We start from the raw sequence: 72,089 nt of genomic DNA, 5'->3' as shown, positions 1-72,089 counted from the left end.
TTTTGAAAAATTATCTCCAAACATAGTTTCTACAATCTCAATAGCTGCTGGCAAAATAAACTCTTCACCAATGGTGTGTGTGAGGTTTTTTACATCTGGCTATTTTATATGAAACTTTGTAAGATGCAATTAAAGCTTTTTAATTCACAAAGTTTCTTTAAAAAATGATTTTTGCTTTTTATATGATTTTAATTTTAATTCGAAGAATTCTCTGGGTTTGTTGACGTACTCACTATGAAGCGTTTCCAAATATCATTTAAGTTTATCATCATTAATTTCCAAATATCATTTAAGTTTATTAGGTTTCATGCTGCCGGCGGCCAACATTTTTGAGCAAATGATACACAGGGGCCTTTATTCTCCATTTACTTCAGTACTTGTAAACCTAAAAATTTAAGTATTCTTGAGAATATTTTCTTGATTTTATTTTCGGAACCACGCTCGCCTTTGTGCTTGTTGATGCGTGACTGTCGTCTAATACTCGCTTACTTCCACTTAAAAATGTATTCATGAATCTGCTGCCGTAAATATTTAATATGGTGAATTGCAATTAACACGAAAACATTTATAACATACACATTCGCGATATATTCGATAGCGATAGAAGGATCGACTCGAATGAGACTGGCTGGAATAGAAACTTGCGTTATCGAACATTTTCCTTATTCCTATGAGAAAACATCTGCGCATGCTCCAGACGCGAGTTCGCAAATTGTACAGACTAACTCTATAGCAAAGGACACCGACATGCTCTGATTGGTCGATTTCTTTTGCACAGACTTTTCTAATCTGTAGCTGCTGCAATCCTATGTATTGTTTTTAGTTTCTGTGTACCTTTTTGTCTACTCTTTTTCAAAATGGAGAAATTAAATCTTCCAGAGAAGTACAAGCATGAAATAAGTGAGATTGATGAGAATATAGCTATTTTTCGTATTTCTAATCTTATAAGTAATTAATTAACACATATAGCAATTTTTCTGTGAAGGATTATAAAAATAAGACTTGAAAATCAAGCTTTCGTTTTACGGAAAATTTTCGACCAATCTTTTAATTCAATTTTCATGTTAAAATTATCTACATGCAGATATACTATATTTATTAAGATATTTAGATGACACTAAACGATCATAATTCTTATTGAATACGCATGTAAAATAAAATAACACGAGATATTTATTTTTTAATTTCATATTATAATTATTGCAATATGATGCCTATCTGCAAATGTGATATATTTATTAAGATATTTAGATTGATATGGTTATTAATAATCTAACAATCTAGCTATTAATTTATTTGGTTTGAATTAATGTTTCATTAAACGCAAATATTTAGAGAATACAATTATATTAATAAAAATTAGATCATGTTGAAATTCACTCGTAACTTCCATAAAACTAATAAAAGCCACAAGCTTTGAGCCAAATAAGGAATAATTACACTGTTATGAGTGCAAAACATTGCCAAAATAATGCCAAGGCTTAAACCAATCAGAACATGTCGGTATCCTTTGCCATAGAGTTAGTCTGTACAATTTGCGAATTCGCGCTCGAGACGGCATCGGTCGTATGGATTCTCTTCCACAAACATTACTTATTTTTTTTCTCTTTTGTTTAGTCATACTTCTGTTTTATTTCTTTCATTATTCGAAAAAATGTATTCCCAGTTTCTAAATTTAGCTCACCCCCTCTAGGTCAACTTTCATTAACGAATTTTTCTAATTTCATATTCTTTTAACATTATCTCCCTGTTTGGCTTTCATTTCAAATATAATATTTAAATTTTCCCCGCTTTCATTCGCTTCATCTGTTCACTGCCCGCTTGGCAAAATACCAGATGTGATATCTCGCCAAAGTTGGCTCGCTTTTATTCTTTTTTTGGCAATTAGTTAAAAATAATTTAAAAACAGAATACAAAATATGCATTATTGTTGTACACATTTTATTGTAAGTGGGGGGGGGCGAGATGAAAATTATGATTGAAAACTGGGCCGCGAATACTGAAAGGTTGAGAAACGCTGCTCTAAGGAAAACACATACTGCAAAAGCTGACTTACTGGCATCGCTGAAACAATGTAGAGTAATAGAGCATTCGTCAAAGGGCCCAATCACAAGTCTTCTTGGAATTTTGCAATAGTTCAAGAAATGCGCCTTGTTGAGCCAGGTTTGATACTCCCTCTCTAAGCTTTGTGGAAGATTTTCATCCCAGGAAAGTTTCATCTTCCATCTTTTTGCAGAATCAGTTTGGGAATCAACGTTGTTGAACTAGTAAATCCGATAGGATCGAAGATCCTTTGTGCAATGGACAATAGAGATCTCTTTGTATGGACACTCTTAGAAAAATCAGAGGGCCATAAATAATAAAGGTCTGCAATAAATTTTATCACTTTCTGTATTCCATGAGAGTCCCAAAATCGGAACGACCTTCTGATCGGTTGTCATACTCGTGCTTTTGTGTGGTACAGGAACCCATCCTCTAAAGTCAAAACTTCCAGAAGACATCAGGATTGGAGATTCTTCTTCGAATACTTTTTTTTTCGGTTTCGAAACTAGATACACAATTGTCTACATAGAATGATGTTCTTTAATCTAAGCTCTGTTCCTCTCAAGTGCGGAGGAGCATTATCCAAATGGTGGGAAATTGTTGTTCCCAACAAGAATGGACTTGAAGTTAGGCCGAACGGAACACGACAGTGCCTACAAGTAAAAACTTCACTTTGACTAGCATCCTTCCACCATAGAAATTTCAAGTAGTCTCTATCTTTAGCAGACAAACTGATTTGTAAGAATGCTTTCCTTATATCAGCAGTAACAGCCTAGAGATGCATAATCCACTATTTTTTGAATAACAAATAATTTTGCTATTGTTATTTTTAAATATTGGTTCCAAATATCTGTTATTTCAATCATATTAACTAAAAATTATTAATTAGTATTAAAAATAAAATTTATAAATTGTAATTAATACTTAATTTACTAATTTAAGTAACGTGTGATTGAATTAATTATCTGTTTCAGCTTACTTCTTAAATTTGATTTTTTTTCAAAACTATTTAATTTATTTTTTTATTTTTTTTGGAGTTAACCATTTTCTGAAAAATTTGAACTACATATATATGTTATTTCTTTAAAATGTTTACTTTAGTTCTCTATTCTAGGAATAGATGGCGCCAGCAGTAAACAGAATATATGCAAACTTACGGTCTTTTTGGAATAGTGCATCGTCAAATGCGAATATCGGAAAGTCAAGGTCACTCCCATGAAGTGGAGCGGTGACTCTACTAAAAAGTGTGAGGCTTCACTGCAAAGTGCGAAGTCACTGCTCCGATAAGTTTCAGTGATATGCCGGTCCGTTCACTTCAGTGGGTAACGGACTTTCCCTATGCATGATTGAACTCTTGTTCGAGAGCTTCCATTTGACAGATCGTATAGATGTTACTTTCTATCGTGATCCAAGACCTGTAATCGGAATATCGCCAGTAAAATCGTATCACGGATTTGAATCACACCCCTCTTTGAAAAGTATTGATCACTGGTATTTGTGACTTTTTGATATTGGTTATGTAATAACCGCTCGTAAAATATTCGTCATCCCTATGTCAGCCTTCTTCCACATTTCTGCTTCTAAAGCACTGGCAGCATTTGTAAATGTCTGCGTAATGGCTTATGCTTTTCTTAATAAATCTTCTATACTTTAAAAATATTTTCAAGAATCAAGTTCTGCTTATAAAATTACTTGTTTACAGTTTTGATGAGGAATCGTAGTTTAATTTCCTTTAGAACGCTCTGTTCCTGTCGTCAGACGCCAATTGTTTAAAATTAAAATTTACGTTTATTTTATTTCATTAAATGGACGAATGAAAGAAGCTTTTTTAAATAACATTGTCAGTTTTATTTTATTTACTCCTCTTTTCTTATTACGAATTTCGAAAGAAAAACCAAAACAAGAAGTCTTTTATGAATATATACAAATCACTGTTGCCGCCAATCTTACTAAAACTTTGCTGTTTCTGGACAGGTATCATGAAAAGCTCTAAAACAACACCAAGAAGTGCATTAAGTCGTACACCTTCTTTAGAAATGTCGACAGCCAGACTCAGAGGGGACTAACCTTCTGCCCGCTGAAACATCACAACATTGTCGTCTACTCATATTTGATAGAATAAAACTTTCTTTCCTTATAGATACTAGAAATGACTGTTGTATTTTCTCGACAAATAAACATGAAAGGAAACAAAAACTAATTCACATTTTTCATGCTGCAAATGGCTTACCAATAGATGTTTATGGAAAAAATTGTTATCTTTAGATTTAGGGCTTCGAATTTTTTTTTATCTCCATTTTATATTTGTAATGTTTTTAGAGCAATAATTGGTGTTGATTTTTTGTATCATTTCAACTTAAAAGCTGATCTAAGAAAACGTTGTTTGCAGATAACGATACAAAATTAAAATGCAATGCTGTATTTAAAAATGATAATGTTGTATCTGTAAAAACTATATGTAGCAATGATCAGTATACTAAGATATTAAATAAATTTCCTAACTTAACTAAATCGCCTTGCATGGACCAAACTGTTCAGCATAATGTAAAGCATCACATATAAACATTTAGTTCACCTGTATTTGCTAAAGCTCGACGTCTGGCACCTGATAGACTCAAAATGGCCAAAATTGAATTCCAACACATGCTTAATTTAGACCACGTACGCCCGTCAAGCAGTAATTATTCATCTCCATTACATATGGTTCTAGAAAAGGGATCATTAGATTGGCGTCCGGTTGGCAATTATCGCTCCTTAAATGCCCAAACGGTCAAAGATAAATATCCAATCCCAAAGTGATTTTGCTAGTGAGTTACATGGTAATAAAATTTTTTCACATATCGATCTTGTGAAAGCATTTCACCAAATTCCTATAGCTCTCGAGGATATGCATAAAACCGCAATAATTACTCCTTTCGATCTTTTTGAAAGAAAAAGAATGCGATTTGGTCTATGCAATGCTTCTGCCACTTTTCAAAGGTTTATAGATGAAGTAACTAGAGACTTTGAGGGTGTATATGCCTTTATTGATGATATTTTAATAGCTTCAAAAACTCATCAGGAGCATATGCACAATCTGAGAGCTCTTTTTACTAAATTGTGTAATTATGGATTGACTATTAATCATTCACAATGTAAATTTGATGCATCTAGTTTAGAATTTCTAAGATACCAATTTTTAGAAAATTGGTATCCTAGAAACCATTACCTACAACCATTACCTGATCGTGTTGTAGCTATTCAGAAGTTTCCCAGACCATAATTTAACTCAATTACGTAGATTTGTGGGCATGTACAATTTTTACAGGAGATTCATTCCTAAAGCTGCTCAGATTTTAGACACTTTGAATAAATTCTTAGAAGGTTATAAAAATAAAAAGAAATCCTATCGTCCTTCTAAAAAGCCAGAATATCCACTTCAATGGTCTGATGAAGCAGATAAGCATTTACTTTGGCCAAGTAGCACTTGCTAATGCTACCTTACTAAAATACCCCATCCCTGGTGCTGAATTAAGTCTTTGGTCTGATGCATCAGATGTAGCAATTGGAAGCTCTTTGATGCAATTGTGCAATGATAAATGGTAACCAATTGCATTTTTCAATGAGACTCAATAAAAGTCAGAGAAACTGGTCCACATTTGATTGGGAATTATATGCTATTTATGCATGGATAAAAAAAATCCCGTCATATGCTTGAGGGTCGAAATTTCTCAATTACACGGATCAGAAACCCTTCATTTTTGCATTCAAACAAAAATCTGAAAAATGTACGCCACGTCAGCACAGACATTTAGATTATATATCACAATTTTCAACTGACATTCGCCTCGTTAATGGAAGAGATAATATAATTGCTGATGCTCTTTCGCGAATAGAAATCGATGCAATCACAACTCCATCAAAATTGGACTATAAAAAATTGCTCAAGTGCAATGGGGTCAATTCACGGTCACGTGTCATGTACCAAACAAACCGCTTCTGTTCAATTTTCAACCGTTCTGCGCATGTTGTGATGTCTGCCGATAACGTTGATGAAATCGTTTAGTAAATATTACGCTAGCCGATCAATTATTAAAAACTTCTGATTTTTTTTAAAGATATTATTTTGAATTATTTAATCCAAATTTTCGTAGTTATATAATTTTATTTTTTATATTAAAATTTTAATTAGTATTTTCAATGGAATTATTGTTTTTGCATAATTAGTTAACGTCGCTTTTTAATTCGTTTGGTGCCGCTATATTCTTTCCTTTTTTATCCAAAGGATACATTTTGACAAATGACTATGGCAGTGTTTTTGAAAAATTACATATGTTCTTTTTTACATATTTAAATATTATTGAATGTTAAATCTTATGAATATAGTTCCCCCAGTTAGTTCTTTTTAAAAATAATTATTAGTCTTAGATAAGTTAATATTTTAAAGCTTACTAATAAAATTATTATATTTTTTTTCTTATGTAATTACTTTTATAAATATTGAGACTTTGATGTTATCAGTTTGCTCAGAGGAAAGAACATAAAACTCAAATTAGTATATATTGAATAAATTATGTTTACAATTTCAAATTATGAAATATAAAAGGCATAAATACCTTTTTTTTTAAATCTATGCAATTTATGAATCAGTTATTTCATTTTAATTTGTAGAAATCATTAAAGGAAAACAAACAAAATCACATTTTCATAATTTTTATTTACACATTACATATATATATATATAAAATATATATGATATTTATTTGGAAAAATAGAATCAAATGGATATTTTAATGCACTCACTAATTCAAAAAAACTATTTACTATTTATCAACATTTATTTTTCTAGACACTTAGAAATAATATAAACACAGTATTACAAGAATCTCAATGTAAATGATGAAATCAGTTTTGCTCAACAGAAACATCCTAGATACTAAACATTTTTTTTATCACCAATAAAAACATAATGTTGAACAATATACTTTTAAAGCAGAACATTTATAATTTTTTTTAATGCTAAAGTTACATTGATAAAATTTACATTGAATGAATATCATAAAATAAAACAAAAACATATAATACAGTAAATTTAATAAACAAGAATAAGGTCATGATATATATATATATATATATATATATATATATATATATATATATATATATATATATATATATATATATATATATATATATATATATATATATATATATATGTGGTAAATTAACTTCACGAGAGGGCGCTCTGCGTTCTTCCGGTGATAGCCAGCAGTCGGAGGGCAGAGTTCAGAGTTCACTAGACGAGGGGAGAGAACGGACGTCCGCCGAGAAGGGTGCGACCGGAAACCGAGAAGCCGTGATACTCTGAGAAAGGGCCGAAACTGGAATTCTTACGTTGAAGAATTCCTCTGCAAATGCTAGTGAACCACGCGCAGGTGGGAAAGATCCTTTAAACAACATCAACTGTCCATCTTCATGTAATATAAATTCCTTCATCATTGAATTCTCATTTGTAAAATTCATCAGAATCATCATTTGTTAATCAAGAATAAAAAGATTAAGCTAATTCAAGTGGACTGATGCATTAAAACCCATCACACCCACAACCATGGGGGCTCGGAGCCGGTGAACAACAAATTTTAAAAGGTACTGTGCTACTCCTGTTTTATATTTATTCTGTCATATTTCTGAAAATGAGTATCTTAAATAATTTAAAGAAGTGTGATTTAAAAATACTTGCCGAAGAACTCGGTGAAACTGTGTCAGAAAATGCTAAAATTTTGGAACTTAAGAAATTAATTGAGAATTCTGATGTTTTTAAAACGGATCAAGAATTTGTCCGTGGCGTCATCAAATCGATCGTTGAGGATCGTACGGCTAAGGCAGTTACTGAACAATCCAAGTTAGAGATTGAAAGAATAAAATTGGCCCGACTCGAGAAGGAGATTGAGCTAGAAAAACTGAAAAAACAAACATTGCCTGGTGAGCAAACAAACGTGTCCTTTAGTTTTGAAAGTTTAATAAAAAGTGTTAAAACACTAACAATTTCTGTTCCTGAGAAACCCGAGGCATTTCATTTGTTTTTTACTTCCTTAGAAAAGGCATTTATTACTAAAGAAGTTCCTAAAGACTTCCAAGCTGAGATATTAATTAATTTGCTAGGGGTTAAAGCTAATAATGTTTTAACGTATGCAACTGAGCAGGATTTGTCGGATTATGAAAAATTAAAAGAGTTATTTTTAGCTGAATTTCAGCCGACACCTCGAGAATGTCTTAGTAATTTTAAAAATGCTCAACGTTTACCAAGCGAATCGCACGTACAATTCGCATCGCGATTAACTGCAACATTTGATTACTATTGTCAGGTAAGAGAAATAAAAAGAGATTTTAAAAAATTATGCGACTTAATTGTTGCAGATAAGTTGTACGAAACTTTGGATTTCCGAACTAAAGAATACGTAGGTATTCGCGAAGGAAAAACATGGTTTCCGCCAACTCAGTTAGGTCGCGAATGTGATTTATTTTTCTCATCTGGGGGTAAATCGTTATCTGAAGTCAGTAATTCTAATGTACATAGTAGTGAAACGAAAGCATCAAGGTTTCAAAAACAGGCAATGGAAAGTGAATCGTTTCGTCGAAACAAATATCAAAATGTTAAACCGGAAAGGATTTGTTATGTATGCGGGGGAAAGGGAGAAAGCTTTCATTTCGCTCGTAACTGTCCAAAACGATTTGAAAAATCTACAAATGAAAGTGAGACAGAAAACAAATTTGTTATATCGGGAATTGGAACTAAGCCAAAAAATATGCTAGAATATATTGATATTTTTGTGGATGAAAAAAAAGTAAAATTTCTAAAAGATTCAGGAAGTGAACTTATAATTGTGAACAAATCATTTTTTCCTATCAAAAAAACAACGGGAAATATACAAATTAAAACTTGTTTCGGAAATGAAATTTCTGCTCAAACTGCAACCTTTTCATTTGCTTTTAATGAGGAATGTAAACCCGTTGAGATTGAGGCAGTTATAAGTGATCAATTAGTAATGGAGGGAATTTTCCCGCCAAAATGTCTGAGTCTTATTCAGAATAATGAATTGGTAAGAACCGAAAATAAACAGGTAGATGCATTGAGCAGGAATGCAGTGTGCATGGTCACCCGTTCCCAAAGCAAAATTACATCTAAGATCGCAACTGCACAAGAAGCTGACGAACGTATGCAATTGCTGAAAACTCTGGTCGAGAAAGAACTCAAAGATGATTACCATATAAAAGAAAATGTCTTGTACGTACAGGTGGATGGACGTGAACTCATCGTTGTACCGGAAACGATGGAACTAGAGGTCATTCGCGGGACAGGTGTGAAAATGCGAAACAAAACGGACCTAAGAATCAAAGAAATCCTAGATCAAGAATTCTTGCACTCCATGATTCAAGAAAAAGAAACAATTCGTGAGGAGGCCAAGGCAAATATCTTCAAAATTCAAGAAGAGAACCGACGGCAATATAATAAACATCGTAGAATTGCCCCACTCTATAAAATAAACGACTTGGTAGCTATTAAAAGAACGCAGTTAGGAGGAGGTCTGAAGCTAAGACCTAAGTTTCTTGGACCTTACAAAGTGGTCAAGATAAAGCCACATGATCGTTACGACGTAGCAAAAGTAGGATCTCATGAAGGGCCAGCGGCAACTTCCACTTCAGCTGATCACATGAAGCCCTGGACTGATGCAGTTGCAACTTGAGATCAATACATTTCTTTTTTTCATCATCACCCTTTTTTGTTTTTTTTTATTTCTATCCTTTGTCTTCAATATCCTCTCTCTTTTTTTTCTCCTTCATTTGTGTGTTTCAGAGTTCGGAGGACCTCACATGTCGATGGCCGAGCGATGTGGTAAATTAACTTCACGAGAGGGCGCTCTGCGTTCTTCCGGTGATAGCCAGCAGTCGGAGGGCAGAGTTCAGAGTTCACTAGACGAGGGGAGAGAACGGACGTCCGCCGAGAAGGGTGCGACCGGAAACCGAGAAGCCGTGATACTCTGAGAAAGGGCCGAAACTGGAATTCTTACGTTGAAGAATTCCTCTGCAAATGCTAGTGAACCACGCGCAGGTGGGAAAGATCCTTTAAACAACATCAACTGTCCATCTTCATGTAATATAAATTCCTTCATCATTGAATTCTCATTTGTAAAATTCATCAGAATCATCATTTGTTAATCAAGAATAAAAAGATTAAGCTAATTCAAGTGGACTGATGCATTAAAACCCATCACACCCACATATATATATATATATATATAGAGAGAGAGAGAGAGAGAGAATTAAAATAGGATGTAAACAGTAGTTGAAAGAAATACTTTTATGTTTTTACAGAATTTTATAATTCAAGATTGATATGTTAAAGAAATAGAAAAAAAAAAAAAAAAAAAGAGTCCAATATTTTCTGGAATGAATCTCTTTCTTTCTTACAGAATCCCGAAGTTCTTGTAGCTCATTTTGCAAATTGCTGATCCTGTCAATTATTTCAGAAAAAGTAATAGTCTGGGAAGAAGCAGAGTACATTCCACTGAAATCAGAATTCATATAATTTTGCTTAGTAATCTGTGCTTAGTAATCTTTTGCTTAGTAATTAGTATCAAATTAAGAGCACTTTTAATAAAATACATCAATTATATATATATTATAACAGTCAATAAGAAAATTGGATTTTCAGTAGTTGGTAAAGGATTCACTTACTAAATAAATCTTTAAGAAATTTATTCACTTCCACCTAAGTTTAGCATTATAGCAGTTGTTATTTTTGCAACAGGAATTTGTTTACGTACGTTAATTAAATTTAGATAAAATTTTGTAGAAAAATGCAATTTAATATTCATATAAACATTTTAAAACCTTCTAAGCATATTCAAAATTATCAGAAATTTCATTAAATGTGAATAAAGTAAATTAGAAATGCACTCATGTTTTTGTTTGATTGTTTTTGATGGCAAATCGCTTACCGATTTCTTTTTCTTCGAATAGTTTTTCTAACAAATTACTGGAACAGCTATATTTAATAAATGGACACACACTGAATGAATTCTTCAAAATGATCGGAGCATATCACCGACTTCGAAGGCTTGAAAAAATCTATACCAAAGCTATCAACCCAAGTCAGGATTGTTGAAAAGAAAATAAGAAAACATTTTATCATGGCAGTCACTTGTGTTTCGCATTAAAGCATGCATATATCAGCACACCAATATTTCCTCTGTTAACACATAATAAGAGGAAAGAAAATGATTCAAAAATTAGAACTCCAAATGTAAACAAAAAATACGCTTCATACTTGGCGGAGAACGTTAATGGCAGACTGCTCGAGGAAAACGGTGCGGATGAAACTTAAATGTCATGCGCAAGAGGTACATGACATGTGACTTTTACGTCACATGAATTGACCCCATTGAATGACACTGAATTGCAGCAATTATTACAGCCAAATACATCTTTAAAATTACAAAAACATTATTTTCCCCTGGAAGATATCCATTTAATTTGTGATTTATCTCAATCCCAACCCAGACCTTTCATTCCAAAGGCATTTCGACAAATAATTTTCTAAAATATCCATTTTTTTTTTAAATCTCATTCTGGTACATCAGCTACCTCAAATTTAATTTCCAAACGATTCACATAGCCAAAAATGAAATCAGATATAAGAGATCGAGTTCCTGCATGTGACAAATGTCAACATGCTAAGGTTTTTCAGCAAACCAGAGCTCCTCTTAGCACCTATGACGAACCGGATGCTCGATTCTCTCACATTCATCTCGATTTCATAGGACCCCTTCCCATTTCTTAAAGCAATCACTATTGTCTCACGATTATAGGTATCTTCATCAGATGATCTAAGGTGATTCCAACAATTAATATATCAGCTCAGACCACTGCACGTGCACTTGTGCATGGTTGGATATCTAGATTTTGAACACCAATAACAATCACTACAGGCCAAGATCAAAATTTTGAATCCACACTTTTTCGTGAACTCACGAGTATTTTAGGTAGTCACAGAATACATTCAGCTGCATACCCTCCACAATCAAACGGTATGATAGAAAGACTACACAGACATCTTAAAGGTCTCTTATGGCTCACGAAAATATAAAGTGGACAGAAACTTTGCATATAGTTTTATTAGGTTTGCGTACTGCCATTAAAAAGATCTCAATGCTACTAGTTCTCCTCGTATATGATGCTACATTGTGTGCTACTACCATCTGATCTTCTGAGTGATGATTCTATTGTGAATGCAACTGTAACACCCACTTATGTGACAAATTTAGTTTCAATAATGAAAAAAAAAAACTAAATCCAACAAATCCTATTCAATATGGAAATTCTAAATTTTTTTGTAAATCCATTCTTAACACCATGCAGTCACGTATTCCTTAGAAATGATAGAGTTCCACCACCATTATCTCCTCCTTATTCTGGACCTCGTTCAAATCTCGGACTGATAAAAATTTTGTTATAGATATAAATGGTAAAAGTGTATAACTGTCACCATAGACGGATGTAAACCTGCCTATGAAATTTCGGAAACACTACCAAAAGTAACTTTGCCGAAAGGGAAATTACAACAAAACGGTAACTCTAAAAATTAAAAAAAAACAAACAAAAAAAAAAAACAGATATGGTAGAGTTGTTTATTTTCCTAAGCGACAAAGCGAGAAAATTTTAAACATTTTTATATTTTATAATTCTTGTTCAATATATTGTTATTCATTTTTCTATTATATTGTAATAATTCTTATGGTTGCATTCACTTCCAAGTAATTTTCGTTCCCTTCGTCACTGGGGGATACTTTGTAGTGAATGCCTATCACAAATCGTATATACTTGTCATAAATCATATATACCTATCATAAATCATATAAATCAGATCAAATATCTGTAAACTACAGGCTCCGTCGAGGCTGTGTGTGACGTAATTGATGCGGCGCTCATCATCTGGGTATTGCTAAAATTGCTATTCTCTCTCCTTCTCTTCGAAATCCCTCGCGCACTGTCTCGTAGTAAAAATCAAATGATTTAATTTCTTTAGTTAAATTGTAAATAAAATTATTTTTTTAAAACGTTGCAATAAATGCAATAACAACAATATGCACCAACCTTAATTACGACAATCTCATTGACTTAATGTAGAATTTAATTCCTTTTGACCTCAGAAGGAAACATCTATCTCATATTTTTGCATGCAATACTAAAAAATTATGACAATTATTGAAAAATAGCTCTAGCGTTTTCCTTAACATCAGTTAGTTCAAACTGATGTTAACATCATTTCAAAATTAGTTAAAAGTTTTTCACCTTCTTAATTCATTGACACTAGATTGCGCTGTCTAATTTATTCTTTGCTTGTTCCCTGAAACGGGACTCCAATGTTCTCGTGCGCATGCGTAAAAGGCAATACGAGAAAACTAAACTTCGAGACTCTCCAAAGTAGTTGAGATTTTCCGATTCGTCTCCTCTGCCTTTCACTTCTAATGCTTCCTACCCCTTCCCTTTGGACTTCACCCTCAGGGGATCACCTTCTTTAGGTGAGTACGGGCTTCCCAACCCCGAGGTACCCAGGGATCTCTACTCCCTTTATGTTTATTCTCATCTACGCCTCCTGCTGTCTGCTTATTTATTCCATCCCTCGACGGCAAGCGAGAGAGCTCTCCATGAGAAGCTGTCGCCGTTCTGTTTGCTTCCTGTTTCTCATGGACAGCCAAAAACCTAACGTGTTGGCCATGCGTGGCGACCCATTAGACGGGTGGTGCACTGTGGTCCCCGGTGTAACAATCGGTCGGTAGCTGGCCACCTGAGTGGTTAGTCTGCTTGGGATCAAGCGAAAGGGTCACCTTCTGGGGCTCTGCGTTAAGGGTGGTAGACGTTCCTGGAAGTGGCTCTTAGCGTATAGGTTTCGATTAGCATCAGGGTAAGCGCCGATGCTGGGGGTGCCTAGAGCCGGTGGCTGCCTTCCCTTGTTGGGCTCCGTGGTGGGCGGTGCCGTCGAAACCCGAATATGAATTGTACTTTGCATGGGTCTTTTCGAAACGTCTTTGTCCGGATATTCGATTACTGAAAATACTCCTTTTATCATCTTACACACTGACAAAACCTTTCATAAAGTCTCGCCTTTTGTGATTCAGAAACTTATAGCCTCAACCATTGGAGAAGTCAAAGATACTAAATCTGGAGATTTATTGATTGAAGCAGTCACAAAATCACAAATATCTGTAATTAAAAATTTGAAGTATTTAGGAGAATTTCCTGTGGAAACATATGCTCATAAATCATTAAATTATTGCCGTGGTGTTATTTCCGAACTAGACCTCGAATTTGTTTCAGAGTCTGAACTTGTAAGTGAGCTTAAAAGCCAAAAAGTTTGTGAAGCCCTCCGAACAAAAATAAAACGTAATGGTCAACTAATTCCAACGAAGCACATAATCTTAACTTTTTGTACTCCTCAACTTCCGAAAACTATTCTTGCTGGCTATGCACGATATAAGGTTCGCCCTTATATTCCTACTCCTTTACGATGTTTTAATTGACAGAGGTTCAGCCATTTTAAAAACGCTTGTCGAGGTAAGCAGACTTGTTCCCGCTGTGCATCATTCGGACATTCGAGTACAGAATGCAATGCAGATCCCAAATGTGTTAATTGTGATAAACCCCACACCTCAGATTCCAAGGAGTGCAATAAGTGGAAAATGGAAAATAAAATTCAAGAGTTCAAAGTAAAAAAAAAAAAAAATATCATATTCTGTGGCAAGGAAACTTGTGTATCCCCAGCCTTCTAATGCATCAGCTTCATTAGACTTAGTCCCCAAAAATGTACGGTTCAATGGGTTGATCTTAAAAAATTTTACAATGAATCTTCAAATACACCTATCCATAACAAATACATAAAAAAACCTCGAATAAAAAGATTACAATGATTTTTTAACTTGATTTTGTAATATATTGTATCTGTTTTAATGTTACGAGATTTGCATTTTCACTTTTTAAATTTCATTGATATTTTAATCTTTTAACATTTTTGGAAAATTTTCCTTTCTGGGATATAATTTACATTTTTAAGAATACTGATGCTATTCATAATTTGTCTTTCATTTTATCACGAGAATTTGTAATTTTAAATTGTATGTCTGAATTGTACTTGACATATTTTTTAATACCATATGACTAGCGCAGTATAGTGTTTATCTACCATAAGCTTGGCGCAGCATAGCCAAACATGGCTCTTGCGCCAAAAAAATCCAATCAACCAACCAACCAACCATTCCCTTTGGACTTCAGTGGAAGAAGCGTTCTCGGGTTAACGAGTCTCGCCACTCTCGAAAATCTGTAGAATCCGTTTTCGTTGTTTAAAGTTTAAACTTTCTCTGTGGATTAAACAGTTTTCGGTGTAAAAGTTTCATAAAATTTATCGTTTTAAAGCGAATTTTCATAGAATAAATCAAACTGGTTTTCGTTTAAAAATAGAAATAGTTACTCGTATTTAAGATGTTGAAATTTCAACATAAAAAGGTTAAAAAATTACAACAAATACTTGACACATTAGATGTCTTTGAAAAACCAAATGTTGCTTTGGAACAATATCCAACTCCTCCTCATATAGCTGGTAAGGATATTTAACAATCTGCGATACTAATAATGTACTGTTGTTTTTATTCCTGAAATTAACGCACTTTAATTGATAATAATTTCTTCATTGTTGTATACAGGAATTAAATTTTGAGAATATATGGCCAATAGTATGTCTATTTAGGCAGGAAAAATTCGGAAAACTTATATTGGATGTATGAATTCAGATGGCTATAGTATACTTTCGATTGTTTTAAAGTTATTGTGTATAAAAAAAGTAACATCATTTTTTGTATTTGGTTTTGAGCTCTGAAATTTTTTGCAGTTACCAGGGTTAGGATTTTTATGCATACTCTCTGTAAGAATTAAATGCATGTTATTAAAATTGTTGATTTATTTTTAAATATGTCAAATAATTATGCTTGAAAATAAGTATTGATTTTAGCCATTGTTAAGAAAATTCTTATTAATTTACTGTTTTTATCTACATTAAAAATTTGAAAATGAACCAACAGTTTCAGATCATATTTGACCGTGCTTTTGAAAATCTGTGTTGCACTAAAGTAACCATAATGGATGATATGTAGCTTGTAAATTTTGGTTCAATTACGTGTTTTTCTTAAAAAATTTTGATAATTTTATGAAATGGACAAAGTTTTTTATTAATAAATTGAAAATGTTTAAAATAAAAATGGAAAATTTGACATGAAATTATATAACAATTTTAAAGTAGAATTATCTCTGAAAAGTTTATCAAGAAGTTACTAGTTCATTGTTAATGCTTGAAGCTAATTTTATTGGAATCATTAATTTATGCAGATAATTTATTAACAGATTTAAAATTAATAATTTATTTAAAACAGAAATTTTTATGATTAATGTACGCAGGCAAATCTAGCTAAATGTGAAAACAGCTTTTTACTGAGACTGAAGCTTTAAGTTTATATAATCTGATGTATTCAATTTTTTTATTTTTTTTTATTTACCTGTTTGACTCAGAAAAACAAGACATGTTAGAGCAAGACATTACTATGATGCTGAACATTTTATGTTATTAAATGTTCTTTGTAATAACATATTAATAGTTTTATTTTTAAAACTACATTTAATTAGTAATTAAATTTATTCAAGTCTCATAGTATTTTGATCTTACTAATATGTTTATTTAAATATTATGATTTTGATTTCATATCATTTTTCTGTTTGGATTCAAAATATATTTCAATCATTTCATACGTTTTTTTCCCTTTTGTAGCTCATATGTTACATATTATGTCCGAAAATACAGGGGAGGTAGAAGACAGGATGGTGGCTGATCTCGGCTGTGGCTGTGGCACTTTGACTATTGCAGCTGCCATTTGTGGGGCATCGTGAGTTATGCTAATGCATTTTTTGCAAATATTTTCATTAAAAATATTTTATAAAATTACTGAGTATTATTGATGTAAGATTGAAGAAGAAACTTTTCAGTACATTCCATATAGTATTGATATTTAAACATAAATTCTTCTGTTTGATTGTCTAAGCATATTTGAAAAATCCATGCTATAATGCAAAATTCAGAAATATGAACCTAATATACATAATACATGACAAAGAGTTTTGGAGGGGGAAAGTGACGAATCTTTACATTTTAAGATTGGTTACCCCTTTTAAACTGAATGATTATTTGTTACTAGCCATTTATTATCTCTAAATAACTATCAAAATGTGAAAGAGCTAAACAAAATTCTTGCTATTAATATATGAAAAAACACTGAGAGCGATGGAAATTGAAATGAATGGTGTGAAGTTTTGAGTTGTTATACTTAAAAAAAGAAATCAGAATATTAAAATAAAATTAAACAAACAAAAAATAAACACAATTCATGCATTATTCCTATATGTAAGAATGGAATTGCTTGGATTTTAAAATTATACTGTATGTGCATTTTACATTTATGTTGTTTTTTCTCAATTTAGTTTTATTCTTAATTACACCGTTTATATATTGCATTTTATATTTGAAAATAGGATTTTGCATTAACTTCAATTTAAGTTTGAATAAATATTTTCAGTTACTTTTGCTGTATCCCTTATCTTCATTTATACAATATCTGCTATATATAAAAGATTATATATAAATGTGAAGAAATAATTATTTCCTTATTTATTTGAAGAAAAAAAAAATAAAATAAACATTACTAAATGTTATTATTATTTTTTTTAATTTGAAAAGAAAAAATACCTCTAAAATTATTACTATTATTACTAAATGAAATATTTTATAAGATAGATTAATTAATGAAAATGAATGTTTTACAGTATAAATGATAAAATTTCTTACAAGATTATCATTTCTTATTCTTGGAGTATTTTAATTGCCTAACTCAAATTTAAAAGAAAAATTCTTTTATTTTTGTTCTTAGACATGTATGTTTTCTGTTTAAAATGTAGTAGGTTGAATAACTGATATGAATGTTTTAATTACTTTTCAATTTAATTTTATCTCGTCTTATTTTTTAAAAAAAATATTGTTATGTTATCTTTGATTTTTTAAAAAATAAATAGTACCCTGACAAACATCCAAACAATAAGAATCCCAAATAACTCTGGTAAAATAACCAAATTTAAATTTTAAATAATTAAAACCATATTTATACTTTTATTAATACATTGATATTCAAAACAATATAAACTTCCAGCAAAAAAACCCAATGCTTCATATTTAGATAAATTCCTACTAATATTTTACAGGCCATTATTACTATTACTTGTATGTTTTTTTCTTGTCTTATTATGCTGCTGAAAATTTTTCAGTACAGATCTTTTTCTTTTTGCAATGCAATTTTATCCATTTTATGGTTCATTCTCCATCTAAACTGATAAATTCAGAGTGAATTTAATTGCAGGTTTCACTTGCAAAATCATATAAAAATAATCTAAATAATTTTATCTATCTGGTGTGAATTGTTATGACTTATTACCTGCAATAAAATTATTTACTTTTTTATAATTCTCAGCAATAATTTCTTTATGTGTAAAAGATGTAAATTCACTTGTGTATATTATATAAGCATTAGCTTTTGCTCATGAAAGTTTTTTTTGGTGCTATTTAGTTTTGGATTATTTTTCAAACTTATCCATTCATCTATGAATTTATCATCTATTTTTGAAAAAAAATGGGATATAGTGGAAATTTACATAATCTGCCTGCTTCTGGTACATGCTATCTAGATAAAAATAAAATTAAATATGTACAGCTTGCCACTTGAAAGCAATAATGGGAAATAACGCTCAGATAGGAAGTCTGTATTCACACTATTCCATTCTTTGTGTATTTCATATAATCTTGAAATGTAAGTTTTGTACTGGTATATTAATAAAAATTTATGCATTTCTTCAATATGCTTTTTAATATTTTACAAAATTAGAATTCAGACTATTTGGTTTGGGTCATTTTTTTCAGGACTATTTTGATGGATCATAGTATTAATTAGTATTCTTGAATAAAAGACAATTTTTTAAAAATTGAATCAGGTAAATATTAGTATAAGTAAAATGTTGCGAGTTTCCTGATATTATTAATATATAAATTTAATATATTTGACTTGTAAGAATATTTTAACTGTATTAAAACTTTCTTTTGGAAACGGGATAATAGTTTTATTCTGTATCATGTTTTATGAATTTCATTCTAATAATCATCACATATTGATAATTTCATATGCCAGAATTCAACTGTTCCTGTTTTTTTTTCTTTTTTTTTTCAAATTCTTATAAATATATTTAAACTGCTGGTATAATTCAAAATTTAGTTCCTTTGGTTGTGAAATTCATAATCATTTGTATAACCTGCATTATTTGTTTTCTTCTGTCATAAATTTATCTCGGAACTGTTGTGTTGTCATTCGTATTAAATTTGAAAATCAAATGTGTTTTATTACTGTAATTTTCAATGAGAAATATGACAATTAATGATTTTCATTAATTGTCAAAAATACCAAATAAGCTTTTTTTGTTTGTTTGTTTGTTTATGAAATTTTACTTTCAATCTTCTTACTTCTTTGGATTTCATGATGTAAAGCAATTTTAAAGAATTCGTAACTAAAAAAAAAAAAAAAAAAAGTCTATTAATGTTATTTCAATTTTCATCTATGTACTGAAAATCTGCTTGCTTTATTGTATGCTATAAACTACTTATTCTTAGCTTATAAAAAAGAGATGTAATTTTATATTAATATTCTGTTAATTTGGATCTCTTAGAATGTGCGTTGGGTTCGACATTGATCCAAATGCATTGGAAATTGCTCAAAGGAACAAAGAAGACATGGAGCTGAAAAATATTGATTTCATTCTGTGTGATGTCCAAGATTTAAGTGTATCCAAGTGGCAAAAAACATTTGACACTGTCATTTTAAATCCTCCATTTGGAACTAAACATAACAAAGGTGAGATCCTCCTTCATGAACAGCATGCAAATAGGGATTTTAACTTTTTTACTAGCAGCATCAGAATTTAATTATATGATCAATGCTGTTTTCTTGACTAAAAAAATTGCATCTCTTAGAACTATGATTATTAAAAAAAGCTTATTCTGATTATAAGAAAAGATACTGGAAGTAAACAGATTGATATAAACTGTTGAGATTTAAAAGTAGAAAGTGAGTGATAATCATATATTTTTTTTAATTTTAAAAATAAATTCAATTTATAAAAATATCATAATTTTAACTTTTTATTTTTGTATACCTTTCTAGGCATTGATATAATGTTTCTACAGACAGCTCTAAGACTTGCTCGGCATACTGTATATAGCTTACATAAAAGTACTACTATAGAAGTGAGTATTAAACTGATTGTTAGATACAGACATATCTCTTTTTATTTTATCATGCATATTCCTTTTTACATAATAATGAATATCAAATACATTTTATATTATATATTTATTATTCTGTAAAAAATGTATTCCTTTAAAATTGAAGCCAAGTTGTTATATAATTGTCAATTAAATACAATTCAGATTAATTCCACTGTTAAAAATTCTGTAAACTTATATTTGAGTATAAAAATGATAACACACACATATAAACTTAAAAAAGATAAACAAGGCAAAATATGCATTATAGTTTTAATTCCTTTTTATTAAAACTTTATTATTTACCTGTTTTTGTTTTGTTGTGAATACCATACATTTACGAAATCTAGTCTGTGCTATGCAAAATTATATATAGAATGTCTATTCTAACCATGGTCCAATAGCTCTTTTTAAAAACATTAATGATAAATATATTTCCAGTTGCAAAAATTCTTTAAATGAAATATTATATTTTATGATGTTTCAGTCAATAATTGTTATACTGTAGAAAATTAAGAAATCTAAACTTTTTCTTTTGCCACATTTAGTAAAATATTCTTGACATACTAAAATTTAGTTTTTTTTAAAGAAAGAAAGAAATTACATTCTTCTGCTATTAAAACTGACTAAATTGAGAAACTTTGAATATCACTATTTTAAATGATTTTTAACAACTGAATTCTGTGATCTCTAAAATGTTCTTAATGCAAATTGTTATTATACATTAATGTGTTCAAAGATATAGATTTATTTAGAATATTTGGTATAAGGAGATATTACTACTTTTTTGGAAAGACTTTCAATACTAAATTATTTGTTTAGATAAGATTTATGTCTTGTGTTTTAGTCATTTTAATAAAATCTTTACAGAGCATAAGTTTAGGGTATCCCCGTATGTTTTTTTTGCATTTATTCTGCTAATCATATTATAAAACATCAAAATTTTGGCCAACTAGAAGTGGCAAGCATACTTACCATTGAAAAGCAAGTGTAAAAATATCTTGGTATGTTTGCTGTTAAGTATATTAGATGCTTAATTTTATGGAAAGAAAAATAATTTTTTTTTAATGCACAAAATAATGGAATTCCTAAAAACTGAAAATAAATACTTAAACTAAATTTTGAATTCCATTTTGAGAAGTTCATAATGGGATGGTTACATGTAAGGTAACATTCAAAAATAAATAAAACTGTGGTAGTATATTATAATTAAATTAATAATACATTCATTTCTTTTGTTGAGAAATTCATTAAAAATTACAATCTCTAAAGATTCAGTATATTTAAAATGTTGAAATATGTGCAAAATTATTTTAACATATATCTCATATTTAAAAAAAAAAAAGCTACTGCATCAACAATATATATCATTTTCCAGAAATTAAAATGTTTCCACTCAAATATTGTATATAAATTTCATGTAAAAAGGTTCCAGATAGTAGGAACTTAAGAAAATCTTCATCAGTTGAAATTTAAAGACAAATAATTGTAACTTTTGGCCATTAGAAAATCTTTATAATCTACAACCATACAGATACCAAGAGCATTGGTCTATGAATATTTCATGTGGAACATAGAAAAATAATTTAAGTGAATTGAAGCATATATATGTTTTGTTCACTAAATATATGATCTGCTGATGAAAACATCTGCTAAATATATTATTATTTTATCTGGACCATTAATTTGATCATTTGTAGGAGTCGTTTGTTTTGGAATATTGATAGTTTTATGATAATTATTTTCTTTGGCTGGAAATTTTTTTCCCAACAGTATTTAATGACATTTAAAGAAGAAACAATCACCTAACAAATTATTAATGTCTGGTTCTAATGATTAAGGAGATTTTGTGATCAGTATGTAATGTTTCACTTTTATGTACATTGTCATGAAGAAAATCAATTTTACAAAGTAATTTGGTTTATATTAAATGATGAGATGAAGATAAAAAGAGCATACTTACACTTTTATTTTGAAGATAAAATTTATAATAAAATAATTTAAATGAATTAAAACATGTTAAACTATGGAATTTTTTAAATTCATAATTTTTGCAGAATGTTGCATATAAATCTTTCTACTCCTTTGTTCTTTAAATCAGTTTTCTTTATGCCATTAAACTTTAGTCTGTGTGTATTTAAGCAGTTTCAAAGAAAAGAAAGTAGTGTAGAAGTTTATATATATATATATATATATATATATATATATATATATATATATATATATATATATATATATATATATATATATATATAATTTTAAAAACTGGCAATATAAATAATTGCTGTTGAAAATCACATTTTAGACTCTAACATCTGAGTAACAGCAGTTACCTAAAAAAACTTTAATATTAAAGTTATTCATCTTAATGAGACATTAATTTGGTTTATTTTTCTATCTTTAGTTTTAAGGAAGTATAGAGAAATGAAAATCCCTTTGTTTTCTCTATTTGAGCTAGATGACCCATCTACAAATTTATTCAAGATTTTTACATTTCTTACAATATAGCCCAAACTGACTAAAATCCATTCAAAACACACTAGTTATTGTGTCAATATATATATATATATATATATATATATATATATATATATAAATCATATAAACTTTTGAACAAAAGTAGGTTTCAGAATTCAAAAGACCATAAGTGATGAAGATCTGTTGAAATTTTCTCGTAGTTATAGCATGAAAACCATTGCAATAGGTAGTTTTCTTATAAAGATGTAAAAACATTTTTAATTTCATCTAAACATATGATTTTTTCAAAAGCTGATAATTGCTCCTTGAATAAATTTGCATACAACTCCTGTTTGTTTTAAACAGTTTTAGTCATAAAATAATTGCACTTTTTTCTATTGAATGTGTGGGGGTATCAAGATTTTTTTAAAATTATTATTATTAAACGTAACTGGATAACTGTATAAAATTTAGATTTCATAATATTTTCAGAAATACCTTTATTGACTCAAACAACTTAAAACAATTCTTTACTTTATATGAAATATATACTTATATCTAAAAGTTTAAAAATTAGTTACTGAGCAATATTAAAGTGGAACCCTGTGTATTTTTGTTTGTTTGTTTGATGCTTTTATACATATATATCTTTAGCAAAATATCGTTTAGATATCAGTCATATCAGACAATTCACAAATGACAAAGTGTATAAAATTTATAATACTTTATTTCAATCAGTAATTCTGAATATATATTTAAAAAATAATGATCGTACATTGTTTCCCATTATTTTTGTATTCACTTTTACATTAGCTATGAAATGTATTGTTATTATATATATTGGTAAAATGAGCTGTTAACTGTGTCAATATAATCCTATGTACTTTTAAACACAGACAAAAAAATTAATCACCTTTGTACATGTAAGCAAATACAAACCAGTGTAATTTCTAAGCATAGGTTGTCTTATATTTTATTATAATGCTTAATTTTTATTGAGAACATTTTTTAAATGTGTATTCTTTAAATTTTAATATTTATTTCAGTATTTGCTCATTGTAATACAACTGTCTTTTTAGTTTTTACAAAAACAAAACAGGATCATAAAAATAAAAAAGTTGTCGATACCAAAGAAATAAGTCAACTTTTATACGATTAACAATCATGATCTGTTATCTGTTTTAATCATTCTTAAAATAACAAACTAGTAGTTATTTAGATGGATAGATCATTTCTGAAAATATCTACATTGATGTAGAAGCATAGCATGGCCAAACAGTTTGTATTTGATTTTTATATATGTAACAACAATTGAGGGCCGACATAGATGGGATAGAAAGTGTAAATTTCCACCTGCACTAACTTATTACATTTAGAGATTTTAGTTGAAGTCGTATAAAGCTACGAATTAAGCATTCCAAAATGGTTACCGTAATGACTAGCAAAACTCCCACGAAATTTATGATAGAGCAATGCGATGCTCTAAATAAGTTTTTTATATAATTTATTTGTAATAGAAAAGAATAACAGTATTCAGAAATGGTCAAACTACAAAAAAAAAAGTATCTTCTTTCTTTTGAAGTTTAGTAAAAGCGTAAAGAACCTCCCCTCCCTTTTAATGTTTAAGGTATGTGACTATGTTTAAGATGAATTTTTTGAAGTACATACAAATATAGTTAATATTTTTGAATAAAAAAAGATTGAAAAAACATCTATGTTATATCAATTAAGCAGTAATTTTTTTTAAACATTGATCCCCCCCCCCGGCTGAAACAGGGTTGCTACACACGAGAGAACCAGAAAATTTGAAAATTTTCATAAATCAGGCAATTTGAAGTTACTTAGTAATGATTTTTTCCATCCAGATAATGCGGATCTCTAAAGATTGCCCTTGCATTCTTTAACCCTTTAGCATGTGTTTCTTGAATGGTGGAGTGATCCAAATACTCATTGTAGGGTTTTAAAAAAAAATTATACATTTCATTTAATTTGGATTAGAAAAGGAATTTTGTAATCAAATTTTTTTACTCTGAAGTTTTTTATTCTTGGTGATTATATAATAATTTCAGAACTTTAATTTAATAAGTGAAACCTCTTAGTAATGAATTTGAAAAATGAACTACAAGGTATCTTGCTTTTATTATATTAATTCTCTAATTAAAACACATTTTTTTACAGTATATTGGAAGGAAAGCAAAGCAATGGAATGTAAAAATGGAACCACTTTATGAAATGGTATTTAATATCAGTAAATCAAGAACTACACATAAAAAAGAATCTCAAGACATTCCAGTTCATCTTATTCGATTTACATTTCCAAGTGTAATTAAAAAAAGTTAACATAAAAGTTGTTTTATTTATTTCACATACTAAAAAAGATTCAAGAGACAAACCGCACAGAATTAAATATAAATTATATGCAATACAATATAATTATTAACAAACCATTATAAATTCTTGTGAACTACTTCACATGTTTGGTTCTCAGGTAATAGATGGAAGGGGTTTTGACAGATTTCAGTATGATATTGGTTTTGCAAAGGGTACTGATGTGTTCTTTAGAATAAGTTCGATCAATGAAAACAGGCAGTGACTGATCCCAATCGTCAGATTTGAAAGTTCTGTCTTGCAACTCTATTACAAATTCCTGAAACATAATAATTAAAAATACTGAGAATTTAATGCTATACTTATTCAACTGATTTTATTTCACAAATTGCTTTTTATAATTCATTTTCACTATTCTGTTACAAGTAGTGAATGATTTGAGAATCAATTATATTCCACAACCAGCATAGCAATGGACTACATAGTTGAAGTAATAGATTTTTCAGAACCTGCACATCTTAATCATTAGTTACACTGAATTTAAATTCACTTTATAATTTTATATGAAGGGAGAAAAAAGGTAACTTTAAAATTATAATAATATTTCCATAACCACTTTTGATATGTTATGTGATTTGCCCTCCAGTTCTACCTGTATTACATAATTTTTTTCTTTGTCAGTCTGATAATTTTACCTCTCTTCCCTGTACAATCTTCCATTTGTTGTATCATCATGAAATGGGTGTTAAAAAATTCACAGAGGAAAATATTTTATAAAAACAAGGTGCAGTGAGAGAAATTCAAGTATTTTTTGTAGTCAGTGCAAGACAATATACTGGATTGCCTCAAAATTTAACAATTTTATTCAATGAGCTGCTTTGAATTTTAAAGTAAAAAAATGCATTTTTATCACACTGCTAACGGCCATAAGATTTCATGATTCAGCTGTTCGAAAAAGCAACAATATTATTTTGAATATTATTATTACAAATAACATTAAAAAGGTTTGATATTAATTGGAAAGCCACTTTTTAAACCTGAAAAATCCATTCTTAGTGGGCCTCTAATATCCAAAAAAGCAACTGTCCGCAAAATTTCATGTCAGTAACTTTATTGCTCAATCAATCAGGACAAACATTTACATGTATAGAGAAATTTCACTGGGAAATAAAAATTCTACCACAATTACAAAATGAGGGGGAAAAAATATCCAAAACCTGAATAATGAAAGCTTTTTCTTTAAAAATTGTCAAGATCAGATCTAGCAATGTTTGTTTTTATAAAAACTTAAATTTAGCAAGATTAGTCCAACAAATAATAATTTTCAAAAGAATAATAACATAAAAAATAAAATTCAAAAGAAATCAAGAACAATTAAAAACTTAACAGCTTCAAATTAAAATTTCATCATAACTGGATTTTACAAAATTGATTAACATAATTACATACAGCAATAAATTATAATTTCATATAGCACAGTAAAACAACATTTTAAAAAGAATGTTGATTGAATATGTAATGTACTAAATAGGTTTCACTGTAAGTTTTTTAGAGCAAATTCTCCCATGTTCAATACATCTCTGGCATACCAGATTCATTCTGCTGCATTCTTATTTTCTATTGATTGCATAGTCTGTTTATTTTTCTTTTAAGAATACATAAAAAGTTAAACATGTAATTATTAGATATAACTAAAATAAATTCTTTACCATATGAAATGCTAAAAATTCGAACATCATTTTAGTCACAACAACTTTGACAACAAACATTTTTACAATAAAGTCAACAAACTGATATGTGTTCACTTAAATTCTTGAAAGATGATCTATTGATATTTTTTATAATATCTTTTACAAAAAAAAAAAAAATATTTCCATATTTTTAATTCTTTAAAAAGTAATGAACAGTAAAATATTAAAAGTTAGCATTGACAATTTCATACATCTCACTATCTTTACATAAATATATATCTCTGATTCATATTAAGCTTATTTTAAATGCCACTTCTATTTCATATCATTCTTTTTGGAATTTACTTAACTGTAATTATACTGTTGCAAGTTTAAAATTTGATTTCATTTTAAAATAATAATCTGATGAGGTGGTAAAATCACAAATTCCAAGTAATACTAAATTTTAAATCAATAGCTGCATTTTACTGAAATTCAACTATTTTCTGTTGTTTTAAAAAGTATAAATACACAAAGTGACATACAGATCGAATAATGTTTCTTTTAATTAATGAAAGCATAATTTTCTATGTACTTACTTTAAGAACTCTATAGAAACTTCTTGTCAAAACTTTTCCAGTTATATCCCTGGTTGATTTATTTATCTATTTATACATAAATACATATAAACACATAACACACATAAATACATATAATATTAAATAAATAGAAAAATTTTAAATCTATTAAAAATAATAAATAGAAAGTTTCCATTATTTTAAAGTTTGAATATTTTTCAATAAAAAGTTGTGAACGACAGAATTTACATTCAATCCTTTTATTTATTATTATTGTTGAACAATGACTCCTTTTCAGAATCAATAATAATGTAATAAAAAAATGACAAATATTGTCAATATTTTTAAATGTATAGCGTTACTTATGCATTTAAATTGCTTACTATAATTTTTATCAACTTTTTACAATTCAAATTATTTCAGTAGAACTCACTGTAAAGAGATAAAAAATACAATTAAGTAATATTGAGCTATTCATTCAAACTATACATTAATAATTATTGAATAAATGGATATTAATTTTATGTTGATAACTATAAAACTTATAATAATTAAATATTGATAATTACAGGTGGTATCAAAATAATGGAAACACCTGTAAATAAAAGTGATCTTAGAGAATGCACTTCTTAAGCATTAAAATATAATCCTAGCTACTAGCTTTCATTTTAATATATAAAGTATACATCATAGTAGTACATAGCTTTAATGATGTAGTATATATCTAGGATTTCTGTTAAAAGTGTAAGATGTCAGACTGTCAAGGAGTCCAGATTATATGTGCCCAATTAGCTGGAGCTACTGTGATCAAAATATTGCAGCTTTTAAGTGTTTTTAAAGGTAAAATGTCTAAATTCATTTATTTAAGACATTGTGTTTTGATGAACATGAGGATAAAGTGAAATATATACCTTGATCACCTCAATATAATCAGACGTTATGTTCTAATTTAGAGCTTAATCTGGAATCAATATTCTCCACCAACATATCTCCCAGAACTTTCAATATTTCCATGAAGAATGGTACACCATTCCTTTAAATATTTATTTAGCCCTTGTATGATTTGATTCCCAGACAAATTTAAGCTCTATTACATGCCAAAGGTACTCCTACATTTTAAAAATAGATTCTTGTATTCATTTGTGGCGTTTTCATTATTTTGAAACACCTATATGGAGACAGTTGATTTCTCTAATTGTCATACCATTAAGCTACTTTATATTTTACTGAGCAGGGAAAGAAACTATTGCCTTATGTGTGACATATTTTGCAAGCTGATGCATATTTGACATGCTGATTGCAGCTGACATGCATATTTTGCACAAAATACTACTATGGCTAAGATAAATCAACTTCATAGTGGCATATTAAAAAAAGTAAATAAACTATATTTTCTAGTTATCATCTGTGATACCATATATATAATTTGTAAACAACCTAATTTTATAAACATAATTAAGCGGACAAAGGATATAATGTCAAAAATTTTGTCAGATCATTTACCCTCCCCCTCACATATTTGAAACTCCAAATGTTTGTCCAGTTAGATAGAATATTAAACTGAATCATTTTAAAGCTATGAGCATAAAATGCTTAATAATAAATAAATACTGATGATATTTTATTATTTTAATTCTTATTCTAAATTAATTAAATGTTTGACATTTTACAAAATACTTTCAATCCTAAAACATCATAGAAAATATTTTCACATAAAGAAGTGATTTGTGCTGAGCAAAATGAACAAAGTTTAATTAAGTTAGACATATTCTTGTGTTATATATATATACAGTACTGTGCAAATTAATTGGGACAAACACAAAATTTTTCACAAATGTTGTTTAATTAGTAACTTATATGCACAGTATAGCAATCTAATACAAAATATGTCATCCTTTAGCTTGAATGAGATCCTGTACACGGTTTGGCATGGATTCCACTAAATTAGAACATAAATTTTTGATCTCGTCATCACGAAACCAAACTTTTATAGCATTCTCAATCATTGTTTTCTTTGTTGAGCAGTCCATTTTACTCAGATGTCTCTTTAAAATACTCTACAAATTTTCAATGGGATTTAGATCAGGAGAATTACCAGGCCAATCCAAAACCATTATTTTCTGTTTTTGAAAAAAATTCGTTGTTAGCTTAGAAGGATGGCATGGAACAAGATCTTGTTGAAAAATACCAACACTACCAGCAAACGTTTGCATCATAGGCACAATTTTACTTTCTGTTATAGAAATGTATTATTTAGAGTTCATCGTCCCTTCAACTAGTACTAAGCTGCCAGGTCTTTCAGAAGTAAAATAACCATAAAACATCTGTTACTGAGGGTGCTTAACTGTTTGAATAAGATGTTGTTCCCTGATCGGTTCTCCACCACTTTGCCTGACAAATCTTGGACGAAACCCTTGCACATGAAAATGCGTTTTGTCGCTGAATACAACCTTCTTCCAATCTTGTGCAGTCCAGGATTGATATTTCCTATCCCAATCCAAATGTTTTTTCTTCATTGCAGGTGTTAATAACAGTTTTTTTTTATTGGTTTACTTGCAAATCTCCCAAGTTCACTAAGCCTTCATCGAACTGTCGATGAATCCACACTCACACCAGTAGCTAATAATTCTCTCTGAAGATCTCTACTTGTTTTGTAAGGATGCATGCATTGTACTATTTCGTACAAGAAATTTGTCTGTTCAAAACGTGGTCTTGCGTTTGCATCCATATTTACTCTTTCATTTTGGAGACACTGCCCTAAAATTCTTTTGCTGATTAATAATCTTAGAAACACTGGATTTTCCAACTCCAATTACTGCAGCAATATCCCTCACAGCCATAGAAGTATGCTGACTAAGGGTAACAATTCTAGACCTTTTCCTGGGAGTGATATCCATTTTTTTTTTTAATACACGTCAGAAGGAGACAATTCACACAAGTGACCACTTTTTACAGCAACTGAAGGGATAAATTTTCAACATGTCATGATCACGTGATCAAACCGGCTTAGACTAGTCAAGGGCAGTCACACATTCTAAGAAAATGCAATTGAAAACAGTTTGAGGCAGAAAATTCCCAAGAAAGGAGCAATTTTCTTAAAAAATCTGTTTGTCCCAATTAATTTGCATAGTACTGTATATATATGCATTGGTTGAAGGAAAGGAAATTTTAAGACTGAAACTGAATGGGCAGTAGAGATGATAAATATTGGTACACTAATTTGGGAAATGATGTAAATTTTTTAAGTAAATTATTTATGCAAATATTAGGTTTGGATGAAAATCTTTTGAGCCTTCAAAGCCATTTATTTATATCCTAGTAATATCACATAAAAGTTTTTTAAATGGGGAATTTTGTTTTTATTTGCAAATTTAGAATTTATTCATAGTATAAAGATGCGACATGTAAAAATCATAATAGAAATATAGTATTGAAATTTTTTTTACCTTTTCTGATTGTTCAGGAATTGTTGAGAAACGCCTGGATAACCGTCTCTGTTAAGAAAGCATATTCTAATTAAATAGAAATGAGATGCTTATAATGAATTTTATACAAATCATGTAATAATGTATGAGAATGAATATTTTTTTTAAAAAAAGATATGATCTAGATGCACACATATATCTCAAATGAAAAAATAAATTGAATTATTGTAAAAATTATTTTAGATTGGATCATTAAAAAATTTAAATGAAGAATGACAAATTAAAAAAAAAAATCTTTTCTATGAAAGATAAAAGATTAATCAAATATTATATCTAATTACCATTAAATCTCCTCAACAAATGCATATATAAAACTAGTTCCTAAAAATATCTATTAAATACTTTTGAAAGAAATTTTTAGTTATATTCATTTTTCAAAATATAATTAAAAAAAAAAAACATTGAAGAAATCAGTAAAAGGAACAAAAGAAGGAAAAGGCAACATCATTGTCTTAATAGACTGAGTTTTGATCTCCTGTCTTAGAATTTTTTCAAAATAAATTATAATTACTATGAAATTAAAAAAAAATATTTAAAAGAATCAAAATGAAGATTAGTCCCCCCCCTACAACGGTACAAAATTAAGCATATAGAACAAAGTTTGTAAACCTGTGCATATGTACCTTGTTTTGCATATGAATAGTCACATTCTCTTGTTTCTATTCCATAGATGAATTAACAACATAGCTAATAATTAAATCTGAGAATCAATCAATTAAAATATTTGCTCTGATTAAAGCCATGTAAGTGAAGTAATTAGTCGTCAATATAATTAAATGCTACCACCAGGGCAACACTGGAGGTAGCAGCACATTAATTTTACATTTTCAATTACTTTTTTTAAATAATTTGCATCAAACATAGAAACTCGGTCTACTTATGTCATTTGTTTTTCTCCAACTAGGTGGTCAAGTTATCATTTTCCCCAGAATTCACAATACAACAGTGTACACTCAATACTTCCAGATTCTTTTTTACATCAGCAGTTTTCTCTTTGTACAAAGAATCTTGGTTGATGAACTGTGAATACATTATGGTTATTATCAATTTGATTTGTATAAAAACGCCTTATATAATATTTGTTTATTTTTTGTTATTGTTTGGACTCCTTATTGAAGATGACCATCTTATTTGTTTTTTTCTTAATTTCCCTTTTGCATGTATTTCTAGTCAAATGACTGATATAATGAAATCCATATCAATAATTCACTCTTCAGTAATTAGTTTTACCAAATCATATGCTCTTTTTGCTGTTATGAAATTCTTTTTGGGCCATTACTAGTGCAGTTGAATCTTTTCACTATAGTTAAGTATTTTATATTTCAATCCATTCATTATTTTCTCTTTCTCTGATCGAAAAGACATAACTGCTGATCTAGAATTGGATATTATCTTGATATCTCCCAATCGTTAGTCAATAACACAGTTTATGGCTTGCTCTATTGTTATCTCTCTATTGTTCATGAAGTGAAGCATATCTCCCTCAAAGATTTATTTTAAAACCGTCAGCATATATTAGGTTACCACTTAACATTTCTTGAAAATTTTTCCATTCTATTTTTGTCATTAACCAATATTCCTATTTTGTAGTCAAAGTTTTTAATGCCCTCAAAATTTCTCTGTTTTTCTTTTCTTAATACCTTTGAATATACCAACTTCTTTTATTTTTATATCCAGTGGTGCACAGTGACCAAGCATCTGTCATATTAGAAACTGCATTATAAAATTTTCTAATAGGAAAATACATTGTAGCTGAATTAATTTATTAATTATTGTTTTATTTCTATACCAGATCTCATTAGTGTAATTAATTATCTTTTTGATTACAGATTCATACATTTGTTTAATTATTACAGATTTGAGATATTATGTGACCCTTCTAATTCTTCCAAGAGCATATTGCAGAAAATCAGCAGAATTATTATCTAGAAATTCTTTGATTTTGGAATAATATAAAATATTGAAGTTATAACAATTTGAAAAGGCAATTCACTACAAAATGCACCAAATACAGGAGCTTGTCTGGGAAGGGGGAGGGGGAAGCAAAAAATGATGCATACATTGTATTCTTGAATGCATTGCCTTTCTTCTTACTTATGCATCTAAAAGTAAAAATAGAATTTATTTAAACACATATTTCAAAATGCAGATATTGTAAACATGGAATAATTATTCTGGGGGCATTTCCTTTTTATATCAATATTTGGCTAATTAAAAAAAAAAATCTATTTTCACTTTTATTTATTTTTGTTGCTCACAATTAATCACTTACTGTATATAAACAATGACAAATCACAGGCTATTTAATTAATGCCTTTTTTGTTTAAATTATGTTACCTTATGTTACTAACATTTTTACATTTCCTGGAGATTTATGCACTTCTTTAATTTTAAGTAATCCTTATAGGATTTAAGAATTTTTAAAAAGAATTTAGAAACTGAATACAAGAGCATCCATATTTCCTTACCAAACGTCTGACCATCTTTCTATGTAAACAATGCAGTAGCTCATTCTTAGATTTTGCATCCTTCATCATTCTAAAATACAATAAAAATCCTTTGGAGTAAAATATCCTCAAGAAATATTTACATTTTTGTATAGTAAAATATCTCTAAAACTAATAAAAGCAAATATCTGTGCCTATAGATACTGAAGCTAATGAAATTTGATCTAAACATATCTAGAATGGTAAATGTATGCCACAGTTATATTTTGTGCAGAAATTTTAATTATCTAATTAAAATAAGCAACATAAATTAGATCAAGCAAAATTTTGGTGTTTTTATTTGATAATATAAGAAAATTTTATAGTGCAAAAATAATTTTACAATATTTGAAAATTCAGAAAAATATCTTTTCTATCATAGCAACTTAGTTACCAAGTTTTTGTTTCTATGTAATTTTAATAATCTTTTAAAAAATTCTTTATTATGATTACTGTTCATTTTGGCAATGCATTCAGAATATACAAAAAGATATATCTCTTTTAGCTTTAGGTTTTGATTTCTTATTGTAATGCACTAACATATTTTTTATTGAATAAGTTAAAAAATTATTTTATTTTACTTATTATCTTAAATTTTATGAGCATGTTTATTCATAAAGCTAACTATTGAGTTAGTTGAAAATTAATCATTACCTCTATCAAATTAAAGCTTGTAGATGAGATGACAGAAATTTGTCAGGGTAACACTTAAGTGAACAGAACAAGTTTAAAAATAATATACATTATAAGCTTATCAAAACTCAAAATTCAGAAATACTTAGCCAAAGAGAGCATTAAACATCAAGCTTTACATAAAAACAATAGTAGCTCATCAGCTCAGAAATGAACAATGTTGCAAAGAAACTTCACTACTAAAATTTTTGCTTGAAGGTATAGTCATTTTTTTCAACAACGCATTGCTCGGTATTCCAACCTGACACAAATGATCTGGATTTTTAATGTTCAATTCTTTGCTTATCGAAAGTAACGTAAAATATTTATTGAAGATCTGTAATATCTTTTTCTTACTTTTATTGATTTCTCTGCATCAAATATTTTGGAAAAATTACTTACATATTTTTAATGAAATATTGACATTTAAATTTAAAATAAGAAATAAATATTCAATAACTCAGATGTATTTTGGGCTGCATTTCCAGCTGTTTCTATGAAACAATAAACAAAATTAAAGCTCATAAAAAGACAATGAAAGAAAGCTAACTGAGGGAGTAAAAATAAAAGCTTTAGATGGGGGTGAGAAAAAGAATAAATGCATTCAAATCATTGCTGCATGAAATACATCTTTGGAGTCACAAAATTCAAGGAGTAACTTTCCATCTTTCAATCAGTATGAATTTTCATGCTTTCTAAATTGTCTCTATCATATTTCTTGATTCTTCTGTTTTCTTTCCTTGTTTTTTCCCATTTTAATTCATTATTGAATTTCAAAGAGGAAAAGTTGGCAATATGAAAAACATACTTTAAAAATAATTTTTAGGAATACTTAGATCTGCAATCTGAACAGATAAGCTACCACTGCATAAAAGAGATAACTGAAATTTTTCACATAAATAATCCTAATAAACCAGCTGGTCACCAAAAGCAGCTTAAAAAAAAAGAAAAGAAAGATAGAAATCTGTTGTTACAAATCTCAGATTATCATTTGAGAACTATTTTATTTGACAACACAAAATTTGAGAGCAAAGATTAAAAATTTAAATCATTTTGAAAAAAGGGATTAAATCTTGCACCATGATAATTTTGGAAGAATTTTAAGATAATTTTGGAAACTGTCAGAAGGTTTTGATTCAGAAACTAATCTGAAACATTTGAGATGTGGAATATTTTTTCGTATTTATGGTCCCAATCGGAAAAAAAAAATTCTACAATTTATGAGTTCAAACAAATTTTACTTTTTATTTTTCTGCCTATGCATTTTAGGGCTTCAAAAACCCCTAATCAAAACAACATCATGTTCTCACACGATAGAAAAAGAGGTATTTTAGAAAGTATCACTTACTTACACAATTTATTTTTAAAAAATTATGTAAATACAAGTGAAAGTTGAAAATATAATTTAGAGAAATAAGCCTTAAATGAAGCATAATAAAATTAATAATCTGAGAAGTGATGCTAAAGAAATAACAATAAGACAGGTAATTAATTAAGCATGAATTGGAATGAGTGATATTTATTTGGCGAGATTTTAAATAACTACAACGCAAAACAAATTAAATAAGAAATTGACTTAAAAAAGGGAAAGAAATACATTTACCTTCTGGTTAAATCCTCACAGATAGAATTAGGACATTTTTGAATCAATCTGTAAAATAAGAAAGTCCCAATGATAATTTAATCAAAGTCGATATAAAATTTAGCAAAATTAAAGTAATATTTTCTGAAGTTGAATTACTCAATTGAATGGAATGTTGTTTCCCCCCCCCCCCTAGAAACTTTCAGGATTTTAAAATATATTTATTATAATCAATAAATGATAAAAGTTTTCATTTCTATCATTTAAATTTCACAATTTATGTGCTTTTTCCTTCCAGTTTTAATATTAATACCATTGGTAATATTTTTAAACTAATGTTTCTACGTAAGTTACTTAGGATCTAAATATAGATTGTTGTCTTTTTTCCCCCCCTCACTGATAAAAAAAAAAAAAAAACTATTAGAAAGAAATGCTTTTAAACTTAAACTCAAAAACTTATGTCTATTTTTAGGTAAAATGATAGATTACAGTGCATATTTTCAAGACAATCCTCCTCTTCCCATTTTCGCTGTGGGAGTAAAACACTTAATAAAAATGCTGATAAAATTATACAATTTAATTGCAGCTTTTATAATCATTTGTAGTATTAATAGTACATTTCATCAGTATAAAAATTTTACTCCCTTGTGTATGCCTTAGTTATAAGCAAACAGATGCTAGAAAATAAAGTTTGTAATTAGAGATTTTTTTAACTAAGATAACTGTTAGAGTCAAAGAAAATTATACAGTATAACTATTTGTTTTCTCTTTACAGTACTGGTTATAAGATGGTATAACTTACAATTTCCTCCTCTTAGAAACATTTTCAAGCATTTTGTCTAGATTGGAAATGACCTTTTCTTTCTGTTTCATGTCTTCTTCTAAAGAGTGTTGAACCCAAGCGTAAAGTAAAACATCATATTTGGGCAAAACTAAAAAGTAAACAAATATTCAATTTATTCTAGTATGAATATAATATTTGATTTTTTTAAATTTTATATTCAGCAATATTTTATTTAAATACAGTGATAAAAAATAAAAGCAAAAGTATTGGCAAACAAATTTTTAAAAAATCTTCCTATTGCTCTTATTATTTTCTTGTATACATAGGATTGAGAAAGTATAGTAATTGTTAAAAAATTCAAACTCGAGATTTTAACGAATCTCCATGTTTTAGACCTCCTTGAATTTGAAAAAAACACATTTTTGGAAAATGTCCGTCTCTCTAGATAACTCAATATAACAATTTGGTATATGGTCTTTATACCAAATTTGTAGATTTCTATCAAATTTTGAACAAAATCTGTTGAGAGGAAGTCTGTTTGTTCGGCTGTTCAAATATAATTTAATACAATAGCAACAAAACGAAGAGAACTAAATACATAAAATTCGATACACGGTATTAACAACTATAGTTTAGACACCTACCAAATTTTGAGCCAAATTCTACAAGGGATTGACTTTCCATTGGTCTGTACTTTCAGAAACATGTAAACGCGATAACTCAAAGATTTAAATACATTAAATTAGGCATATGATTTTGTGATTACAGTTGTAGTTTTGTGTCAAATTTCTGTTTCAATCGGTTTGTTAAAACGTATCTAAAACACAAATTCGATTTTTGAGTACTATTAACCACATGCAAGGAATTAATCTCCAAATAACTGGCCAAGGAAGACAAGATAGATTCAGTGAAAATACTAAATTCACGCCACAGGTAAATATTTTTTAATTTGTGTGCATCTCGGCTGTTTTTTTTTTTGTTTTTTTTTGCCCCATCATTTGTGTATTTGTGCCAATCAACGTTAACTATTGATGTCTGTTGACTGTGTTACACCATGCACTCACTACTGGTGAACACCGTGGATTTTTAATGGAATTTCATTTTTTTCGTAACATTTGGCGTCAGAAGTGGGATAGTTGCTAATAGTGTATGGTGTTGTTGATATCCTAAGCAAAAATGGCGGAAAATGTTAATCTGAACGTGTTATTGGCCGAATTAAAGAAAATGTGGCAAGAGAATCGAATTGCGCAGGAGAAAATGCAGGAAGATTTTCAAGCCTGGCGAGTGGAAACGCAAGAATTCAATGCATTCATCCAAAGACACTGCGACAAATTTAAGGATCATGTTGACAGATGTGTTGGAAGAGTGAAAATTGTTGAACAAGTGGAAAAAGATGTCAGAAAAGAAATTGAAGGAAACGGCGAAAGACAAGTGGGTGAAGAAAAGGGCGAAAATCGAATGGATATCGGTGTCATCGAAAAGGAACTTTGCGATCTGGAGGATAAACCGAAGTACAGTAAGGAGAGAACCGAACAGGGAAAGTGCCACATGATTGCAAGAAAACCAATTTGCGACCGTTTTGCAGAAAGAAAACTGTTTTCCACGAATGAAGCCCAAGAAGCAAGATCGAAAATTCATGCACTTGAGGTTGGAGAAAATGAACTTTGTTTGGACGGATCTGCTTATGGTAACACATGTTCGATTACAGCACACACAGGAGCTAATGCGACCCTTTTTAATAAATACAACCTTCACCCCATTACTACAGAACTAAGCCTTATAAAAGGGATTAGCTGAACCAATAGGAGCTGAGATATGCTTGATTGTCCGAGAACCTTCTCTGCTCTGCGAAGGAAATTATAAAAGGTCGATAGTCCAAAACCAAAACAGTTGTGTATTTGGTAAAGAATCGTATAGTCAGTCAGCGACGAGTTAGTTTGATTAGTCCAGCAAAGTGCAAGCACTGAATGGAGCTCAAGTGACTAGTGGATTGAGCGCCGAATCTTGGAGTTTATTAATGAAGCAACATCGAGTTGTGTGTGGAATAGTTAGTCGTATAGTAGTGAGTCAGCAGTTGAATACAGCTAAAGCGAGGAACCAGTCGAGAATTGTACTAATCAAATTGTTTGGAGAAACCGTAGAGAATAGCTACGTAGAGTCCCTTCTGTCTGGCCACTTTGTGTGCTGTAGTCATTGTTAGTTACAAATTTCTACTTGTAGGCTGCTGTTTGTTTTAAGTGTGCTGCTATGTATTGCTTGGGTGCATCTTGGCTGTGTTTTGTCATCTGTGTGTTCTTGTTAATAAACGTCATTATTTACTATTGAGGCCTGTTGACTGTGTTATACCATACACCCACTACAGCGAACCCATGATATATATATATATATATATATATATATATATATATATATATATATACGCACACATTGTTACAAAATTTTCAAAATGAACGAAGTATTAATTACTGTATGACATTGGATTTATGCAGACTAAAAGTATTATCATAAATATTGAATAACACCAGCCACTTTTGATGACTAGTGTGAGGGCGCTGCTGATGATTAGAATCAGAAAACGAATTGAAGGGAAGAGTGCGGAGGACTAGAACCGCGGGAGAGACGGTGCCGAGAGAAAAAAAAGATGGATGTTCGGAGCTTTATGATGTTCTCGTACTAAATTTTGTTATAGTGTTCTTGTATGTTATGTTACGTCCTATGTCAATTAAATGTTGTCAAAAAAATTTAAATATGGTGTCATACCAATTATTTTCGTTTACATTTACTTACTAAAAGGGCAGTCTTTGCCTTATTAATTTTTCTGATGAGAAATAAAAAATTGAAAAAGCTTGGCAGCGGCGACATCTTGGTGGCAGCGCACGGGATCTGGATTAATGAAGGTGTCTATTATCTTTTCTTTTAATCCAGAAGGAAATCGAGGTAACCCACCGAATCCAGGTATGTGATGAGGGAAGTTACGGCAGTAGCTAAAAGAACTCGGGTAAGCTAAATGTTTTCTGATTTGGTGCGCATGTAAAGATATAGTTTTGTTTCGTCAGGAATATAATTTGTTGTATCACGCCAGTGATTTTGTTCCGTCAGGAATATAATCTGTTGTATCACGTCAGTGATTTTGTTCCGTCAGGAATATAAGTTGTTGTATCACGCCAGTGATATCCAGATTTCTAACTTCTGCATGTTGTGTCAACTTCTAACATGTTTTTAATATATCTTTACAGCACAAATAAGTATTAATTTATTATAGTTTATACTTTGTTCCGCCAGGAACTTGCCATTTTATTTGTTACGTCAGTGATAATACCGCGTCAGTGGTTACGATAATTAAATATAGTTTACGTCAGTAAAATAAAGAGAGTAAAAAAAAAAGAAAGTTGATTATTGTACCTTTAGAGAAATAAAACTCAGGGGTGTTTGTGGGACCCCAAAAAATCCCCTGAAACTTTTACGGACTTACTACCGGCATTTTGGAGTTTCGAGAAGGGGGGGGGGAGAAATGAAAAATTACAATTATGAAGTATTGAATGACCTAATTATAAAAGTTCAATGAATTACTTTTTTTGCAAAATTAATAACCATAAATTTTCAAACATATAAACTACTACATTTTATGCAAATATTTTAAATTACCTGAATTAATTCTTTTAAAAAAAATTATCTAATTTCTGCTGCTTTTTTTTTATTTTCTGATGTTTGTAGGCTTGTCTTTCTTTTGTGGTGAACTTCATAATTGCAGGAAGGTTGACTTTTATTTTCCTCATTTACAGTTGAAGAAATTTCCTTGAGAACAGCACATGCAGAGGTAGAAGCAGTTTGCTTTTCTGCTAATGTAGAAGGTTTTTCAGAGACTTTTATAGGTGACTCATCTGAAATACATGTTTTTAAGTCCTCTTGATATGTTTTCCAACTTCTGTTCATATTCAGTAAGAGATCTTTGTGAATTGGATCAGTCATTGGATTTTTTGAGCCATATTTTTCACATGAGGTTTCTTTAGAAGCCATTAAATCATATTTAATAGTCTGCACTGCATCTAGAGAATCAATCTTAAGAGAGGTTCTATAGTCAGTGACAAGTGTATCCATTAAGTTGAATGCACTTTCCACTAATGGGCCATGGAAGCAGCTAAGGCAGGCTTTGACTAATTTAGCCAATGTAGGATACTTATAATCATTTGTGAAATCATCTTTTAAATTAAAAACTTTAGACCAAAATTTATCAATTGTACACTTGGCTAGATTTCCACTTTCATCAGATGTGTAGAGCATTTCTTTGGTGATATCAATATCACTCTGGTATAACCTTATTTCAGCTTCTACTTTTGACTTTTCATTATCACTAAAAATATGGGACATAAAAGATGATAATTTTTCAAAAACTAATATTGTACTGGTTTTACCTCTTAGCTCTGGATCTAAAGGAAAAGTTTTCACCACACACACTGACCTTTCGTTTTCTGCTTTCAAAGCAAACAAAATTACCCAGATCAAAATAAATAATTCATTATTATTCCTACTTCCTTTTGAACGACGATCCCCGGAATTTCCGGGTATCGAAGTTCAAAATCCCCGGAATTCCGGGGTTTCCCCGGAGCACAAACACCCCTGAAAACTAAAACATGCTGTGTTAAAAATTTATTTCTATCAATAAATGAGCTGAACAACTGTTGACACTGTGGTGAATCGCATATAAGCCAGTAACAACTCTTCTACCCGAACGATCGTTTTGGTATAATTGTTAAGTTAATGGACTGCGAACCACAAGGTCCCAGGTTCTATCCTCACGCGTTTCAAACCTGCACATTGGTGACCTCGGACGCTGAACCTTCAACCTTCATACAGCTGTTGGGGCGCCATCTATCCGCAACCAAAGTCGCCAGACTCACTTGGCGCAGCAAAGTCGTCAGACTCACGTGACGCAGCAACCCTAAGTCGCCAGACACACTTGGCGCATCGGCACCCACAAACTCTCGCCATAACGCTTGGAGCTACTCGAATAAGTGTGGTACGGCCCATTAAGACAACAGCTACTACTACATAAATACATCACCACTCAACGCCATATCGTTCATCTCACCTCCGACTTCACTGGAGGGAGAGTACTGTGGTGAATCGCATATAAGATAGTAACAACTCTTTTACCCGAACGATCGTTTTGGTATAATTGTTAAGTTACTGGACTGCTAACCTAAAGGTCCCAGGTTCTATCCTAGCACGTCCCAACCGCTTCAACACTATCGTTTCGTTTTGAAAGGGTGAATGCTCTCATAAATAATTGTATATCATTTTATAGTAAATTCTTTATTTTTATAAGAACAAAACTGGTGTTCTTTTGATATATTTTTTAAAATATATAATAAAGTAATTGTTCCATAAACATTGCAACGAATTAATTCTTGAAAAATACAATAATAAGCTCTACGAGTTTTTGTTTCACTTGTTTTGATATTTATGTTCTTTTTTCAGATATTCTGGACATTAAAGAATTTATTTTGATTGTTGTCTTAAATAAGTGGTATGTTTAATTGAATTTTATGCTTGATAATTCTGTATTCTAGTAAATAAGTGATATGTTTAGTTGAATTTTGTGCTTGATAATTCTGTATTCTAGTTGAAAAATAATTACCAGTAAAACTTTCGTTTCGATTTCGAACGAAAGATATTTTAAAAATAATACTTTTCTGATTGATATACGTATTTCCGGTGTTCTGGATAAATCATTCTTGTTTTATGAATCCTGTTGACGGCAGTTAAAAAAAAAAGAAAACTAGAAATAAGTAAAAGGAAAGAGTAGATTTATGGGGGTTTTTTATCATCTAATTTATGCCATTTGTGTTTTTTTTTATTAAAAGGATATTTCTTAGAATTAATACTATTTGCTGTTATTCGGGAAAGCATTCTAATACTCTCTTCATTTTATGATTGTTTATGTACTAAATTCTTTCAGTTATTGTTTCGTAACATTTGACTATAGCTCAAATAAATAATTCTGGTTTAATATTTTAATGTGAATGATCTTTATTAATGGAAGAAATGGAATTATTACTTTTGCATTTTCTTTTTTTTTTATTGATATAAGTATAAAGGGAGTGTTGTATTAGAGATTACATTTTATTGTTGTGAAATAGAACGACAACAAAAGTTGTTAAAAGTTAATTTGTGTTACATTATAAAAAGTGTGTCGCAAGTGCATAAACCATTTTATGTTTAATATTTTAAGAAATGTTTTCAAATAAAACAGAAATTGTTTGGAACATGTATTTGCATTTTAGATTGTTAAAATAAGTTTTATGAATTTAAAAATTATCAAGATAATATTGTTAGCAATTATTATTATTTTACTTTATTTTCATTTGAGTTTTTTTTTTTTTTTTCAATATTGTAAAGAGTATCTCCGCAGTAACAGAATTCTTGGTGCGCGTTTTTAAAACAACAAAAAAGTATTTGTATAATTTAAAAGAAACAGGGTAAATTTCTATTTTCGGGTCAGAATTATTATTTAATAATGGCGTTTTTGGCAAAGGGTATCAAGTGTGATCTTATAGTGTTGGCAACTGAAATGGGGGAGGAACCGAAATCTGATATGACAGTATATGGGCTAAAAACATTAATTACTGGCAGTCAGGTATATGAAGAAGAATTTGTCAAAACTTTACTAGAAACAATAATCTCTACAAGAAAGTAAGTCGAAGTTACAGATGGAGATGGAATTTGAATTGGAAAAGAAAAAAATGGAAGCAGGAATGGCTGCATCTAATGCTAGTTCAGCTAGTGGTGGACAATTTCATATCAATCCGCAGATTGAAATTTCCAAGTCCATGCCAAAATTCGACGAAAAAGAATGTGACATTGTCTTATATATGTCATTGTTTGAGAGACAAGTCAGGAGGTTGAAAATTGATGAGGAAAACTGGGTGTCATGTTTAATACCTCTCATGCCTGCAGAGATAGTGGAACTGATCGCAAGAATTCCAGAAGAAGAATTTTTTAATTTTGAACATGTGAAGGAAATCTTGATGAAGAAGTTTAAATTGAATGCTGAAGGTTTTCGGCAGAAATTTGTTCAGCACCAAAGAAATCCAGAGTAGAGTTGGAAAGATTTCATTTATTAAGTTACAAATTACTTTCAAGGCTGGATAAGTGCTTTGAATGTCACAGATTTGGAGGGACTGAAAGATTTGATCATTACGGATCAAGTAAAGAAGAGAGTTCCACAAGAGGTTCTTGACCATTTTGTTGACGTATGGGGGACATTAGTCAAACCCCAAGATTTAACAGACAAGCTAGACGAGTACGAGTGTATTCGAAAAACTTATCGGAGACCGTCGAATCCAAATTCCAAGGCACATCAACATGTAAATGTTAGAAATAACGCCTTTAGCAGTGATAACAGAGGCTATAATAATAGTCCTAAACAGATGAAGCAAGATAAAGGTTTCACACGGAATAGATACGAACCGAAAAACCGTCCAAAGTTTACCTGCTATTTCTGTGGAGTGGATGGTCACGTAAAGAAGTTCTGTCCCAAACCTTTAAAGACGAACTCAGATCAAGATAGTAGAAGAAAGGCAAATGTTCACAGAACTGTCGTGGACCCAGAACCGGTAACTAAGGAAACGGCAGTAGTGGCTAAAGTGATGTCTCACAGACGACCTTCTCTTGATAAAGGTCTTTGTAATCTAGAAAAGATACGTATAAGTGTGAATGGAAAGCCTGCAACAGCTTTAATTGATTCTCGCACTGAAATAACTGTAGTCAGAAGAGATATATTGACTGATTTTCCTGTTGAAGATAAGGCTTCAATTTATATAAAAGGCATTTTTGGTCCAGCAGAGAAATGTTCTCTTGTCAATATTCCAATGGGTGTCATCGTTGGCAAAGACGGGAACATGATTCACCAAGAAGTGCTGTGTGCAGTTGCTCCTACTCTGGTGGATGATGTACTGTTGCCCCCAGAAATAAGGGACAAGTTGCAGGGTGTTCAAGAAAATTATTTCGTTGATATTTCCGAAAAGAACTCGGAACCGAAGACAATTAAAGATAGAGAAATCGTCGATGAAACAAGTGATGACAACCCAGTCTTGGGAAGTGAAGAAATAAGGGCATTTTCTGTGGAAAATTCAGAAAAGAATGCTAAAGAACTATCAAGGTCGGACGAATTTCTTAAAGAACAAGTGGGTTGTCCAGATTTGGAATATGCTAGAAAATGTGCAAATGAAAAGTCCGGAGGATATTATTTCCATAATAAATTTTTGTTTCACAAAGAAAAAGTTTTAGGGGAGTCCGTTGCTCAGCTAGTTTTGCCTAAGAAGCGTAGACTTGAAGTTCTAAATTTAGCTCACTGTTCAGTATTTGGAGGTCACATGGGCGCAAGTAAAATCTGCTGAAAGAATAAGGTATTCTTTTTACTGGCATGGAATATCCAAAGATGTCAGAGCTTTTTGTCAACAGTGCAAAGAGTGTCAGTTGACAAGGCGAATAAATCAAAAGGACAGAGTACCAATTACTCCTGTGGCAAGACCAGAATTGCCGTTCCAAGTGGTAAACATCGACATCATTGGACCTATAGATCCGCCGAGTGCAAAAGGTCACAGATATATATTATGTCTAGTTGATCAACACACGAGATGGGCTGAGGCAGTACCACTGACCAGTTTAACTGCCAAAGCTACATGTGAAGCACTGTTAACCACCTTCATGCGGACAGGTGTTCCTAATATAATAGCATCAGACAATGGGACTAATTTCAATGCTAGTTTGACACAAGAGTTTGAAAAAAGAATGGGATCTAGCCCAAGATTTTCGACACCATCACATCCAGAGTCGAATGGGCTGGTAGAAAGATTTAATCAAACGTTAAAGCACATGCTACATCATGTCATTTTGGAAGAGCCACGTACGTGGCATACAAAAATACCGTTCATTTTGTGGGCCTATCGAGAAGTTCCCAACAGCACGTCCGGCGTAGCACCTTTTCAGTTGTTATATGGACGAAAACCAGAAGGGCCCTTATCTATTCTGAGAAACACTTGGGTGGCAGACGAAGAGGGTTTGCAGTTGGATACTACTCCAGTAGCTCTTTACATGGAAAAGCTTAAAAAGCAGTTAGAAGACGCAGCTGAGAAAGCAAAATTGATTTCAACAGTACAGCAAGAAAGAATGGCCCGTTATTACAATTTGAAATCTACGAAGAAAGCCTTTAATCTAGGAGACAAGGCAATTGTTCGATTACCTGATTCTAGAAACAAGCTTTTAGCTAGATGGCAAGGTCCATGTACCATCGAATCACGAAAGAATGAACATTCATTTTTAGTGAAGATGCCTGATGGTAGTCTCAGGCATGTGCATCAAAATAAAATGAGAGAATTTATTGCTAGCTCCGGAAGTGTGTACGTCATATTTGAAGGGGAAGAAGAATTTGATGACATTGAAAATACTCCATTGAAAGAAGACTCCTTTTGGCAGGAAGTAAAATCCGTAGCCTCACCTGACTTATCAACTACGCAGCAAGCAGAATTGGAGACATTATTAAAAGAATTTGAACCCTTATTCAAAAGACCAGTGCAACCAGTTGCAATCGGGGAGCATGTGATTGAACTTTTGCCCAATATTACTAGACGGAAACCGCATTCCTACACTGTTCCAATGTCTTATAGAGCAGAGGTGGACAGACAAGTGAAAGAACTGTTGGACTTACACTTGATTGAACCTTCGAATGCAGACATTACATATCCTATAGTATGTGTGGCAAAGAAGGATGCATCCATTCGAATGTGTATTGACTATAGAGCCCTTAATGCTGTAACAAAAGTTCCTAATTACCCCATGAAAGATACACAAGAATTAGTTTTTACTGCGGGGATGGCTCAATGGTTATCTTGTCTAGATTTGCTAAAGGGATATTACCAAATTAAAATGAATGATGAGAACAAAATTTTAACAACTTTTTCTACTCATAACGTAGTATATCAGTGGAAGGTTATGCCTTTTGGTCTATCGGGAGCATCGGGTACATTCCAGAAAATAATGAATAGTGTTCTTCGAAACTATTCTAGTTATGCTCAAGCCTACATTGACGATATAATAGTGTACTCCAAAACATGGAGCGAACATTTAATTCATCTGAGAAAGGTATTGCAGGAATTAGAAAAAAAAAGGTTTTCTGTAAAATTTAAAAAATGCACTTTCGCGGCCCGAGAACTACAATTTTTAGGCTATAAGATAGGAGAAGGTAAGCATGCACCAGACGAGGAAAAAATTGCGGCAATAAAACGACTAGAAAAGCCAAAGACGAAAAAGGAAGTAAGATCTGTGTTAGGACTAATGGGATTTTATCGATCATATATTCCTAATTATGCGGAAATCGCAACCCCTCTAACTGAACTAACCAAAGGGAAAAAATCAGATGTAAATTAGGAAAAACGCGAAGAATCGTTTTTTAGATTGAAGAAAGCTTTATGTGAGGCGACAGCGTTAAATGCCCCTGATTTTGGTAAACCTTTCGAAATTCACTCAGACGCTTCTGACTATGCAGTTGGTTGTTGTCTAACCCAAAAAGATGAAAAGGGAAATTATAAACCCATCGCATTTGTAAGCCAAAAATTTAACAAAACTCAAAAAAATTGGTCAACCATTGAAAAGAAAGCTTATGCCATTTTGTTTGGATTTAAAAAATTTGATAAATGGTTGCATGGAACTACGGTAGAAATCGTAACTGATCATAATCCATTAAAATACTTAATTGAAAAAACTCCAAAAAGCCCTAAATTAACTAGGTGGGCATTGGCTTTGCAACGATGGAGTTACAAAATTACTCATCGTCCTGGAATCTTAAACAAAGACGCTGATGCTTTATCTCGTCTACAAACTAAACATTAGTTATTTTTCTTGTTAAAATTAGTTCTCAATATCCATTGTGTTAATGTATGTTTTGTTCAGTTTTTATTTCAACATATGTACGCTATATTCTTATTTCGTTTAATTATTTTTCATATATATATATTCGGAGCTTTCATTGTTATTTCAATGTGTGGATGAGATGTTCTTATTTCGTTTAGTTATTTTTCCTTATATGTTCAGAACTTTATCCAAAGGAATCCGAGAAAAACTTTTGTCGTTTGAAGACCAGTTTTTCTCTTAGGGGCGGAGTGTGAGGGCGCTGCTGATGATTAGAATCAGAAAACGAACTGTGGAGGAGTAGAACCGCGGGAGAGACGGTGCCGAGAGAAAAAAAAGATGGATGTTCGGAGCTATATGATGTTCTCGTACTAAATTTTGTTATAGTGTTCTTGTATGTTATGTTTCGTCATTCGTCAATTAAATGTTGTCAAAAAAATTTAAATATGGTATCATACCAATTATTTTCGTTTACATTTACTTACTAAAAGGGCAGTCTTTGCCTTATGAATTTTTCTGATGAGAAATAAAAAATTGAAAAAGCTTGGCAGCGCCGACAACTAGTTGTTTGCCAATAATATTAAATTTAGTAATGCTCACAAGTTTGATGTATACATCTTATCTATCATCAATAATAAAATGTAAGAAACTATTTTAAATTGTAATTGAAATGAATTTAAAAAAACAGTTCAAATTTGAGGCTAATTGCTATATTTTTATTTTGCAATACAGTAGACTCCCGATTATCCACGGGCGGGTTATCCGCGCCAGCCGCACAATTTTTTTTTTTTTTTTTTTTTGACTGATTTTTTCAAAAAGGTGCAGTTTTACAGTTATGCTTTTGTAATTACATAATACATAACAGTATTAAAACAGTACATATGTATTAATTTTTCTGTGTATCCTTGACGCCTCTCGTAAATACAAAGTACTTTTCTGTTTTCATTAACAAAATGCATTTTTGGTTAGTTTTGAGTGATATACTAAAATATTAAGCGTTAGTTAAACATTTCCTGCTGTTTATTTTACGTTTGATTGTACATAAAACGATTTTTCAAAGTTAGAATGTTTTCTTTTTTGCTATACCCGTTTTTAGCTTTTTTCGGATTATCCGCGATTTTTGTTATCCGCGACGGCCGCGCCACCCAATTCCGCGGATAATCGGGAGTGTACTGTATTTCTTTAAAATGGAAGGTAGCAATTTTATCTAAACACTATAAAGTTCCAATGGAAATAAAAATTGGTGCCTGGCAGTGGGCACTCTCTGCATGGTTTTCCTCCATAGGGAATATATTGAAATTTCTCTCATAAATGAAGAGTGGTAGAGAACAAGTGATCATAGATGACATATGTCACCTTTCATATGAAACAAAAATTGGTGAAATTAGACCATATCTTAATATATATAAATTACGTGTCACGTTGTTTGTCCGCGATGGACTCCTAAACCACTTAACCGATTTTAATCAAATTTGCACACCGTGTGCAGTTTGATCTAACTTAAAAGATAGGATAGCCCTTTTTTGAATTTTTAATTAGAATTTTAGTTATTAATTAAAAACTAACTTTCCCGCCAAAAAAATCTTTTCATTTTCCCCACCGCCAAATGAGTACGGTTTCAGTTTTTTTTCCCCAACATTCATGAGGCTACGCTTAAGATTTTTCGGCTGATTATTTGAAACGATTCTATTTATTTTCTTAATGTTTGATGCATTTAAAATAAAACATTGTTAATTAAACCATGTTTCAGATTCATTCTGAAGTACTTTTGAATTAAAATAAAACAGAATAAAGGAATTTAAAAATTTCTAATCTGCATAGCGTTACCCCAACTGGCGTAGAAAAACTCACGCATTTGCGTTGCCGTAACTGGCGTTGAAAATACACGCATGCGCATTGTGTTCTGATTGTTGACATGACAACCATAATCAACGTGTGATTTAAATTCTTTTTAGGTTAGTTGCATGTTTTTGTAATTAAATTGTATTTATGTTAGTTATATATTTTTTGTATACGCTTATAGTTTTAAGTACATCGTTTTTTAAAGTAGTTTTTTTTAACCTGTTTTCAACCGATTATTTTAAACGATTCGTTTTATTTTCTTAGTGTTTGATGCATTTAAAATTAAACATTGTTAATTAATCGTTCTGGTCATGATGAATCTGAGAATATTTTGTTGACAAATTCTTGAAATATTACATAAATTAGGAAAGATATTCTTCAGTGCCCATAAAGTTTAAACGCTCAGTAACTGTTTTCAGTAATCATATTACAAAAAAAAAAAAAAAAAAAAAAAAAAAAAATACTTTGTTTCAGTAAAAAATATTATTATATTAATTGGAGATTAATCCTTTCCACTTCAATTTATAGTATAAATTTTACGGGAACTAACAGAAAATTAGAGTGATACATATTACTTTATGACTGAAGGCCTTTATAATATTATCAGTGAATTATATGACTATCAAAATTTGAAGTTTTAAAATATATTGATGAAGAATCTATTAAAGTAGGAATTGCGTAAAATATTTAATTATTAAAATTTTAACGAACATTAAGATTGGCGAACCGGCTGGTCGCCAAATTCGGCTAGTAACTTATAAAAATGGGTATCACTAAAAATACACTTTTCTGAATTTTATATGGTAGAAAAATACTTTTATGGATTAATGCATTTCTAAAAGATTAAAATACATGAGAAGAAACTAAATACAATAATTTCACTCACATTTTATCCAGATTATTGCATGTTGCATTACTATTTTTTTTTTTGGTGCACATACATTATCTAGTTTTTTTTTCTGCATATTTGTAATGCACTCTTTAATTTATCAACTGAACAATATGTGTATTGCTTGTATTCAGTAATTCACGCGATAGTATTAAATAAATTAATCTTCAACCCATCAACTGATTATTATTTTCTTTTCTGCTTTACTAAATATAATATAAAGGAAAGCCCCCAACTTTGCTCTTTTATCTACAATCAGTTTATTTTACAAAATGCAACTCAATAAAAAGAATAATTTTTTTTTAAAAAAATTCTATTCATAGATATTGAAAAAAGTCTAATTCAGTATAACTAATTTCTAAAGACACTAAATCATATTCGCATTTTTCCTTTCATGATCAAGCTGTCAAAGCTGATTGTACAGCAGGCAGTTTACTGATCATAAGCAAATTTAAACTAGATTATGTACAAAATCTTTCCCTGAATTTTGTTATTGTTCATAGAAAACACTTTGACTAGATATTACAGTTGCTTGAATTAGGAACTTAAATAAAATTTTTGGGATGGGTATATTCCCACCCTCCTTGGTCAATCTCGCAATTATAATCTAAACTGTATGATCTCAACTGGATTAAAAATATGCTCTGTCTAAAATAATTAATATATGTGAGGACAGTTCGACTTAAAATTTTGGATAAGTAAATTAAATGAGTGGATTAGTATATGAAGATAATTTACTAAAAAATTTTAAGAATTTTATCATATCCAAGAGGTAAATTTCAAAGTCAAATATTTAGTGATGAATCAGTCAGCAAGTTGTATTTGAACAGTCTGAGTCATCAAACCTCATCTTAAAAAAGTAAGCACTTTTTGGAAAGAAAAAATAAGAACCAACATTAACATAATAGTGTTGATTATAAAATTATCTGCTATGGTGAAATTTACCAAGTTAAGCAAGCAAGTATCCAATTTTTAAAGAAATATAAAAATGGAATACTATCAATAATTACTGAATACTTTTCATAAACATTGACATGATTTTAAAATTATTTTTTTAAAGTTTCTAATGAAAAATTTTACTTCAGAAATTTCACTGTGCAAATTTATTTTTTTACTCTATAGTTAGCAGTATTAAGAAAAAAATTACACTATCATTTCAATAGCATAAGAATTTCTTGAAAAGAAAAAGATTAAAAACATAAGTACAAAAATTCTAGGATATAAAACCCGACAAATTTTATTAATAATATGAAAAAAGTTTTGTGTTCTTTTAAAGTTTTTTTTAGGAAATTGAAAGAGTTAAAACTGATCAGTTTTCTCACTAATAATTTTTTGCAACTCATTAGACTTTGTGAGTAAAAAAATGTCTCTAGCATATTCACTTTGTTAAACAAGTTCAATTTCAGCAATTTCATGTTCTAAGATGTCTTCTATACTTATAATAAAGCTCAATATGTGTGTGTGCCTGTTGGCACTTAGCAGGTAAGACCGTTTAACCTACAGCTACCAGATTTGGCACATGTATACCTTAGAAGTCAGAAATGTGCACCTCAGAGCGATTTTTTCGAATTTTTAATTAGAATCTTAATTAATTACAAATTAAGCAAAATTTTGAGGTTTTGCTACTATAACCTCCAAAAATATTACAGCGAAAAATTGATTTTTACATCATATTGAAGATAATATATATATCTTTTTAATGTTACAAATGTTATACCCAACAAATTAAACTTCTGTTTTTAATGAATTTTTAAACCAATAATTTAATCATATTTTTTTAACAATATATTTCACGCGAAATAAAATAAACAAAAATATGTTACAATGGGAAAAATTAGTTTTTATCAATGTGTTGACATCACATTAGCAGAAATTCAAATTAAAAAATAAATCAATTGTCATTGCAAATTAAACATACAAAGATGTAATTTTCAGCATGTGCCTATATGAAACAAAATATGATATTTTATAAAAAGTAAATGAAAAAATTGATCTTTTACAAAATCCACATTATTAAATTTAATAAATCTGCTTTATTTAAGGCAAACATGGTTTAATATATATCCTTTCATTGCAGGGTCCAATGACTAATTTGTAAACCTTTAATAATAGAAATGCATGTGTTAAAATGGTCTAAACAAAGTAAATAATTATATTTTATGTATCTTGAGTCAATGAATGCTCTAACAAATTATAAAATGTTTAGCTTTTATCCAGACCCTCTACTCTGTGAATAATTTTTCACAAAATATTCTTTAGACATTAATATTTTAAATAAAGAATTGCACTCCAATCAACTAAATCATTCATTTAAATTGAATGATTTATGAAAATTTGAATATCATTATTCAATAAAGGTGGTCATTTTAGACCACTTGATTGACTGTCTCAAAGATGATACTCTAATCAGCACCCAGGATTTCTTAAGATTGATTGACCTAAGATTTTGAATACATTGATTGTTCTAAACTATTCTATTCAAAACTTCATAAATCGATCAGATTTGATAGAAAAAGACAAAAATGCCCATTTATTTATTTAAAAGTTGAGGTGTCAAGAATATTTCGCAGAATATGATTCCTTAGGATAAAAGGACTGTATAAAATTTAGATTTCATAATTTCTGAAGTATATTTATAGAGCAAAACAAAATAAAATATTGTTATTAACATCATTTAAATCATTTTGAAAGTAAAACTAGAAACAAAATTTTATGACCAAGAAATTTTTGTAGAATAATTCTTAAGATACTACATAAATTATGAAAATTATTCTGTAGTGCAGGTAAGACTTAAATGCTGAATGTTTCTGTTTTCAGTACTCACATTGAAAAAAAAATGTGTGGTTTCAATATAAATGTTTTTTCTATAAATTGCAGTTTAAAATTTCCACTTTAATTGAAAGTTGAAATTTTAGGGGAGCTAACAGAAAATTAAAGAGATGCATAATACATTATGGCCAAGACCTTTATAATAACCTAAATGAATTAATGATTATCAAAATTTGAAGCCTAAAAATATTTTGATGAAGACACTTTTAAAGATTTGCATAAAATATTTAACTGAAAATTTTAATGAACATTAATATTGGCGAACCATCTGGTCGCCAAACACAGCTAGTTTTCAATAAAGATTTGTTTTCATTTTCTTTTCTTTATGACATCAGCAGCAACTTCTTTTGTCCTCTGTTATTCAAAAAATAGACGATATTTTGAATGAACAAATGTTGCTCATATTTTCTATTCTTTAGTACTAATTCAACTATTCAGTGCATTCATTTTTGAAAGCTCGCAATGAATTAAATACAAAATTTCCTGGCATATCGTAAAAAAGTTCTAAAATATTTACATAAAAAAATGATTTGAATAAAAGTATTTAAATAATTCATTAATAATAATTATGAAACAAACAAATGATTTATAAAGAGATAGTAAATTCATGCAGAAAAGCAACAACAAGAAGTCACTAATCAAAATAAAATATAAAAAAAATCATTCTGAGAATACATAATATTATCCTTGAAAAGAAACATTTTTTTTTCTTTACCTGTACATGCAAAAGGAAATGAAAAAAAAAAAAAAAAAAAAGTCAAGTCAACATAAGTCCCAAATTTTTTTCCCACACAACTATTTATTTAAAATAAGAGAAAACTTTTATACAGAAATTAAGAAGCACTTTCCATATAGAAAATGAAAGATCAAATACTATAAAGAAAATACATTCATATAAAGGTGGTGGAAGAGATTCGCCGAAAATCAGATAGGGGGTAAAGCCCAATTTCTTTAGTTTGGTTTTAAAATAACACAAAATAATTAATTTTACACATAATTAAAGAAAAATAAGCATTATTTAGCTTTTTTTATTCAGATACTGGCCTTTGTTTCTCATTGTTAAAAATTTGCAAATATATATATATATATATTTTAAATGTTTTGATTTTTTTTTTTTTTGACTGACCATTAAAAGATTATTTAAGATAATTTTTTATGAGACTTTTGAGATTTAATTGCATTGAGATCTAATTGTAGAAAAAATACGATTATATTTCATTCCGTATAGTTGTATATACAGGATGTCTTGAATAAAGACTGATGATTTTCAAAAAACTGCATTGCAAAACACAATTTTAACCTGTTTATAGCTTTACTATAATTTGCGCCCAACCTGGCCCGATGGTGAAAAACTTTCTGCATCTCTTGCCGATGAATGAATTTCAGTCACTTGCAAAACATACTTAAATTTATCATCCTAATCAATACTATCATCATAGTGATTTTTTTAAAATTGTCTCCAGAGTCCCAGCCAATTATTTATATAGCCGTCTATTTTTTAATTTCTACTTGGGAAATTCAAAAGTTCGTTTTCTTTCATTTAATACACAGGAAGTATCACTATTTTCTTCATTTGTCGCAAAAATAAAATCAATTTTTGTTTTCATTGCAATCTATTAATCGCGATAATTCTCCATTTAATCAATGTCATAAGAATATTTTACTTCCATTTCAGACCATATTACTCTAATTCTTTCATCTAGTTCAAGTAACCATTCAGTTTTGTCATTTGAAATATTACATACCAGGAACAATTTAGTCTTACTTACCGGTTCTGTTTTCAGAACGATTTCGTAAATAATCGCTTTTGTGTTCTCTTCCGTTTTAAAGAATCCATAAACATGTCGCGTACGCCAATTTTGCAAAAAAAAAAAAAAAAAAAAATATTTCATTACTATGGATGTAAATATTTGCTATTAAAGTGTTCTCTCATATTACATCTACAGTAACTATTGAAAATGCTTTGCAGAATTGAGTCTGTAACCAAATTACAATGTTCTTTCTGCAAATAGTGAGATATGTTTTATATCATGCATGTCTCTCACATGAAAGTTAGTAGAACAATAATAATTTATCTAGGAATCATGAGCATTGATATGAAACAATGAATTTCTGAATTGGTACAATGGTTCTGTGTGAAAATTCAGCAGATATTTTTCTGTCTGGAAAATGTAAAATGAAAAGTTTTTTTTATTGCAAAATTTCGTAAAGACTCTGGCTGGAAAAATGGAGATGTGAGGGTGCTATAGAGGAACTGCTAGTTAGGTAAATAAATAGGTGCACATGAAAGCAAAATATGTATTGGATATGTTTCAAGATTTAGTTATCTAAAAAAAAAGTCTTGTTCATGAAAAATTATAAATCAATCAGTTATATTTTAAAGGTAAAACATGAAGCTGAGAGAGCAATAAAAATTCAACCGATGATAAATTACAATAGGAATGAACAGCAGATATTAAAAATGGACAAATTATAAAATGTATGTCCCCCCCCCCTTTTACAGTTAAATTATATTGTTGCAAATCTCCATGTCTGACTTAAGTCAGACCAAATCCAAAAATCCGTCGACAAGAAAGTCAAAAACGAAGAAGGGAGAAGAATAAATTTCTCCCCAAAGAAGTCCTAAACAGTCTAGAATATGTTCAGCAGATGCCTGATGTTGGCAGCATTTCGGGCAAAGAGGGAAAGATTTTTCACCTTGAGAAAAGAAAAGACATTTAAGGTGGCCACTGGCAAGAAGCGACAGGCAAGTGTTGGTTTTTCTATCACAAGGAAGAATTAAGCCTTAAGGCCCTATACCAATCATGAGTAAGGAGTACCATCCAATTCTTCTTATTTAGGGTTTTGCCTGAGAGAAGGGTTCTAAGTATGTGAGCTCAGCAGAAGATGAAGTCGCTAGTAGTTCGCGTCTAAAAACAGAACAGCAGTTAGATTATAATAAAAGGTACTTGACATTTAAAAACCTGATTTTTTTTTTCAATCTGCTTTCCAATCTATTTATTTAAAAAAAAAAATAGTGCTTTTACACCAGTTTTTAGGAATAACAGAATACATTAAATACCTCAGAAAAAGAAAATTAAATGGCAATATTTGGTGATAATGATTAAAAGAAAAAAAAATTAAATGGTATAATTAAAACTATTAAATGGAAAACTTATCAATTTCAATCCAATGCAAGAAAATAGATTACACTGCAATAAAAATTTCATCAGCTGAAGTAAATTTTATTTATTGAGTTTTAGTCAAAATACAGACATTATACAATTTCCCCAAATATACAATTTCAGATTTTTATAAATTTGGCATATGTGCACCAATTATAGAGACATGGGGAAAATACCAACTTTTATTGAGATGCATCAATGATTTTGAATTACAGCTATCTAAATTTTCTAAAATGTGTCCAACTCAATAATTTGTTCAAATTCTTTGAGCTAATCTAGGAATTTTTTTTAACTAAGACTGGATTTATTGAAAAAATTACATATTTTTAAATTAATTCTCTGATTAGTTAGCATTGATACAGATCACCTAGCAAAAAATAAATTTGCAATGATGATGGGTAAGTTTAAAACTTTCTTTTTAATCAATATCTTGTATTTTAATATAAGAATGTTAACTTTTACACTTCCATGAAAATAAATATAAACAAAAAGCTGAAGAAAAATTAATAACAAATCAAAAGTGAAATTTTCTTAATCATCTGAAGAGCTGCATGTGCTTGCATACATTACTTTCAAATACAAGATAACTTTTTCATATGGAAGTCACAGGATTCACTTTTGCTAGAATGCCACTTCTGACACCAATAAGATGTCCCAGATTGATGAAGAAAAGAGAATTTTATTTACTCATTTTTCTGTAAAGCATACCCAATAACTAGTTCTCTTCATAGATGACATGTCTTCTAGTTAAAATTTATCTGGATATTTTGACACTTTTGCTCCCCAATCCTACAAATCACATGAAAAGTATTTCACCAATAATTTTGATGTATTTTTGAAAATTAAATGCATGGTATTGCTGTGTTTCTTGGATACTCAATGGTTGATCAAAGCAATTTTTCCAAGAATATTTCTGATACAGCATATTTTTCTTAGATTTAGGAGCCAAAATCTTTTCTTGGATGCAAGAAGAATATAGATATTTCCAAAGAGTAGAACAAAGCAATATTTCCATTTGTCCATTCAAAAGGTAGTTGTGGTGTTTGGATTTGATTTTCATATGGATTTTGAAACCAATATGAGCTTTTAATCTCTGAATTTAAGGTAATCTAAAGGTAATTTGAGTCTCTCTGTAGTAAGGCCCTTTTCCATTTGCTGTAGTCAAAAAGCATCATTCTCTTTTCATTTTAAATCTTCAATATGAAAACAAAGTTCCAAAAGTTTTTCTTATTTTTGTACTGAATGGAGACATGTTTGAAAAGTGAATAACTTTGTTTGGTAGTTTTATAATTTGGTATCAGAAATACTGTTGTATCAAAACCATAATATATATATATATATATTGTACACATGACATTTATATATAATAATAATTAGAATATCACTACACATTTATGTGTTGTGATTTTCTAATTATTAAAGTTTTTATTAAATTTTATAGAATAAAGTTAAAAAGTACAAGCATTTTAAAATGATTTCGTAATTATGGGCAGCAAATTGCAATTTTGTATCATTTAATAGTGTTAAATGCATTACAGAATTTTTTTTCACGTCTGTGATCATATTTATTTTTACAAAAGTATAAAATTAGCGAAATGCAAGAAATATGAACATCAGACACAAATCATCAATCAAAAGACATCAGCCAAAATATAAACATCAGTGTAAATTATTTTAACAACTAACCACCTTTGGCAATCAGCAGATTTGCCAAGATTAATGGTCGCTAAAATATGTAACTAAATATTTTACATAATTTAGTCTTAATGGACTCTTCAACAAAATATTTTTAAGCATTAAATTTTGAAACAGATATAATTTCTTATACCTTCCTTACAACTTAAAGCCTTATACTTTTCTACTGATTTTATTAATGCATTTCTTTTATTTTCTATCATCTCCCCTAAAATTCCTAAAAAAATGGTTACATTTTGTTATTTCTAGTCTTTTAATGTAACAATTTCCAATTAAAAACAGCATAAAATTTATCATTTTTTTTTTCTTCATGTGTTTTAAATATAAATTGAAATCTTTCACTGATTCTTTACAAAATTAAGTAAATATAACACTTGCTTTAGTAAAATTTGTTTTACCATTAAGACCAAGATAATGACTTGTGTTAAGGACAAGATAAGTTATTTGGATTTTAACACAAAATGAAAAATATCTGCAACTTTAATAATGACTTTTATTAATACCTTTGGTGCTAATTCCCAATTATTTTTACATTCATATTATGATTATGTTTACATTTTCTTATTATGGTTCATAACCTATTTAACATTTGTTCACAATTCTTAAACTTATGTTAGAAAACATGCTTAATATATATATATATATATATATATATATACAGCAAAAAATTAGTATATCCGAATATAAAATGATATAAAAGTCATTTTATATTGTTATATTTTCAAAAGCTATCATGGAAAAAACCCATAATTTTACTTAATTTTTAATTAAAATTTCAAAAAACATTTTCAAGGTGTATATTTCTACTCTTTAAATTATATCAGCATTAATTTTAGTTGTTCTAGACGAAAAAGTTTAATTTGTAAAATGCAAACATATACATGCATGTGCATAAATACCTTTATCATTAGTAAAGATTAACCCATAATCATTCCAAATTTCTATTTTGCCAGGCATTTAGCAACAATATTAACTATTCATGAAATTAATTTTAAAATATGTACTTTTCAAAAAAAATTTTTATTCAGTTTTTGACAAAATATTTTGTATATTAGCTTATTATCAATCTTGTTCCATACCACAAGAAATGCTGCCTCTTGCCAATGATAAATTTCTGACCAAAACACTGCCTAGGGTCAGTAGGCGAGAAGGAGATGCAAGTAGATAGAATAAAAAATATTTTTTTATTTGATAAACAAATAAAATTATAAAATATACAAATGAAATCAATTATAAAAAATATTTTATTAAGTACAATTGATCAGGTTCTTATATGCTTCATTATATTCTCTTTATTATTAGAATATTTACAAATTATTATTAGAACGTCAACTTCAATAATAATGTATGGAGAGGAGGATGTCAAGCAATTTGTAGTCAAGTGTTTTGGTCAGGATGTAAAGCAATTTGGAGTTTATAAATAATTTTTGCAAATTTAATAAATTAAAAAAGATCAATGTAAAATAAAACATTAATGTATTAAAATTGTATTTAAGATGAAGTTAAACTGTCCAGTTTATTGAAAAAGGGGTCTCATAATATGCCTAGGGCTGGAAGGTATCTAAATTTGCCCCTGTATTCTCAACTCTCTATTTCTAATAAAAGGCTTTCTAGAGCAATTCATAAAATTTCTGATGGCAGTTTTTGAGTACATTTTTTAAAAAATTACTTTGTTGAAATTCAAAAATGAATTGATAAATGTGGTATTTTTTTCAAACCAAAAAGAATAGCATACCTGTGCAAGATTTTATAAAAATTCAAAATGGTGATATAAATTTTGTCTTAAAATTCTGTTAATTTAACCTGAAAAAACTAAATGGAATAAAAATTTGTGTTACAAAAAATCTTACTTTTTTAAATTGTAAAATGATTTTAAAATACTTCCTGAATAATAATATATCCTTAAGTTGATGTCAAAGAAGCTTGAAAATTTTGATTAGCATTTAATTAAAATTCTAACTAAATTTTTGGCAAATCTCTTCTTAATAAGTAACTACCAGTCAATAAACCATGGGATTATTGACTGGATTCATCTAAAGATACAGTACTAAGATTTCATCATAAAGATACAGTATTAAGTATAATTAAAATTCTAAAAAAGAAAATTTTTATCAGCCTAAAAGCTATGCACTCTATATATCTGGATAAGATTTTGTTTCAGATAATGTCATAGGGTAAAAATGAAAAAATCTTCCGCATCAAAATTTGACTAATATTTCTTAAATAGAAATATAAAAATCAAAATATATGAATAAAAATATATAAAACTTAAGCTTACTTTCTGGTTCACACTTTTTTAAGTATTTAACTTCAGCCATTAAGTTGTAAAGCTTGGAATTCAGAACTTCAGTTTCTGAATTTGAAATGCAACTTCTAGATTCCAATAATGCTTGATATTCTTGACGTAGCTTTGGTAAAATTTTAAAATATTAGAGTGATGAAAGATAATGTAATAAGCAAGAGATTACAAATTAAGCAATAAAGATTTAAAGTTCAAACACATGAATTTTTTTCTAATATTTAATATATTCTAATAATAATTCATACTAATATTTTCTTTCTGAATTTAACATGAAGAAAATGACAGGAAGAAACCAGCTAAAGACAAAATGGGGAGAGGGGGACCTACATTACACAGAAATTTCACAATTACTTTAAAATTTATAAAATTACAATCACATATGAAATAGATAAGTGCCCTTCATATATTATATTCTAGTATCATTTTGCAGAATATGATATTTCATATAACATGACAGAAAATGTTATTAACTGTACATTTATAATATAAAATTATAATTTATATTATAATGTATAGATTAGTTTATTCTAAAATCCTAATGAGTTGAAATTTTTTTTAGAAAATATGATCTTCAGAAAATGTTATCATTATATTGTTTTTCATGAAAATTGTAATCTTGGGAAAAAAGGAATTGAAAGAATTAAAATGTGTTGTAACAATTCAAATAATAACAAAGTGATGCCCTAGTTAAAGAATAAAAATTTTGATGAGAATAAAGTTTTTACTCAGAAAGAAAAAAAAAAAGGGGGGGGTAAAGCTACAGAGAAAGACAAATCAAAAAAAAAAATTGTGTCTTTTTCAATATCTTTGCTTTTGGCAGGAGTTTTTTTAAAACTTGCAATAGCAACTTTAAAGTAAAGCTTATACAGCTGACTGTTATTCTATTGAGAATCTTAACATCAGAGAAGTATTGGAAGACCACTTTCTTCATTATTAGCATTAAATATGAAAGACAAAAATTAACAATTAATGAAATTTTAATGAGACATTAAAATATTTTATAAAATGTTCCACTGATGTAAGTATCATTGTACAGATCTTTTATATTTTATTACTAGAATTCAGTAAAGAATCTATAAAATGTTCAATGTAAAGAAACATGTAGAATGGAAATAATAATAAGGATATGATTTAAAATGCTAAAAATCCAACTTGGATGATTTCTTAAACTATTAGGAATATTTTTATGTGTGTATAATTATTATATAAACACACACAAAAGGACTTTTTACACAAGGAAATTATATTTTTGAAAGCATTTTTTTGAAAAGAAGAAATACAAGATTATTACACAAAGCAATATCTGGTTTAAGTTTCATTAACTTAAGTAATATAAAGACTTAACGTAATATCTGGTTTCTGCCCAAGATAAAAAAAATTGCACTTACAATTGCAGCTTCACAAAAACTTGCCACAAATCATTAGGATGAGGAAAAAACTTGCCTAAATTTATCATTTAGGATGATTGCAAGAAATGCTTAAAAACAAATTTTAAGTTTCCATTAAAAATTTATGGAATTACCACATTTGTTAAGAAATCAAGGAAAAATAAAATAATATTTGTTAAGCAGACATTATTCTTAATCAAGCCATAAAAATGCTGTTTGATTTTATATAAATTTGCTAGAAAAAGAAACAAATAAACAAAAAACGAAAGATCACAATTTCTAATATATATATAATTAGAAATTATACCACAAAGAAGCAAAAACACTAAACAAAAGTTCTTACCATTTCAAGTTCCACTGTTTTATTATGAATATGTTCATCTAATTGTGCTGAGCTCATTTTCATGAAAGACAGCCAATAAAGACATAAGAAAAACTAAAAGTAAATAAAATGTATTAATAAAGAAATATTATTAATGAAAGAAAAAAAAGCTTTAATATAGTACATCTATTTAAAATTCAAAAGTAACTTTTTAAAATTCCTTTTTTGAATAATAAAAACATATTTATTAATTTCTTTATGATAAATTTTATCCATTCTTAAGTAATTATAGAAAACATTGCTTAACAGTTCTGTGTAAATATGAATAACTCAGAATAAAAGTATCTTGAACATGAACATTTTCCCTGACACCTATTAAATCTCTAAAGCTATTCTGAAGATTTGAGCCACTTTTTAAATTATAAGTTCACCTTTATGCACAAGATCTGAATTTAACACAATTCAAAATTCCCTAGTACATATCTTCTCACTAAAATAAGTTACATTTTTTAAAACTTTTTTTTCCCATAGACTCAATTCATTTTATTAAGAACTATTAAATTTCTTTCAATATTATTTAACCTCATTACTCATTCAATATTATTTAATTCATTAACAATTAAACACACTAATATATTTATGTTTATAAAAGAAGATACCCATCTAGAGAAGCTGTCATCTTGTTAACATCATAGATATGATTATCACCAATTCATTAACAAAAATTGTAGTACAAAATTTCATGCACCTAAAGAATGCTTATGGAAATTAACGAATAAATAAATATTATTTGTAACAGACTTTAGATATAAATATGCAACAACATCAAGCTTTGTTTCCTTACAGTTGTATTTTCTCTATTTACAATGTCCATAAGTACTCAAATAAAAACTAATCATTAAAACTGACTTGAAGCAACTAGTAAATGGAATCAGACATGAGAAAAGCAAGGGAGAGGGATAAAAAACCCTGAACTAAATAAAATACTGAATTCTGTCAAACATAAACACTCAGAAGTAAAATAAATATAATTAGATAAACAATAAAATGAATAAATTCGCACAAAAGTGCTTGAAATAGTAAAAACATTGTAGAATCGCAACAAAAGAAATTAATTGCTCTGAAGAATGATAAAATTTGTTTCCAAAATTAACAATAACACCTAACTAATCCTTAAAATCTGATTGAAGCAAATGATGGCCAACAGAAAAAACTTGTATCACCAAATACAATTAAAAAAAAGAATACTGTATAGAAGAAAGAAGTCAGCTAGACACTAAAAGAGTGCGATAGATGTTATTTGGAAACTACAAAAAGATATGCAGTATCACATTACAATGTCCAGTTTAAGTCATTTTAATTAATCCAGCCATCATAATGGAAGCAGTGTCTTCTGAGAGATCTGTTAGTCTATTCCTACTAAGCATTCAAAAGTTTTAAAGCAAATTATGTATGCTGACAATGCATGAAAATATTACTGTTTCTTAAAAGCAAAAAATTAATTTATTAATTGCAAATAGTAGAATCTGAAATGCAAATCATGACAGAAAGAAAAAAAAAAAACACCTCCTCATCCCAATTCAAAATTATTAATAGCTGGATATTTCAGAAGGCAATTCGGCATTCCTCTTTTTTTCCCTTTATTTTTGGCAAAAGGAAGAACAAAAAATACCATGAACATATTATTCATGAACGAACGAACATATATCGCCCGATTATGCAATGTAAAAATAAAGAAAACGTCAACAAGAAGGGGGGAAAAAACTTGTATAACAAAATCACAAAGAAATTACGACAGTTAGAATACATTTGATATTCTTCTATAAAATAAAGTAACTTTTATAATTAATATAAGAAAATCTAATTACTGAATCACACTATATAAAAATTATTAGTTAGAAATTCAACATCTGCTGAATTTCTAAAAACTGTTTAGAATGTTAGGTAATAACTTTTTTTAAAAATTCCCGCTCGCGAATTATTTTTTAAGTTGAATCTTCTTACGAAATGTTGAAACCATTGTTTCTTCTATAAAAAAAAAAAAAAATCCTAACTGTTATTCGTAGAAAATCAAATCCTATTTGCTATCTAAATATAAAATTCTCGTGTCACAGTTTTCGTTGCCATACTCCTCCGAAATGGCTTGACCGATTTTGATGAAATTTTTTGTGCTTATCCGGTATCTATGAGAATCGGCCAACATCTATTTTTCATCCCCCTAAATGTTAGGGGTAGTCCACCCCTAATTTTTTTTATTTTTTATTTTTTAGACAAAATTTTTAATTTCTATTTTTTTATGATACAACATACAAAAATACATACAATCCTCAATTTTCACCCTTCTACGATCAACCCTTATTTTTTAATAGCCATTTTAGTAATTTAATCATTTTTCCTCTCCGGTCGAAAACTGATCAATCGTCATTTAATTAGTTATCCCCGCCAGATGTCTACAGGTATCACTTCTGACCCAGTAAACAGCACGGAGTAGGGATGAGAACGAAGCCGGTCTCCTTTCTTTCTCACTCCCTACACAGTTGTCGGCCATCATTATTGTTTATGCATCAAGTGTAGTAGTAACGTTGACAATTATTATTTTGCTATCTCAGTGTAACTCTCATATTAACTTTTAATCATTCCTATTTTATCAATAATAATTAAATTATCAATTTTGAGTGTATTTTGCACGATTAGTTAATCAAGTGATTTTATAACCTCAAAAGTACTCAACACGTGACACGAGCTTCCAATAACAACGGATTTTGTGTTGTAAGTATACTTTTTTTTATTTATATCGAAAATGTTGTTGATCTTATAAAAATGTAATTTTAATTTAATTTTATTAAAAAAATGTAATTGAACAATTAAGATTTTCATAGTTTCAATTTTTACAGTGAGCAATGCCAAGAAAGCGCAAAGGGGCTGATTTGAGCCGCAGTACAAGTAAAGCTCGAAACTTGCGAAATAGCAGATCCGAAAGAACAGAAGAACAAATCCAGCAACAAAATACTGATGCACGTGTCAGAATGGCGCAATTGCATCAAGAAGAGCCAGAAGATACACGAGCTGAACGCAATGAAGTCAGAAGATTAGAACAACGACAATCACGCCGTTTCACAGTCAATAGACGAAGAACAAATGACCAACAACGACAACAGGTACATCGAGCATTTATATCTGATTCATTCCTGCGTCTAGCATTCCAGTATGAGCCCGATATTGAATATTATGCTCATTCAAAAGTGGTAATTGGTGCTATGGACAAGGAATGTCCGCATTGTCATGCTCTGAAATTCAAAAATGAGCCAGCTGGGATGTGTTGCGCGTCAGGAAAAGTGCAACTACCTGAAATTGAAACACCACCTGAACCATTGAACGGCTTACTTATCGGCACGGATCCAGATTCTAACGTGTTCCTGAAGTCAATTCGAAGATTCAATTCATGCTTTCGAATGACATCGTTCGGAGCAACAGAAATAGTTCGAAATACTAATGCAAATGGTCAACAATTCAATTCTACATTCAAAATCAGAGGCCAAGTTTATCATAAAATGGGCTCACTGCTGCCAATGCCAAACGAACCACATAAATTCTTACAAATCTACTTTATGGTCGGCGAGGATTCCGGAAGCGCACTTGCCAATCGCGTGAATGCACGTTGTGATTATAATAACCTTGATTCACTTTATGCCAGGCGCATCGTCAGCGAGCTAGATGCTCTTTTGAACGAGCACAACGAGTTGTTGAAAATATTCAAATCACATATGCACCAATTACAAAGCGATAATCACGCTATCGTCATTAATCCTGATAAAACACCAGCTGGAGAGCATATTCGTAGATTCAATGCACCCGTTGTTGATGATGTTGCTGGAATCATGGTTGGCGATTGTACAGCTGCACGAGAAATTCTGATTCGTAGAAGAAATAATAATCTTCAGTTCATTGCTGACACACATCGTTCATATGACGCTCTCCAATATCCGCTAATATTCTGGAAGGGACAAGACGGATATTGCATAAACATAAAACAACGAGATCCCGTATCAGGTACTTCATTGATTATTAATTTGATCATTAATCATTTAACAAAACAATTAAATTATTGAACGTAATAAATTTAAATTAATTTTTATGAACAAATATTACAGGAGCTGAAACAAACAAGAACGTTAGCTCAAAGGATTATTATGCGTACCGATTAATGATTAGACGTGGCCTGGACAACGTCATTTTACGATGTCGTGAGCTTTGTCAACAATTCATGGTCGACATGTACGCGAAGATTGAGAGCGAACGACTACGATACTTACGATATAATCAACAAAAGCTGCGCGCGGAAGAGTACATTCATTTGCGAGACGCTATCAACAACAACGCCGACGTCGCCGAAATTGGTAACCATGTCATTTTACCATCATCGTACGTAGGCAGTCCACGTCATATGCAAGAATATATACAGGATGCTCTGACTTTCGTGCGCGAATATGGACGACCATGTTTATTTATCACGTTCACATGTAATCCAAAATGGCCAGAGATTACATCTTTGCTACTGCCTGGCCAAAATGCAATACATCGCCATGACATTACAGCACGTGTGTTCAGACAAAAGTTGAAGTCTTTAATAAGTTTCATTACTAAATCACATGTATTTGGTCCCACACGTTGCTGGATGTATTCGGTTGAGTGGCAAAAGCAAGGATTACCTTATGCACACATTTTGGTTTGTTCATCGACAAAATCCGTCCTGAAGAAATCGATAGTATCATTTCTGCGGAAATTCCAGATCCATCCACTGACCAACTGCTGTTTGACATTGTTACAACAAACATGATTCATGGTCCATGTGGTACTCTTAATAGTTCATCGCCTTGCATGGCTGATGGAAAATGTACTAAAAATTTCCCTAAAGATTTTACCAATGATACGGTCACAAATGTCGACGGATACCCAATATATCGTCGAAGAAATCCTGAAAATGGCGGACAGTCATTTATTAAAAATATCATCAACACAGACATTGATATTGACAATCGTTGGGTGGTGCCATATTCGCCTCTGCTGAGCAAGACATATAATGCTCATATTAATGTTGAGTTCTGCAGTTCTGTGAAGAGCATCAAATACATTTGCAAGTATGTCCATAAAGGCAGTGATATGGCTGTGTTTAGAGTGGAAAATACTAATGTGAATGCTCCTCCAGTGAATAAAAACGATGAAATAACGCTCTACCAAATTGGTCGGCACATCAGCTCCAATGAAGCTGCTTGGCGTATCTTTGGTTTTCCAATTCATGAACGGGATCCAGCAGTTGTTCAGTTAGCCATCCATCTTGAAAACGGTCAGCGTGTATTTTTCACGAACGAGACAGCGATTGATCGTGCAATAAATCCACCTAAAACTACACTCACTGCATTTTTTGAATTGTGTAATCGTGCGGATGATTTTGGTGCCTTTGCACGAACATTACTCTATTCACAAGTACCACGCTATTTCACATGGACTCAAACAAAAACATGGATGCCCCGCAAGCAAGGCTCACCAGTTGCTGCATGTCTCAATTTATTTAAATCAAACGCCTTGGGGCGATTATTTACAGTCAATCCAAGACACACGGAGTGCTTTTATCTTCGACTGTTGTTGGTTAATGTTACTGGCCCATTATCATTTCAAGATATACGTAAAGTGAATGGGCAACAATATCCAACGTATAAAGATGCATGCCTTGCACTCGGCTTGCTGGAAGACGACAACCAGTGGGAATGCATGCTTGCTGAAGCTGCATTGAACTGTACAGCAATACAAATTCGCTATAGTGTTGACTACATGTTTCCCAGCCCGAGTACAGATATTATGGGAAAATCACAAAGATTCAATGACTGATGATATATTGCATCAACATCGTATACGGTGCCACGATCTAACCATAACATTCAGCGACGAAATGTACAATGAAGCATTGATTGCTATTGAGGATCTTTGCATTGTCATTGCCAACTTACCACTTAGTAATTTCGGTATGAATTGGCCAAATCGAACTGCATCTGATTTAATGAATACTGAAATGAATCGTGAACTGCAGTACAGTACTGTAGAAATGGCAGCGATTGTTGCCCGCAATGTCCCACTAATGAATGAGGAACAAAGAACCATTTATGATCGCATTATGCTCGCATTTTCAGCTGGACAAGGTGGGTTCTTCTTTTTGGATGCACCGGGTGGAACTGGCAAAACATTCGTTATTTCGCTAATTCTTGCTGAAATACGATCAAATAATGGCATCGCATTGGCCGTTGCATCATCGGGCATTGCAGCAACTTTATTGGATGGAGGTAGAACAGCTCATTCAGTATTTAAGCTGCCACTAAATATTCAGAATAACCCTGACGCAGTATGCAACATTAAGAAACAATCGTCCATGGCCACTGTGCTGAAACGGTGTAAAATTATTATTTGGGATGAATGTACTATGGCACACAAACATTCACTTGAGGCGTTGAACAGGACATTGAAAGATATTAAAAACAGTGACAAACTATTTGGCGGAACTCTGTTGGTCCTTTCAGGTGATTTCAGACAAACACTTCCAGTCATTCCACGTTCAACATACGCTGATGAGATCAACGCTTGCTTAAAATCCTCTCCATTGTGGCGTAATGTTGAAAAATTACAGCTAAAAATAAATATGCGCGTTCAAATGCTTCAAGATCCATCCGCTGAAACATTTTCAAAACAACTCTTAGATATCGGTGATGGAAAAGTTGCTATAGATGAAACTGGATACGTAAAATTACCGACCGATTTCTGCACAATCGCTGATTCGCAAGATACTCTCATTGAACAAATATTTCCCGATGTACACACACAGTACATAAATCATGAGTGGCTTGCAGAAAGAGCGATTTTAGCGGCAAAAAATGTAGACGTTGACAATTTAAATCTGAAGATACAAATGTTGTTGCCAGGGAACTTGGTATCATATAAATCTATTGATACAGTTTGCGACGACAGCGAAGCAGTAAATTTTCCCACAGAGTTTTTGAACTCACTGGATTTGCCAGGCATGCCACCGCATAATTTACAATTAAAGGTTGGATCTCCAATTATCTTGCTTCGTAATTTGAACCCGCCCCGGCTGTGCAACGGGCGATTAGTCATTCAAAAATTAATGAAAAACGTGATCGAAGCCAGGATTTTAAATGGCAAGTTCAGAGGTGAAAATATACTCATACCACGGATTCCTATTATACCTACAGATGTGCCAATTCAATTCAAACGTATTCAGTTTCCGATTAGATTGGCATTTGCAATGACTATCAACAAATCCCAAGGTCAAACGATGTCTGTTTGTGGATTAGATTTGAGAACACCATGTTTTTCACACGGACAATTATACGTGGCATGCTCTCGAGTGGGTAAACCATCCAGTTTGTTTGTGTTAGCTAAAGATGGACTAACAAAAAATATTGTTCACGCTATAGCATTAAGAGATTGATATTGTTTAATAGTGTTACTGTCGTAATTGTTTAATTAATGATATATAATTTTAAGGAATAAATTATAATAACTTAAAAATAATGTTTGCCTTTTGTTATTTTTATATTCCCTCATCGTTCACAGCGCTCCATGCTTATTTCACGCATATACCACATTCTTACATACATACAATATACACATTCTAACATACATACATACTTACAATAAGTAAGCTATTTTTTGTCTACACTAGAAATTACTAGGAAATTATTTATATGGCAAAACAACGTTTGCCGGGTCAGCTAGTATGTTTATTGAATTTTCTGAAGATCATAAAATGCAAAACTAGGAACCGATTTGTTGATTTTGAAAGATGTTGCCATCCTATTAGATGTGTTGCGACATAAATTATATATTTCATTTAAAAGTAACTCACGAATAGTTTAATAATTATAAATATTATTTTGTAAATAATTGTTAATGCAGATTGGTAACAATGATATGCAATGGCATTTTTGAGTTTTGTGGCTTAAAAATAATATTAGAATCTGAATGAAAATAAATTGATGTTAATTTGGCAATATTATTTATAAGGTAGTAAGATTTTGTTTAATAGTAAATTTGTCTGCCAGAGATGCATAATCCACGATTTTTTGAATAACAAATAATTTTGCTATTATTATTTTTAAATATTTGTTCCAAATATCTGCTATTTCAATCATATTATTAATTAAATTTTTTTAATTAGTATTCAATATAAAATTTATTAATTGTAATTAATATTTAATTTATAATTTTAAGTAACGTGTGATTGAATTAATTTAGTTATTTCAGTTTACTTTTTAATTTTGATTTTTTTTAAAAACTATTTACTTATTTAATTTATTTATTGGAGTAAAGCATTTTCTAAATAAAAAAAAATGTGATTTCTTTAAAATGTTTACTTCAGTTCTATATTTTGGCAATAGTGGCGCCTGCACAGTGAACAGAATGTATGTATTTAGAGAGTCATGTCACAGACAAATAGAAATGATCTCCATGGGATAGCGCATTGTGAAATGCGAATATCAGAAAGTCAAGCGGAGCGGTGACTTCACACTTATAAACTCCTGTGATAGCTCCACTTTCAGTGATACGATAATTCCAAGAATAACCGATCCGTTCACTTTTCAACCCATTCATAGATTTCTGCTTTTCTCTTAATGACTTCAGTTAAGGGGATGGCGGATTCCCTGAGAACACAAGAAAAGAATCTTTTGTGTTTCTGACGTTTCCTATCCTCCCCGGGAGAGTCGGGAATCGGTCGAGACCCCTTCTTTTCTTTCAGAGGTGTCGGCTGAAGCCACATAATGTCAATACGGGGAGTTGTTCCTTTGTGGTTTTAGGTTGAAGGAAATCCGCGACTCTTTTTATTCCCTTTCCACTTACAACATATTTGCCTATTGCAGACTTTAAGATTTTACATTAATATCGTACATAAAATAGAAATCGACTTATTCCTTCTATGTCTTTCCCAACCACCCCAAAGCAATGTCAGGACACAGGTTGCTTATCACTTCGAATTTTCGTTTTGTGAGAAGAATAGGTTCTTCTTTTTTCCGATTTTTGAGAAAAATTGAAATTGTCTTGCAAACGGTTCCAATTAAAATTGAATTTCATTTCTGCTGCATTTGAAAAAAATTGAGAACGCAGCAAATCTGAGTGGGAATCGGTAATTGTTTTTCACTTGTTTAATATAACACTGCATAAAACTTACGAAAAAAAACAAAAACAAATGTTTATAATTTTCGCTTTGTTAAGAGTCTAGTTATTACAAATTAAATGTGTCCAATCCTTTGAATTTTTTAAAAAATGTTTAAAATTATGAAAGCATTTTTATTATATTCAGTTGTAAAATTATGTCTCGAAATTAGCTAGAAAAATTTACTTTTTGAAACAAACAAACAAACAAAAAAGTATATATTTCTATATTTTTTATATGGGGTGAATTTATTCCTTGTTCCGCTATTAAAATATTTGTATCTGTTTTCTTTTCTTTTTTTGTGTGTGTGTGCGCGCGCATTTTTAAGAATAAGTAAAACTGATTTGATTTCATAGTATCCCCCCCCCCCCAAACAAAAATAGTATTGTTAGAATATTTTATAACCAATAATAAATTAAAATTTCATTTATTTACTCTGCATTTTTATTATACCACATTTCTTCATAGTATTCACTAAAATATTGTGAATACTATGTTTGCTTCTCAATAAAAATAAGATTTTTACCGTATTAAAATGTTTCAATCTTTTTCATTTAATAGTCTTATTCTACTACACAATTCTGCATGTTTACCGTAGAAGGACTTAGAGTTTGGGTTAAATTTACTGCTGCATTGTCATTAAATATAGTCTTTTTTGTCATTAAATATATATTGTCATTATATATATTCTTTTTTGTACATAAAAATAAAGAAGAGACTAATTTAATTTTGCAATAAAACAATAACTAAGAATCTTGTACGATGCACAACTGCATTAAAATTCAAATTATAACAAATATTATACAATAAGCAACAAATTTAATAATATTATTTACATCACTACTTGGAATGAAGTTTTCAAGCAAATAAATGTCATTTAAACACATTTTTTAAGAATGCCTTATTAACTTTCTTTTTTGCATAAAATCGTATAGTCTCCAGCAATCTTGCATTTTATCTTTATTTTTTTTTACATTAAGTCAACTAAATTATATTTTTAAAAACATTC

General features: G+C 30.0%; 4 protein-coding genes across 10 annotated transcripts; 3 read left to right on the top strand and 1 right to left on the bottom strand.

Annotated features, from left to right (window-relative positions):
- The first annotated feature begins 15,345 nt into the window (after positions 1 to 15,345).
- On the top strand, positions 15,346 to 25,283 carry LOC129962575 (rRNA N6-adenosine-methyltransferase METTL5-like). The gene is made up of 5 exons (XM_056076357.1): positions 15,346 to 15,676; positions 16,895 to 17,009; positions 19,885 to 20,069; positions 20,379 to 20,461; positions 25,115 to 25,283. The coding sequence occupies exons 1-5, from the start codon at positions 15,559 to 15,561 to the stop codon at positions 25,274 to 25,276; spliced, it is 663 nt and encodes a 220-aa protein (XP_055932332.1). The 5' UTR covers positions 15,346 to 15,558; the 3' UTR covers positions 25,277 to 25,283.
- On the bottom strand, positions 25,158 to 64,003 carry LOC129962574 (uncharacterized). Of its 7 annotated transcripts, none has more exons than XM_056076353.1 (9): positions 63,915 to 64,003; positions 61,882 to 61,974; positions 60,127 to 60,256; positions 36,540 to 36,669; positions 35,759 to 35,806; positions 33,466 to 33,535; positions 30,959 to 31,006; positions 27,534 to 27,599; positions 25,158 to 25,583 (listed from the first exon to the last, which is right to left on the bottom strand). In XM_056076353.1, the coding sequence occupies exons 2-9, from the start codon at positions 61,942 to 61,944 to the stop codon at positions 25,401 to 25,403; spliced, it is 738 nt and encodes a 245-aa protein (XP_055932328.1). In that variant the 5' UTR covers positions 61,945 to 61,974; positions 63,915 to 64,003; the 3' UTR covers positions 25,158 to 25,400. The 7 variants fall into 7 exon arrangements, with proteins under 7 accessions (XP_055932328.1, XP_055932326.1, XP_055932325.1 ...); XM_056076351.1 differs by having other exon boundaries at positions 63,865 to 63,997; XM_056076350.1 differs by having other exon boundaries at positions 63,729 to 63,981.
- A 757-nt stretch (positions 64,004 to 64,760) lies between these two features.
- LOC129963020 (uncharacterized) lies at positions 64,761 to 66,697 on the top strand. Its single transcript, XM_056077024.1, has 2 exons — positions 64,761 to 65,910; positions 66,012 to 66,697. The coding sequence occupies exons 1-2, from the start codon at positions 64,761 to 64,763 to the stop codon at positions 66,695 to 66,697; spliced, it is 1,836 nt and encodes a 611-aa protein (XP_055932999.1).
- LOC129963019 (uncharacterized) lies at positions 66,694 to 67,746 on the top strand. Its single transcript, XM_056077023.1, has one exon. The coding sequence runs from the start codon at positions 66,694 to 66,696 to the stop codon at positions 67,744 to 67,746; it is 1,053 nt and encodes a 350-aa protein (XP_055932998.1).
- Positions 67,747 to 72,089: the final 4,343 nt, after the last annotated feature.

The sequence above is a fragment of the Argiope bruennichi genome, chromosome 3 (genome assembly GCF_947563725.1).
Source record: "Argiope bruennichi chromosome 3, qqArgBrue1.1, whole genome shotgun sequence".
Taxonomy (NCBI): Eukaryota; Metazoa; Arthropoda; class Arachnida; order Araneae; family Araneidae; genus Argiope; species Argiope bruennichi.
The sequence above is the reverse complement of the archived record's forward strand: the minus strand, read 5'-3'. Positions and strand labels throughout refer to the sequence as shown.

What these genes read in the sequence shown, in the direction of transcription:
- LOC129962575 (XM_056076357.1), top strand. Translation starts at nt 15,559, where the DNA reads ATGTTGAAATTTCAACATAAAAAGGTTAAAAAATTACAACAAATACTT. An exon ending in AACTCCTCCTCATATAGCTG is followed by an intron (nt 15,677 to 16,894) that starts GTAAGGATATTT and finishes TCCCTTTTGTAG; the next exon opens with CTCATATGTTACATATTATG. An exon ending in TGGAACTAAACATAACAAAG is followed by an intron (nt 20,070 to 20,378) that starts GTGAGATCCTCC and finishes ATACCTTTCTAG; the next exon opens with GCATTGATATAATGTTTCTA.
- LOC129963019 (XM_056077023.1), top strand. Translation starts at nt 66,694, where the DNA reads ATGATTCATGGTCCATGTGGTACTCTTAATAGTTCATCGCCTTGCATG.
- LOC129963020 (XM_056077024.1), top strand. Translation starts at nt 64,761, where the DNA reads ATGCCAAGAAAGCGCAAAGGGGCTGATTTGAGCCGCAGTACAAGTAAA. An exon ending in ACAACGAGATCCCGTATCAG is followed by an intron (nt 65,911 to 66,011) that starts GTACTTCATTGA and finishes CAAATATTACAG; the next exon opens with GAGCTGAAACAAACAAGAAC.
- LOC129962574 (XM_056076353.1), bottom strand. Translation starts at nt 61,944, where the DNA reads ATGAAAATGAGCTCAGCACAATTAGATGAACATATTCATAATAAAACA. An exon ending in TGTGAGGATTTAACCAGAAG is followed by an intron (nt 33,536 to 35,758) that starts GTAAATGTATTT and finishes ATTGTATTTTAG; the next exon opens with AATGATGAAGGATGCAAAAT. An exon ending in GAAAGATGGTCAGACGTTTG is followed by an intron (nt 31,007 to 33,465) that starts GTAAGGAAATAT and finishes CTTTCTTAACAG; the next exon opens with AGACGGTTATCCAGGCGTTT.